Source organism: Camarhynchus parvulus, chromosome Z, assembly GCF_901933205.1.
Source record: "Camarhynchus parvulus chromosome Z, STF_HiC, whole genome shotgun sequence".
In the NCBI taxonomy this organism is placed as follows: Eukaryota; Metazoa; Chordata; class Aves; order Passeriformes; family Thraupidae; genus Camarhynchus; species Camarhynchus parvulus.
Window position 1 is genome coordinate 33,146,620 of NC_044601.1, and position 72,089 is coordinate 33,218,708.

Here is a 72,089-nt window from a genome sequence, read left to right on the forward strand (position 1 = left end):
GGTGCATGACCTGGCTGTGCAGGCCAGGCTGCTTGCAGATGGGTTCTCTGTCAAACTGGCAGGGCTGACTGTGCTGATTTAAGGAGTGAAAATTATGGGTATTTCTCACTGTCTGATTAAAAGCTCCCTTTTTGCACAGTGTTAGAAGCAAGGACAGGCTGGACCAGGGCTTTTAGGATATTTGGGTGTGTCTTTATGGAAAAAGCCACATGCTTCACATACTTCAAAATCATACTCCATGATTTTGTAAATTTGAGCCCTAATCAAGGGTGTAAATACAGAGTTTTCCTCCAGTGAAAAGCCCTCTTAGTATGTTATCACATAGTCCTTCTTTTCCACCAGCCTCCCTAACTACATGCTGCAGTTTTCTATCCCTTAACTCTGTCATGACAATCATCTGTAGGCCTACACCACGAAGTAGCATTTCTGAGACAAGTCAATCTAAAAATAGACAACCAGATCCAGACAGGCAAAGGAGAAAAAGTCCCTTCATGTCAGTTGATGGTGCAGCCCTGCAAGTGGGAAGGTGCAGCAATTAGGCCAGATTTGCTGTGCAGGAAAACATCCACAGAAGAAGTCAGTGACTGACTGACTTACCCAAAGGCAACTAGCTGCTTGAAGAGTTGTCTACCTTTCCGCCTTTCTTGTTTATTATTCAAATTCACATTCACACTCATCTATCCTTAGCTTTCCTGAGAACCTGAGCATGCAAAAAAAGCTAAATTAAAGACTAAGATGTTGCTGTTAGTATTTCAGAATACCTAGAACAGCTGTCTGCATCTGAGGGAGGCCCCATGTCATATACTGCGACTTAAATCTTGCATAGCTGACACCTGTAAGCCAGAAATTCTTGGCTAGCTGATATAGTGCATTGACTCCTGGCATTCTCTAACCTTCCAGATTCAGCACAGAATTGTTGTAAATCACTTTGAAAAGACTTATGTGCAATAACAATGTGCATATTTTGGTAATTTCCTGCTATTCCTGAATTGTTCCGAAAGCAGCCCAGGCTTCAGTGGCCTTATCTGTCCGGGTGGGTACCTTTCACTGTCAGCAGGTAAACCTCAGTCTTCCACAACAATAACGGTAACTCAGTACATATACAAACTGCCCAGCATCAGGATTTTTTACAAAGCATGTAATTATGAAAGGATTCTTGTTAAGACAGCGTATTTTGTAAAAGTATCTTTAATTAAAATGTTAAAACCGAATCTATTTATTTCACGATACTTTATATTCTCATTGTAAACTTTTATTATGTTATAGTGAAGTTAAAAATAATCAAGTAACTCCAGAAAGTGATGTTGACATTCAGTCAGAAGAGAAGAAATAATCCTCCATGTTTGTTGTATCAGACATCAATTTTAAAGAGAGTGAGAGATAGAGATGGATATATCTCTCATTCTGGAAAATTGAGTACTGTCACTCGCTGGTTCATAGAGATTTGTGCAATTTTCTTATAGCTAATATCCCCATAACTGTACTAATTGCACATGTAGAGATAACAAATTCTCTGCAACATAACTAAAGTGACAAAACACCTATGCATAACTATAGCGAACTTCTACAGAAGCTGGTCTTGTAGAAAAACGTTTCTTAAAAACAAAACAAAATTAAATCATCTTCAAGGCAAGTCACGTTTGGTCACACTGAAACACAATCTATTACACTCAGTATCTTCCAGTAGCTTGTGGTGCCTTGCACTGGACAGCCAAGACTAAACTACCAAGAGGCACCTGATATTATTTAACAAATAGACCATAAACTTAGTAAAAAAAAATACCAGTAGCTTCTATATTTGTTTATAGTCCCGTCTTTTATGAAAATGAGTTCACCCTTTCTCATTTTAATTGCTCACACAATTTAATTACTAGAGAAAAAAATACCACTGCATCTCTAAGAATACTCTATTCACACAAAAATTAAACACATATATACTAACCAGCCATATGCAATAAATATATCTAACTCTAAATCTTATTCTTTATATTCTTCTAAAACCTCTATATCTAGCAAACAAAATGTAAGTAGATTCCTGAGATATATGCAAATGACAATAAAATAGCTGCTTGTAATAAGTGATAGTAATGTCTCTATTGATAATATTTAAAAGGAGGTTAAGCAAGCAAAGCATAAGAGGAAAAACAGAATGAGAAATTGATACCATGATTTGTTATTACTCTACTATGCTTCCAATTTAATGGAGATGCACACTACATTACAGAAGAGTTATAAGACAAATGCCTTTTCCTGAGATGCCCACTGAGATTTGTCCCACAGGACAAATACTAAGATTTTGGAGCTGGTAATCTTGTTGTCCATATGCCCATTATAAAGTAATCTTGTTGTCCACATGCCCATTATAAAATATTTGAACTAGATGTGAGAAATTTAAATTTAGAGGGAGTAGGGTGTTGTGAAATTCTCACATGCTTTTTAAAGAAGAAAAAATAGAAACGATTGCTATTCAAAGCACAACACAGGGAGCTATGGTATACCCAAACAGATACATAGAAAAAGTATCTCTGGAGAAGGATGGAAGAGCACAGAGAAATGTGAGCACTACTCCATCACAGGTGTATATTCAGGAATGCAGTGTTGGAGTTTATGTTAAAATACAGAATCATCTTAGGTGCTGGTATGTGTTCTTCCAAGATGAGATCAAGCCTCTGAGTTCCCAGTTTTCACTAGCAAAAAAAAAAAACCCTGAGGAACAGCTGGGCTGAAGAACAAAAGAAGAGAAGAGGAACAAAAGAAAATGGTCACATTTAAAGAATGTGACAATTTTAGAAAGTCAGAACTCCCAATTCCCCTCCGCTTACTTTACTACTAGGAATAATGTGATTTGGTTTAAAGGGGCTTGGTGATAAAATCAAACATACTGTCAGTTGAAGTGTCTGACACACTTGCATAGTGAATTTGCTTCATAGCGAGAAATATTTATGCTATTTCTCCTTGAGGAAAGGGAAGGCTGGAACAACTAAATACATTTAAAGGACAATAATGTTGATGAGAAGAATTTAAATTCAAATCTGCATTCTATTATAGGAGAGGAAGAGGGCTCAAAGTCATTAAATAGGTTTTACAGGACTGCAAAATATAATGCAAATAAAGCTGTAAATAAAATGAAATTGAATTTAGAAAAAGTACAAGCATCTTATCTAACATCCTTGCTGTGCACTTTGAGACTGTTACACTTTCACAACTCTTTTGGGGCTGGATTTTGTGCAGAAGGTAAGAAAAGGCAACCTTGCAGATGCAAGGCTCAGCTCTGAGCTTTGCAGGTTGAAAACAGAAGTACAAAAATCGAGGTTGCTTGGTTTTGAAAAGTGTGCTGCTTCTCAGAGGGTGCTGGCTGGAGACGAGGAAGCTGCTGCTCTCCACGCTGTTAGTGGGAAATGTCATAATAGTAGTTACGTAACCTCATCTCCACTGCAACAAATCCTGGTCGGTCGTCAACGCTGTGGGAAGATGACAAGTGTCACCGTGCAGGAAGGACAGAGCTGTCAAGGTTCATGGGCCTCACAGCCCTCAAGACTCTACCTCAGTGACAGCTCACTTAAAGATGCTCACAGTATATTAAGTATATACAAGAATGACACTACAAAATTAATACCAAGTGACAAGTACTACTACAGAGCATCCTGTCAGTGGATTTACTATCATGCCTGTTTGAGGTTGATGAAGGCACTACAAGAAAGAAATGGTAAATCAGCTCCATTTAATTTTCTACTTCATTTACTTCAGTAATAATCTGGAGAAAAGAATATTTGCTGTGCAATATCTGCCTTATAGTGGGTAGTACCATCACACAGAGTGGTTAGAAGCACTGAGAGGAGCCTACCCACACATCATATGACTGTACCATCTTTCTTTTATATCTGCAATTGTTTTTTTATTTGGAGAACACAATTAAACTGACAACAAGCCCTTACAATTTTACATTACATATTGAGATAGTTACTCTGCCTGACCTGAACCTTCTTTTTAAAATTTATTTTCTTTCTAATAATAAAGATATTTTAGTACAAAAACAAAATCAATATGCTTTATGATATGTTTGCTACTAAAAACAAAACGTGATCCCTTTCACTGTAGACCTGCTATAGCATTCCTTGAGTCAAACCAAAAGGTAGGAATTACTTTTTGGTTGCACGTTCTTTTTAGAGTACTAGGTTTAATAAAGCTAACATGAAGCAAGGTACCTAAAAATGAAGTACCACAGCTCTTTAACATAGAACTTTTGGACAAACCTATTCTCCTGATGATGATCTGGAAGAATAAGTGATATTAGAGTAATTAGGGTGCTTTCTACAGTTAAAAGTAACTTCAGCCGAATAGTTTAAAACAATAAATCATGAAAGAGTTTTAATATATTTTTGCAATATACTAATTTAAAAAATCAGGTAGGCTTTATTTTTTTTCTGTATTTCATAATTCTGATTTCTAAATGGTTGTGAAACAGAAAAAAATGTTTCTGCCATATCAGAAAAGATGGTATGCCTCTCACTGATAAGTCAGTGTGGGATCCAATTTGAATATATTCCATTATTAGAGAAGAGATAAACAGCTCAAAAAATTAAATATTGAGAAACAGAACAAACATTTCGGCAATATGACTTTGAAATTTCAGTAAAGCTAAAGCCTTGGAAATTAAAATTAAATGAACTACAATTCAAAATGAAACAAAAATATTTACTTATTTTCAAACATTCTTTTCAAAATGCATTAGACTGACATCTTTGTGTACTTATTTTGTACTTATTTTTTATAATACCATGTATTTTGTATATAACTGTTCTGGCAAGCTCTGTTCTACAAAATTGGCTTTTTGTAGTACACTCTGTAACTCAGATAATTTTCACCTGAAAGTGCAATTGACTTCTAAGCTTGGAGTATGGTTATAAGCTAAACTCCAGGTGAAAAGATGCGTTTTGAAGTAACCCCTACTCACCCCCTTTCTAGCTATTAATCATGTATATTAAAATGTACTTCCATCAAAAGAGGATCCCATCACACTCACTTGTATGTCCAACACAATTTCATTAGACTGTAGACTTCTGTTGGGCAGACTTCAGGACGTTCCATTCGTTCTCCTCTTTCAATCATCTGTGCAACTTCACCACCTTTCATTCCCTGGAACACGGTGACCAGAACAGTCATCCAAGTTGCAAATGATTACAGCACACATGACAGCATAAATCAAACACAGGACTGGAACCAATTTTGGGCTATCCTTTGACCCACTTCTGGTAGCAAGTCCCTTTAGTTAGGAAAAAATATTGGTTCAAATTTGCTCTGAATTTTTAAAGAAAAAACAAGACCAAATAAAACCACTCACCTTATATGGTTTTTGTCCATAAGAGAAAGCTTCCCACATTAAAACCCCAAAGCTCCAGACATCACTTTTGCTAGAAAATTTGTAGAAATTCATGCATTCTGGAGCATACCATTTGACTGGCCATTTTCCATGACTTTGTGCCTAAAATATGTCATAACAGAAAGGAAAAAAAGCAGACTAGATTAACTGATAAGCAGTAAACAACATCTGAATGCACATAATTAACATTAACTTAGATCTACACACATTTGTACTAAGTACCATAACATTTCTGATGCAGTTAGCATTAGAGAAAATGGGTAACAGCTTCTTCAAAAGTGTTAAAAATTGTTCTAATCTTCCACTTTCAAAATAATGCATTGAAATGAAATCCATGGTAAAAAAAGCGTAGCTAAATGACTTTGAGTCATGCTTTTAGTGGTATTTAATTTAAAGTTGCTCTTCAGAATAATTTTTTTCCATTTGGATCTCACAAAAGCTAAGAGACATGTCCAGATGGTTGAAGAGGTTGCTCTATTTCAATCACAGTGACTTGTGGCAAACTGCAGTTTACCTAAATTATGCCATAATACTGCTTTATGACCATTCAAGTGTCAAGCTATACCAGCACAGTGCTACATCTAGTGACAGGGCCCTACTGCATCCTGTGGAGTTGTAAAGAAAATTGACTTTGCTATTAATTCTCAAGGCCCTGAGACTGGGATTGAGAAGCTAGGCTAGGCTAGTGGCAGTGATCTAAAATGCCTTTTCTGGCAGCAGTGACTACTGCTCCTACACAGGAAGGTCTTCGCAAGGGAGCATGGGCTTGCTTCTCCTCTGCAGTGCTTCAGGGGTTGGATTATTAGTTTCAAAGAGCTGATAAAAGGGAATAAGCAGAAGGAAGAAGTAATTTGAATCGTAAGAGTGTATATCAGGAAAACAAATATACACATGGTAACAGCCTTTGTCTCCCACCTTTTACCTTATTAAATGTTGCAATTATTTTAATTACTTGAGGTGTACTGAGGTCCAAAGAATTTAAAACCAAGATAAACAAATTTTGCTTAGGTTAATTTATTATTTACTAACAGTATTCTTTCAAAAATCTCCCCTAATTCTGTTCTATAAGACAGTGTATTAGTGGTAGAGTACATTTTACTTGGATATAATGGGAACAGTTTTGCAACAAACACATTTCCCCCCATTTATATAAGGTACTATCTAATTTCCACAATAACTTTCAATCTTCGAATGACAAGTTGATCAAAAGGAAATGAAAGTAGACAAGCAAAAGGAAGGACAAGCTTTTTCTTCTCTACATGTCTTAATGTTGATCACAAAATTTGAATTTGGTAATCTAATATCAGGTTTTAAAATAATGAGTGATACATAATATTTCTCATTTTCAACTGCATTTCCACTGAAAATATCCTTATTAAGCTATGATACTACACAGTTTTCATGCTGTGTTCAGACCTTACCTTGTAATAATTTTCATCAGCACTAAGAGCTTTAGAAAGTCCAAAGTCACTAATTTTGGCATAATGTTGGGTGACTAAGAGCACATTTCTTGCAGCCAGATCCCTATGAACAAAATTATTCTCCTCCAGGTATTTCATCCCCATGGAAACCTGATGCACCAGCTCTGTTATATTCTTCTCTGTGACATGTCTGAAAATCACAATTGAATTTTAAAGAGGTCAGTAGTTCATTTTCATGACTTTTCATGGAGTTCAGATAAAAATCTTTACTCTGAACTTGTCCACATTACACTGGGAACCTGATTCACTTACATTTAGCTAAGCTTCAATTTGAAAAGGCAATCTAAGCTCTTGTCCTGGGCAAGATTATGTGTGATCATATTAATAAATGAGAAGTTAGATATATGAAGGAGATATGAAGAAGGAGAAGAAGGATATATGAAAAGTCATTCATTTATTCAAAATACTCTATTTTGGCAGAAAAAATTGACAGTTTGGAGACACGTTCCAGTGAAGAATAACTACAATCATTAATTACTACATTAACAACGTATCAATTTTAATTGTCCTTAAAGAAAAAGAAAAAAATAAAAGAAAGGAACTTTTCCATGCCTATGGAATGGAATCAAAGTTTACATACCTATTTTTTTGCAAAAATTTGTTCAATGGCCCAAGTTCAGCCATTTCCATCACTAACATCCAGGCCTCAGCTTCACATATACCTATCATTCGGACAATATATGGGTTATCCAGTTGCTGCATTACATTTGCTTCTCTCAGTAACTCATCCTTTATGGCTGGGTCATTACTCTCATTCTTCAGAATTTTTACAGCAACAGGCTTGGCACCCCTGCAAAAGAGAATCCAGTTCTGAGACTAGTTGCTGAAAAATCTGTGCACCAATGCACACAATCTTCATCAGGTATTTCCATTCACATGGTACAAATTGTGACAAAAGACAGAATTGACACTCAGAGGAGAAAAAAGCAGCCATAACAGGAACATCTCTCTATCAAATGCTCAGAAGACAGCTAAGCACAAGAGTGAGAATGAAAAGAACCTGAGAAAATTACAGATTGTCATAACAATGCCTAAAGAAGCCTGAAAAAAAACACTGGACAAATTTTTCTTGTCTACTCTGGTAAGATGGCATAAACCTTTTCTGGCAAGAAAAGCTATAGAGAGTTTTCTAAGCACTGGGGTGTTTTGTAAGTGAGACTGGAACATGCATCACTGCTAGGTGCCAAGGCAGGGTTCTGAAACCCTGAGAATCTAAGCCTACTTCTGCAACCTTCCATTCATACAGTAAACTGACAGAGTGACTGATGAGATCAACATAGCTCAAGTGTGAAACATGATTAAAATATACACAAGCTGAGATCAGAGCCCTTCAAATTCCTACATACTATATTAGAAAAATAGAAATCCTTTCTGCTTCTGAAAACCTTGGTTAAAGAAATGCCTCCAACTTCAAGAGATGAGAGTGCATACATAATCAGTCCACGTACATAAACAGCATACTGATAACATTTTACTATGAAAATTCATGAAGAGTCAAGTACAAACAGGGTCTGTTCCTACTGACATGATGTGATGGAAAATGTTACATGTTCTGTCTTCTTGAAAATCAACATTCCAGCTTCAGGAAACTGGTATTTATCACACTTCAGGCAAAACTCTCTTTGCTATAGGTAAACTGTCCATGGCACTCTCCAGGTTTTCTGACAGAGATGTTGTGCAGATGGGAAATACTGTGTATCATTAGTACTTCTGCACACTATGGAGCAAGACAGTGGGATTCCTACTCTACTATCCCCATCAGGAAAGGAAAAGTCATAAACAGTACTTTCCCACTTTACGACAAAAATGAGTGCGTAAGTGCACATACAAAGAGAGAAACTGGTGAATATCAACTGAAATTAGTTACAGTCTGTCACTCCAAATGACATACAAAATACTGTCACTCCAAATGACACGCTACTCCAAAAAGTAAAGGCTAGAACTTTTACATATTGGATTCCATGAAAATAGAAGGCAACACTCACTTTTTCATCTTATAGAACCCTTTCTTTACAGTACCAAAATTGCCAGAGCCAAGTTCACCTTCCTCCAAAGTCAACAATTTCCTGTCGAGAGTGACATTTTTTGGTTTAATTTCATCTGGATCGGCATATGGACTTTCATAGACCTCAGTATCCATGGGTAAGGCCTCTCTCTGATCACCTGCAGTTCAAACAATGAAAAAATTAGACATGATTTCAGACATTTTGCTGCCACAGCTAATATATTAATCTTTTTCATGTTCAAGACCATCAGTGTGCATGACTTGCAATGGCATTATAAAGAAACCACACACTGTCCATCTATATGCATTTTAGAGCAGACCAAAAAAGACAGAGGTGTCCCCCTGGTGACATGCTGTAACATTTGTGCAGGGTGAAACCAGGAGTTTCCTTGACAAAAGGAAGACTAAGGGTTGGCCCTTCTTCTTGGTACTTCCCACGAGTTACCTCAAAAATTTTTCACTCAGAATGCTGCCTTATATGTACTTCATTCTTAGGCACCCAACTTTAACTGCATTATACTTGGCACAATTATTTTTGTGACATGAGAGGATATAGTTTTTAGAGTCCAGGAAATAATACTCCACTTCAAAATGGAAAAAGGGGTTTCTGTTAAATGATTTTTGTTGTAGATGGTGGAAGCTGGCATCTTCAGCTACCTGGCTTCAGTTATGATAGTGGCTATACCAATACATAACAGAATGTGAAATCTATGCAAGAAAAAATAAATAAGGATTGAGAAAGAGCTCTGCCATAAGGAAGAAAATTGCATTAATAATATATATTACTCTGCCTACCTCTTTCTGCTCCTGTAAGACCTCTGTTCCTTTGCAGCACATATGGATTAAAAGGTGCTTCTTCTGGTGGGTGGCCGATAGTTGACTGAAGCTGTAGCACACAAATAAAGTTTTTCTCTTTAACAATGAATAGGTAAGTTAAAAGCACTTTCTTTTCCCTCTAAGAATTTTTGGCATAATGTTTGCAAGAGACACATAGGTAAGAATCAGAAAGAAAGGGATCCAAAAGAGGTTATTTCATTCTGAAGGTTATTGTTAGAGCAGGCCAAAAGCACAGAAAGATATTACAAATATTTCAGAACATTAGATAAGAGAGAATTAATTGTAGTGGGTCATGCACAAATCTTATTCCGCAGATATTAAATTTACGTGCTCTTTTCAAATTTGCCATGTAACACAAGCAGTCAGAAGGATTTCTCTTTCTTCTTCAAGTTATCTCTCCCTCTATCTGGGCCACAGAGAAATTACTAGCACAAATGAAAACAAAAACAATTTCCTGTTTCTCTTGTGTATATTACAGAGGAGCTCTATTTTAAAGAAGGGGAAGCAACTGTAGTAAAAAGTTACTACTTTCATAGGCTTGTGTAACATCAGGGACAAACATCATGGACCAGATACTAGGCCTGTTTGTCTGCTCTGAGGAGGAATGTGATTACTTAATTAAGCATCTGGTTCAAATACAATTCCTCTGCCTTTATTCTTTACAGAGAAATAATATGGTGTACACAAACCATCTCACCCATTGTGTCTTCTGAAGCTCCTTGCCTGGCATAATAAAGTATAGATGAGAGAAACTCTACTTATCTGGTCACTTCTGTTTGTGAACTGTTGGGAACATGCAATTACAGAATCTATTTCTGCGGGTTAGTTTCTTCTCAAGCAAAGAGAAACAAAGCTCTAGTGGAAGCTGTCCCTGACCATGGCAAAAGGATTGTAATGAAATAACCTTTAAGGTCCTTTCCAACACGAACCATTCTATGATTCCGTGAAGTTTCCTATAGTGAACTATTGGATGCAATAGAAGTTTTATCATTGGGAAACTGCATTTAGTAGGGAAAACACCTGACCTGGGAACTACAGACATTGAAATCATAATTAAGTTATCTGCCCAGCTGGATGAAATAGAAAAGGTTTCACTACACAGATTTTACTGCAAACTATGTGTAAGAAGCCAGTTTTCAGCAATATTCCAGCCTAGTAGGATGAGCACATTGGCATCAAGCACAGTAAGGGTAGTATTTCTGACTTCGAACAGTGTTAAAAGGCCATTTGCTGTCAAGGCAAGCCACAAAACCCCAATACAGTTCTGGAATGTCAAGGGACAAACTGATTGATCTACCATTCTGAAGGCAAATGAAGGTATAAGCCAAGATCCTTAGCTCTAGTTTTGTTTTTCTAGACTGATTCACCCTGACAAGACCTGTGTCACTCTATTTCACACAGGCAATTCACTAACCCCAAACCCCCATTAAGACTATAAGTTAACTGGCATACTTTGAACTGGCCAAATGTGATTAACGTACACCAAATTTTGCACACCTCAAGAATCCATTCACCAGTGGAGAACTGCTGGTAAAAACATAGCTCTAGCCAAGACATAGCTGAGTCCTCAAACTAGACACGTGAGATATGACTGCTCTTTGCAATTCAAGAACAACAACAACAACAACAACAAAAATCCAAAAGGATTGTATGCTCTTGCTCTGCATAAAAACAAAACAGTATATCACTTCCATTCTTGCAAATAAAGCTCTGCAGCTGTGAACTGAAAATCACACAGTGACACCAGACATAACAAAGTGGGTTTTCTTTCTCAGAGAGCTGCTCATGTTTAAGAAGAATCATACTGCCTTATCTATCATTCTTAGCTTGGTTAATACATATAGAATTATTTCTAATTGTTGCAGATTGATTAAATAACAGTAATGCCTTTTATGTTAATATTCCTACTTTCCTTTTTATTTAACTATCATTTAAATGCAGAGTCCTTTCTGCCCTACCCTTTTAAAACAGCAAGTATAATTCTGCAGATCTTTTTTGGACAAAAGGATCTTTGTCTTAATACTTGTAAGGTACAGGATAACTGATTACTTCTTGTATTTTTATAAGAAACAGAGAATGGGTAAGATGACCAAGGATTTATTCAACCAATAAAAAGGAGTACAAGAAAACAGTCCTCTAGAGGAGCCTTTTAAAAATGTGACATATGAATGAAATGGCTCCAACTACTCTAAATCTGACTTTTACAGCGACGATTATAGTTTTATAGTAAATAGCATAATACGATTCACATGAAGACAAGTTGTACAGCAAGTGCACAATTCTTTCAGGATAATAACTCTGATTTGAACAAATGCATAAAGTCATCTTATTTTACTAAAATCTAATAGCTAAATACTGCATGACAAACATCTCATTAGCCACGGGAGGAGCTTTGCCTACGCCATCTCAGTTGCCACTAGGTGGCAGGATTTCACTTAAATTGTCCAAATTGGCAACTTTACACGAGCAAAACAGACTGAAAAATTTTCAACTGGATCTGAAAATGTAATACAAACAGTGCATTTGTAAAATTGAAAAAAAAAATTCCCGAAAGTGAATAACTATAACATAACAAATAAAATAAATATATTTTTTCTGGTTTACTGGCTGAAAGCTTTTGACATAGTAGAAGTAATTGTGTAATTAACCAGGTCTAAAGTAAACTGTGCTTATTTGGGTTAATGAATAGTTTAAATCTTTGAACAGTTCAGAGCACAACTTTTGTCTAGAGTCTAAAATATGGCAGTGTGATGTGAGTCTGAGTATTCCAGGTAAAGTACACATAAATGGCAATTGAATCGGGTTTCTGAAATTATTTTCCTGAATGGTTTTACTTGGCCAATATGCTTCAGTCTCTAATCTGTGTATGTTTTTCAAAAGGCAGGAAATAGGTATTTGATAGCAGAAAGTGACCAGAGCAAGACACAGATTTTACCAGGTTAACAGACAGCAGTGTGACCAAAAACATGTCTACAGAGTTCAGACCTGACACCCATTTTTCTGAATCAACCCAAAATGCGTGATAGTTTGGCATTGTATTTCAGATTGTTGAGAGCAGATCGTAAGACTGTGTCTGTACTTGTATATAACAAACACACATTGAAAAAGAGGTATGGGTCCTGTAGGGATACACAGCTGACAACAGCTGTTGGCACTTCAGTATAAAAGTGAACTGAAGCTGTAGGAAAACAATATTTGTTATTTATCAGGATTATCAAATACAGTATGCATAAAACACAGCTTTTCACTATGAGCAGTAGCATACCTCTAGGGCTTTTCATGCCTGCTCATTTCTGTTGAAGAGCAAGTGGAAATAAATCAATGAACATACAGACTCATGGATCGAATAGGGGCATACATATCATTCTCGGCATGCAAACAAACTCATAGCTACATGCTTCAGAACTACATCAATGACTGGACAGCACCATTTTCTGGCCATGCAAAAGCATTTTCACTAGGACAGGGTAGGGCTCCCCTTGGCTCCCTGGCATCTGGCCAATTTTCCCATTCTGCTTGGTCTTATGGCATCTTATGCTTGCCTAAATGTAAGTGAATGCATAAGAGGATCTGTGCACATAGGTTATGTAAGTATGTATGTTGTTGTTTTTATTGTTCCCTAAATGTGTTCAGTAATAACATGACTGTGTAAGCAAGACAATTTTCTGATTAGAAAGGAAAGTAGAAATATAATTTTGTTCTATTATAACTGAGTGGTTTTGAAAAATATTTTATTACATTTCATTTGCAGAAATATTGAGATCTGCATTATTTTGGTATGCCTGGATAAAAATAAAACAGAGTCCCTCTATTTTTAAAACTCTCTCAAACCCATTGCTTCAGTTATAACATCAAGCGCATAATTATGCAGATGATTAGGATAGACAGAGAAAGCTTACAAAATCTTAACAATCTAATTGTTAGTAGTCAAGACAGCAAGTAAAAAGAGGGAGAGAAGAGAGTGAAATTAGTAATTTAAGTATTTTTAACTCAGTCAAAAACCTAAAAAAAGTATATGAGGCACCTTTTTGCTGCCAGCCTTTGGGAAGGTGTACGATTTGAGTCTTGAGATAATTCCACCTCCTGCCCAACTCTAGAAACCACAATGTCAAAGAGGAACAGTAAATGTGTCATGAAAATAGCTAAAGATATTTCACAAAACAAAAACACTCTAAAAGAACAAAACACTCAAACTTTCTGTTGCTTCTGCCTTCAAGTACACACATATGATGCATTAGAAAAATGCAGTACAGGAAATCTTAGTATTAAATTTTATTTCACCTATATTACTGTCAAACCATCCTGAACCTGTAGATATACCTTAAGGGAATTTTTAAATTCAAATGCACTGCCCTTTGTCCAGATCTTTATTTTTGGAGTACACTGTATGTTTCTCCTGCCTCTGTCACTGAACTTTAGTCCCCCTGCCCCAGCCCCCACACGTATTTAGAAATGAGTGGATAACTTTAGTGTCTGGAAATACTTCCTAATTGTAATGTATCTAATGTATCAAGCAAAATTTGAAGAACACCTTGGTCAAACAATGAACACTGTGGTTACTGAAGCAGAAAGCATGCTAGGTAATATTAATTCCAAACAAAAAGGAACAGGCTTTACATTTTACACACACATTTATGTTCTGTATAAAGATACCTTTAAAGATATGCCAATATATTTTAAAAGAACACATTAACTTAATTAAATGTGACAAATTAGCATTTTTAGGGGTCACTGAGAGATCATACATGACTATTAAAAACTGAGATGGAGCACTTACTGTTCAAACATCTAGTCTGATGCTGAAGCTAAAACAAGAGTCTGAGCCACATTCTCAGTCACTTCAAACAGCCTTTGAACTTAGATATTCTGAACATTTTAATAGCCCATATTTTCTGAAAAGGTAACTTTTTTAATTGCTAGGGTTGGTATATTCCCTAGTTTTCTTTTAAAATAAAATTTCTGATTTCACATTAAAAAGGTGTCTTTTGTTTCAAGACACCAAGGACAGCCATGTAGTCCCTGACGCTACTGGAAGAACAGAAACCTTTTTGATGCTTGACATTCTTCATAGCTGTGATACACAAAACTTCAGTATACTGCAGATTGAAAAAGAGTACTGAGTCAGCTATTTTCTTTTACTTCAGGAAATTTTTTTTCCATATTGGGAATAAATGAAACCTGAAGTACTACTTAGTTGCAGTTTGAAAGCAGATAAATTCTCTAAGAAGTCAAGTGTTCTGTTGCACAAGCTGAGCATGGTTCTCATTATACTTTTTCAACGAGAGCATCTCCCAACAGTCGGGAAAGCAACCACCTGTAGTTATAATACTGCTTAACTCACATATTTGTATTAGACCTACAAATGTTGTATGTTGAGATGAATACCTCATCAAGCACAGCAACTAGTTAGTTAGGCTGTTCTCATAAAGTTTAGGTCTATTATTATCACCTAAAAGACTGTGACTAAACAAAATACTGAGAAAAGTTAAGAGGAGAATTTGGGAAATGGCCAGAATTTGGCAGTTTCACTATAATGTCATCAGCTTGAGAACTGAAATAAAGACTCATCTCAAAAGCTCCTCTGCTGGTTTAAATATATATTGGGATGAAATTGATTGCAAGGAGAAAAAAGTAATTTAAAAAATGTAAGGGGTCAAAATCAACTTACATCTAGCCATGAAGCCTCATGTGAAAGGCAAGAAACATCTCAGTCCACGCATGTTCTGGGAGAAGCAAGAACAAGCAACTCCCCATATTCTGCATGGAAAATTACCTTCAATACAGACATTTAGCATGAACTCCTTTCTTTTGCAGAGGAAGCATGTTAGTATGACTAAGAAGGAGATGTCTAAGTTACATTAAATTAACGCATTTTGTTACTCCAAATTTGCCCATGGAACAATAGCAAATATAAGACAAATCTGATGTAGATTTATGTCCCTGGTGTAAATTTTACTCCAAGCCCTTAAAACTAACAGTACACAGATAATAATTGGACAATTTGCATATCATCCAGCAGTTGTTTCTACATTTCATGCACCTTCTTAAATTCAACTTCACATCTGGGCATTCTATTCCACTAAGACTTTGGAATAGCACCACTGTATTTTAGGCTGCAATATATATATATAAATGAAAAAGATATTGAAAAATTGGTCTGCATGGGAGCACCAGTATTAGACTGTTGCTTAGAACTGGCCATTATGTTTTGTTCCTCTACTTTCTCTCCTTTGCTTCTTTATTATAATCAATCCTTTCTCGCAAGTCATGATCATCCCTGTTGTCTTGCTCTGGATTATCTCCTCCTGGAAAACATTCTTCCATGCAGTGCCAAAAGCAGGTGAAAGTCTCTCAGTTGAGACCTTGCCAGAGTCGAACGAGCTGAAAACACATTGATGTTTCCCTTTCCTCTACCAGCATGGTGGTTGCTCATTCTTGTACCCATCCTGATTCATCACAGGCATAACATCCTCTGAAAAGCTGTGTCTGCCTGCTATTCTGTGATTTATATCTGACTATTAAAAGTGCAATATCTTGTACTACTTTCTTCTGAGCCTCACCCTTTTTATTTTTTACAGGACATTTCCCTAATTCATCACAATTATTTTGATACCCAATTCAAAAATTCACTATTCCAATTTACATATTTTGGCAATGCTTCTCATAGATAAAAAACCCCATGCAGTATCCTTGAAATGTCAGAAACTCCTAAATGTTAATTATCATGGTGTAAATAATATGAAGATAGATTGCACATCTTCCACGTAAGATTCTGTTTGTATGTTGGTGATTGTATTCCTTCTCTTCAAGCTGGCGTAATTTTTGGTTTTGTGTAATCTGAATAATTGTATTTCAGGCATATTAAAAGTCTTCATGAGTCACTGCTTTTACACACAAGTATTAATATGTGAGAACCTGGAAATATTAAGTGAAATTTTTGAGCTCCATAAGTAGTATTAGTTATTTAAAATTTTCCATTTTCTATGTTTATAGTACAAGAAAGTAATTTACAAGGCTCATTTTTAAAAAGTCCCAAAGAAAACACAAAACTCAGATTTCAATTTTAAGAAATTCAAAATATCAAATATATTGAAAATTAAAACAATGTTTTAGTGCACTCTTTGCAAAATATGCCCTTTCACTTAGCTTTGGTGACTTTCTTTTTAGCTATCATAACAAGTCTTACACAGTAGCAGTTAAATTTACACTTATATTGTGAATTTTTCTGTGTATATTATGAAACATACACAGTATTACCACACTAAATATGCTTGCCCTATCTCTACAACTGCATGTATACCGGATGATACACATGTAGTCTTGTGCGCTTAAACTTCATGGACATCCTTGTAAATGGCACAGATCCAAACCTCAAGGCAGTATTTTTATATTTAATTTTTTCTAATTAAAAATACTACTGATAATAAAGAAGTAATAAATTTTAAAATATTTCTAATTAAAAAGGGACTGATTTTGGTTGCTTAATTTCCAATTCTTTATAAAGGTACTTGATGTTCAGAAGTGAAGGTATGAGAGTAGTTGTTCAGAGGCCTGCTAGGAGTCAATTGTATTGAAATAGAGGTAATTGCTTATTTGAATAAATTTCTTTCTGCAATATGGGACTACATCAAGATAATGATCTAAATGATTAAGTTATGCAGGGAAATGACTAAAATTAACTCCCTATTTCAGATGAAATCAACTACCTTGAACAAGACAGTATTACGTGATTCTGTGGATGTATGATACCTCAGATGGCTTCTGTAGTCAATGGACTTTGAGAACTTAGGTAATTATAGTAACAGGTGGACTTGCTCACTCTTCATGGAGTGGATGAAAGAATCACCCCTACAGCAGTGCATAAGAAATTAAACCCTTGTGTAAAGTCTGATGTTAACTGCACAGACCAAATATGAAAATAAATTGAACTTCCATTTCTGCTTCAGTCAGCTGATTCTCAAAGTGAACAGCATAAGCAATGTCGCATCTCTCCTCCTAGTGTTGCTGATAAAACTATATAGAATATGACCATCAATGAGGTATCTTGCCTATGTAAAATACTGTTTTATCACATACATGATATGTGTAAAGGAGGTTCACAAAATTAAATTATGATTAGCACATCCAAAACACTGATGAAAGCAATACCATGATAGAATGTTAAGTTTCTTTTCAAATCACTGTTTATAACCCAAGAAAAATAAACTCAGAGATGAAATAATACCCAAGAATTAGGATTCCCAGAACAGTATGTGACTCTAATCCTCCTCAAATGAATGCTATTGCTATACCACCACGTTCACTTACCTTAGGAAGTGTTCCAGAAGAAGAATGAGTATTAAAACCAAGATTATCTGCAAAATAATCAAATGTAAAATGATACTGAGCAAGGTGAAAAATTTGTGTAAGAACATAGAATTTTACAGAGGGGACAAACTGTGAAGTTTTAAGATCCCATTACAGTGTTTCTCTTGGACCATCTTCTTTCCTTTTGTCTCTTATATGCAGCAGACTCTGGTACTTTCGGCCACAGAGACAAAAGTAAGTGCAGAGCCTAAATGACTCAAAGGAGAATTAAAATAATGGAAAAAATGGAAATGGAAAAAAATGGAAAATGAATGGAAAAAAGCATGTAGTGATTCAAATGAATGGAAAATGTAAAAACTTCAGGGTTGGACTTGATGATCTTAGTGTCTTTCTAACCTAAATGGTTCTATGATTATATTTTATTATTCTATATCCTCTCACCATGGCACTGGCATCCAGTTAGAATGACAGAAGGAGGCCTTACAGAGAGAAAACCAGTTCTGGAAAACCACAAGCTGGACATAGATCAGTCAGATCCATCTCTTTTCCCTTTTCAGTCAGGGAAAGAGGTAGGACAACGTCTCTTCAGTGTGAAATGACATTAAAGAAGAAACAGGATAAAAACCAACACTATCACCCAACACTGACACTTTCCCCCACCTCTTCTCCTTCTTTCCCAAAAGTTATCAAGGAATGGCTCTCTGATCCCATTTTCAGTGTTGGGTGCAGCCAGTGCCTTGTTCTGCCCTGCTCCCTCCAACACAGGAACTCACCTGATGGGCGCATGACTCACTGCACCCATGATGAATTCCTGCAGCAGCACTGCTGCTGTGCCTGCTTCAGCTTGGAGTAAGGACCACTGCAGCAGTGCTGGGAAGAGCACTTTGTTCATGTTTGTGGTCCAAGTAATGCACACTACCACTTTGAGCAGCAAAGCACATTTCTGATCTAACAATAATTTAGACCCAGCAGTAATTTCACTTGGTAGCCCTAAGCTACTGGACACTACCTCCATCATGCACAGTCTGGCAGATATTACCTCATTTGAAAATGTGGAAAATCTGCACCCACCTATATGGGAAGTGGAAAAAATTCACACACATTTATCATAATTATCATGTCTTTTAACACATATAAAAATAATAGGAATAACTCACCATTTTCTGAGCCATGTTGTGGACAAGGAATGGTAAGAACCCTTAATAATCCATCTGGTTTGTACGAATAATGCTCAACTAACTAGCAGAATGAGAGGGGAGGGAAAAAAAAGAAATAATGAGAGAAAAAGATAAGAAAATATGAGGCTGGTATCATTAAATATATTGTCTCTCTAGAAATGTGTGCATATGTACAATAGCTGATCTATATTACAACAAATGACCTTGGAATACCACAGATCTTTACTGCACATGTTATTTGCTTTATTTCTATTTAGCAGGGGTGCATGTTTCTGAAGTAACCTTGTGAATAAATGTACAATGTGATGGGCCAGTATTCCCCCCAGTTCTGCTATTAAACAGCTTTGTAACTCTGAGCAAATAACTTATTTTTATGTCTCTCCTTTTTTTCCTTTTTTTTTTTAATTTTTGGGGATAATTACAGTGCAAGAATTGCCCTAATATGCAATGCTTTCTCTGCATCTCAGAATTGCAATGGGATGTGCACAGTTGATAAATGTAGCACCAGCAGTTGTGACCATTTGTGCTCCTGGATTGTCCTCCCCACATCATCTTTTACAGGTTTGTTACTGATATTTTCCATTTGGGTATAAAGGAGAAGGTCTGTGAGTGTAAGAGTTGCAGGCATGTTCACAGTTCACAAAAACTGTAAGATAGCAAAGCTGCTTTTAAATTTCTAGTGATGTCTAGTGACATCAGGAAAGAAATACAAAAGCCCTAAGAATTAATATATGCAAGCAAAGTTTAATATTTTAGATCTGTAACTCACTTAACTCATTTTAATAGATTTTTAAGCACAAGGACATTAGAGATTTCTGCAGGGATTTCAATTCCCTTAGTATTTGCAATTTACACAGTCATTTCACCAGTATTCAGTTTTAGTATCAGCTATGGCATAGTCAGCTATGGACTTCTTCATTGTTTAGTCTTTACCAGGATCCAGACATATTTAGGTAGTAAGCTTCAGCAAGCCATGCGTTAGCAGACTTGAAAGTAGAGAATTTCAAAGCTAAAGACTGCATTATGTGCACAACACCTTAAACCATCCTCTTTTTGCTTGCTAGAATTCTGTTGTTGCTGTCATAAATGACATTAGCAAAAGACTAAACCAAGAATATCCATTATTGAACTCAGCCAGGCTGCAACATCACATTTAAAAATTATTAAACTCTCTACACTCACATAGGCTTCTACATCAACATATATTTTCTTCATATACAGAAACCACACAGTGTTGAAAACATACTTGCTAAAACATGTTGGTTTTAGCCAAAGACTATTGTTAAAGGGCAAAATAAAACAACGTTGGTCAGTTGGTCAGTTATATAGAAATGTGATGACAGATATCCACGTGACATAAATTTAACAGACCTGCCACAAGGTGTCAAATCTTTTTCCATCTGGTATGGAGAGTTTTCCTGTCTTATCTCTGTCAATACGATAGTGCAGTACTTTTCCATCATTCAGTAGGCACAGGGCATAGGAACCATTGCTATCCCTTTCTCGGATACTGTAGAAATAAGAAAGACTTTCAGGATTTACCAGGAATGAACATTCTTTTTTATCTACCCTTTCCTTAAAGCTTTTGAACTAAAACCAAAACAAAATCAGCACTGCAACTTCTGAAAACATTTTGTTAAGCCTTTCATTTATTTCTTAGTGTAATTAACTTTCAGGTTAATTGACTAAAGTTTCTCTTTTTTTTCTTCCAAAAAGGCAACGGATGAAAACAAAAAAATAAATTATGTAAGGCACTGTAAGGCAGCTGCAGAACACTGTACACTGCATAAAGTACTCTTGGGGCAAATATGCATTTTAAAGGTTGTGCAGTACTGGCTTGCCTCTCTTGTATCTTTTATTTTGCAATAAAGAGATGACAGTAAGAACAGAAGATGAAATAAAAAGAACGTAATGTGAAAAGGCAAAATTTTTGTGTTTGAAATAGCTTGCTGTGTGGCTGGGAATTTAAAGAAAATAATATAATTCTGTAACCATTAATTCTTATAATTTCAGGAAAGACATTAATGTTTTGTTGCAGATTTTACATAAAATTCATATGAAACTTAACATGGTATTGAAGTGTACGTATCTCATCTAAACTTCACCATGGAAAGACTGACAAATGTCATATAAAAACTTTGTCTAAAATTCACAGGTAGGATGATCTCCTCCTTCCAGGAGACCTATGAGTGCCCTCTGAGATGCCTATAAAGCATGACAGAGTTGTTATATGTGTACTCTAGCAGACTAGCAGACACTGAGACCAGCATATTCTGATTGCTGGATGCAGAATAGATGGGAGTTTGTTACTACCTCCATCATAGTTGGTGCAACATTTCTGAGTTTAGAAAGAAGGCTTTTTCTTTCAGTCAGGCTCCCATGCTGACTGGCAGCTGACAGTGTGACAGCAATAGAGTTAGAATAAAATTGACTGGCTTTTTTTCTTTTTTTAATGAAAAGCTTAGATTCTGGAGCATTAAAACATTTCTTGTCCTGGTGTGCACAGAAATCTACTTGCTCTCCCTTGAATTTTTGAACAGCCTTGAAAAGAATTATAGCAGTAAATTCTCACTAAGGGGTTAAGAACCTTTTCTGGTGCAACACTGGTACTTGCCGTTATATCTCAGGAGATTGCAGTGGCAAGTATTAAAGTATTCTCCTCAGCTGACTCTCTCAAGGTTGAAGTAAAAGTGTATTTTGCCTGACTTACTTATGTACCTTTTTCTATCAAATAGAATGATTCTTGTTGCCTAAGATGTGAACAGGACACTGACTACAAGAAAAGGGAAGTAGGGTCAGTTGTTTTTTTTTCTGACACCAAAGTAACTTGTGTAAGTCTCTAAAGCAAATTGAAACACATTGTGGTTTCTTCATGGCATACAGGTTTTTTCTCAGCATGCTGATTTCCTGTGCTGACTGACCAGTGAAGAGCAACAGGCTCTGCTACAATGAAGAGTGACTTTTACTCAGTCTTCCTCTGACCTGCTCAAAGCAAATAAACCTTAGAAAAATATTTTCAGAATAGAGGGCATTGTTTCTAAAACACAAAAAAATGGCATTTCATTGTAATCAGGCTTCTGTTCAGAATAGCACAAATAAGATTATAAAAATGCAATGGATTGTTTCTCAGTAACAAATATCCTTCATGCTTCACAGGAAGAAATGGAGGCTCCAATACAATTCAGTTCTACTGAAACCGGTTCTCATTTCCAAGACTTGTTACTCTCAGGAGAGGCACTGGAAACATTTCTTGAGAGCACAGGCACCCATGGGAGGGGAGAGCCCTGATTCCTGAAGACTATGGCACAGACCCAAAAAGCCCTATCACTCTTCAGTGCAGGATTTAGGTGGAGTTCAGGTTTATAGGGTTGTAATTGCATTTCAGAGGTTTTCCTTCCCCTAACCAAACAGCTACACAACTCTGGAGCCATCTGCAGCTCACAGTCATGTTCACTTCTGTCAGACAGCTCTATCACTGCACATCCTGAAAACACCTCCATTCTAACACATGATCAGTCAGGGTCCACGGGACCCTTTCTCCCTTAGGGTTATGGAGCAGGTGGGTTTTAAACTGTAGTCAGTCAATTCTAGCACAACCTAGATCCCTACAAAAGATGAAATCAGGAAGTATGCAACCTGGATCCCCACAAAACATGAAACCAGAAGATACTACAATTTTTCTAAATGTGTCTGAAAGGCAGAAGTATCAAGTGAATTGAATTGACAGCTTAAGTCTTAGTTTTGGCAAACTGAACCCTTACTGCATGACATGGATTGCCCCAAGCCACGTTTCACAATTTCACTTTGGTTTTGCCGACTGTGGTAATAGCTGTCTAGGTTAGGCTAAGCCTCCAGAACTGCAGCTGGGTAACAGTATCCCGTTCTGTGTCAACAGCTGCTGTAAAAAATAGAATAAAAGGCAAATGCTAGTCAAACTTAAAGGTTGTAACCTGAAACCTCTTTGAACGGACAGAAAAGTTTCACATCTTGATGGTTCTGCCTGCATTACCCAGGGCCTTTACATCAGTTCTGGGAGCTCTCCTCATATATGGAACTTTCTTTGCATGGAAAGTAACAAATTCTGGAATGTTAAGAAGAAAAAAAAAAACAAAATTCCAAATGCACTCTCTGCTTTAAAGGGCTCTGATATGAAACACAATATTAACTGTTCTTCAATAAAAACTGCCAAATAAAATGGTCTTCATTGAAAAATTTTGGCAAGGAAGGAAGCCAGCATTGAGGTATCACCTCGTCTTCCCTTTCATGCTATTGCAGAGAATCGCAAATGTCCAGAAGAAAAACATAAAGATAATAAACACCTTGTTGTTATAAATAAACAACACTGTTGTTTCATTCACTGAATTAATCAGAACTATGAACAACTTCATTGAGAACAGATTTGAGTACATAGCTACACAGCTATATCAGGGAAGAGCCAAGGTATCTAGATTTTTAGTGACATACATTTTTAAAACAGCAGAATAAGGAATGTAGAAATTAAAATTGTTACCTGATGCAATGCAGAGAATATTTAGGCATTGATTTTATATTTCATGCAATGTGTCTTTCAGTATTTTGTGTGGTTTTGGGAGTGTAGCCTAGACAGCAACCAATAACAATTTGGAGTATTTTAACATTCAGTGTAAATAGCTCTCCATTTCTTCCTTTGGTATTTTCATTTGGAAGCAAAAAGAACAATGTCCCAATTTTTTCTGTTTCCATCTGATGCCAATGATCAGCCCAAATGATCCCTCTCTTTCTAAAGAAAAATATCCCTGAGGGTCAAAGAAATAAATTGCTATCACAATATGCCTCATCCACTGTGCAGAAAAAACAGAATTCACAGCATTCTGCAGTGGAGAATTATGAAGAAAATAAACAAGCAAAATGCTTGCTTTAGGAATGGTGTGAAATTATTCTTGCTCCTGAATTCAAACACATGCTAAATTTTACTCTTGGCATTGCTTTGCCTTCTCAGCAATTACAGCTTTGTTGATGCCAGAGATATTGACACTCCCCACTGCTGATGGAGCTCCAGCCATTCCCTGTTTGTCTTGCCCTCTCTCTCCATGGCCATCTCTCTGGTAATGCTATTAACAACATGGCTACTCATTATCACTTCAAAGATCTGCTGCACATTGCATATGTTCCAAGTTTGCGCATCATAAGAAATGAACTTGGCGCCATCTGTAAAAGAATTATGTGAAGGGCAAAGTGGATTGACTGCTGTCTTCATTTGCATAATTTCTTCTCCCCTGTTCACTAACACATTCAAAACTGTTTCAGAAATGCCAGAACACTACAGAATTTAGGAGATATCTCAGCTTCACACTATTGCTATCTACAATGGATCCTAAAAATTCATCTCCTGGTGAGTCTGCTCCACAGTTACAAAATAATTTTGTGAGAAGGACTGCATCAAATTAGTCTATTTAGCTGACTTCACCATGGCAGCAAAATAGACCGTGTTCCACTAAACCCCTAACAAACAGCTCTGCAGTAAAACTGCACCTGAAATAGGAGATCTTAGTACAGCTGTCTCAGTTAGGTGGCAGCTTTTCTTCACACCTCAGACCCACTCTGCAGCTGAAGCAACCAGTGCAGAACCTGTCCTGAGAGGCCACAGCTCTGCTGCACTGGTCTGCAAGCGGCACCCAACATGTACCTAACTGAAGATCAGTAAAGAGCTCTCCCCAAGAGTCATGGGCATCATCCAGACTGCTGTGGAGAGGAAGACAGCACCTCCAGAAACACAGTTCAATATCTGCGTATTATCATTTATCTTGAAAAGCTTTTATGGTCTTTTATAGCTCGTCTAAGCCTAGCAACTCCTTGGCACTTTCAAGAGGAATTTCATCATTAATTAATATCCCTGAATTAGGGTCACATTTAATAGGATTGTTTTCATCTTCTATGATGTCAACAATTTCCAGTCCCTTTTATGGATAGAAAGTTAATAGTGATAGAATTATCTTAAGAATTCTCTACATGATCAGAAAAATGACCTAGCTCAGCATGCAGTCTGGTAGCAGCAAACTCCTAGAAGAAGGCAGCAATATTAGTGTAAATATATACTGCTACATATCCCAGAAATAAAAATCTTTGGTCAGACAAAAGCCAATAAAACTCTTACAGACAACTGCACTTCAAAGCTTATTATTTTGAAATGTTGTTACTAGTACTAAGTATTGTGACATATAAGAGACAGTTTAGTTTCTAGTTGTCATGGAATGTCATGATCTGGTGCATTGTTGTAGTTCATTATAATAGTCTAAACCAGATTTGTCCTCTTTAATATTCTCATTACTTACTGAAGACACTCATATGACACCAAAATAGTTTTGTACTTCCCTTTTACACAACTGTTCATATTTTATGTGAATTATATACAGCCATGAACACATGTAAAAAAGTTTATATAGACTAAACTCCTAATTTGCAATGCCTTCACTCACAATTTCCCTAATACTGAATTTTTCAGTTTAACAGTATTTCTGAATATTCTTTATCCTCCTCCAACTCCAGAACTCCTGGTTTTGAATGCATATGCAAGATCACAGGCTTGTATAACTTAAGTGGTCATTACTGATGGGAAGATATGCCAACCCTTACCACATACCTGAGGCGTTTCTTATGTGAAACTACAGAGGAAACGAACTCTTCTGCTGTTCACTTTTAGTGTAGTTATAATTTATTTTTAAACTCTTCCACATATGCATGCATGAACTCACATAGATATCAACAATATTATAAATATTTAATGATGCATTATTAATAAAATACTATTGCAATATTAATAAAAGTATTACCAATATTAACAGTTTGATCTATGATCAATGTTCCCTACCAGACAAAATGTAATAAACTCCAGAAGTTTGGTCAAGAACCATCACCCAGTATAGAATGTAAAAGTGTTAGTGTAGTTAAGTGGGGCTTCAGACATAAAGTTCTCTATTTTCAGTTTCTTTTCAGATAATTTTAGAAATATTTTACTTCTGTTCCACTGCTATTTTTCCCCCCAAAGTTTGTGCCTAGAGTGGCAATCTTACATAAACATTCTTCATAGAAGAGGTAGAAAATACTTCCCATTTCATGTCATAGTTTCTGTGTTTGGTTTTGAAAACAAACTCTCTAGCATCCATATACATACTTCACTGACTTTTAAGCCATGAAAAAACCTTTTAATGGATCTTTGAAAACTCCCTGGTAAAACATCCACATTTAGCTCAGAATTTTTTCTTGGATGCATTGTAGCGTTATTTTTATGGTGCTATTCATGATGTTTTGAACTGCAGTCAGGAATCTTTTCTACTATTTCCATATTTAAACCATTAAAAATAATTCTAGATTTGATAATCTTGCATTGCTGCACAGCAATGCTAAAGAAATCTACATGTTAGTTGTATTATTACACGGACTACTATATTGGATTTTGCTTTAAGGTAGGTACGTCAGATGGATAGCAAATTTCTGGTGTAATGAAGTTTTGGAGAGCCTTGCTAAAAATATTTATTTTTATATAATATATAAAATATTATATTCTTCTAAGATTTATTATTTTCTCCATAATAAACAATTTGATTTTTGTCACATACAAGTATTCACTTGTGGACTTGTTAAATAACCTCAGGTGTACCTAATCTCTGCAAAAATTTAGCTCCTCTTTTTGTTCCCATGTTCCAATTCCTACCTCAACAAGCAAACATCTCTTAGACTTACATGTCTGAAAGTTTTACTTTTCAGTCAGCTACTGGGCTTAATTATCTTGACCAGTGTTAGAAAAACACTAATTCACAGCCACAACTTCAAAGCCTTCAATCCACAGATGTACAGACTATTCTGGCAAGCACTGCTGCTGGGTAAGTAAAACTATGTGATGTCTGTGCCTGAAATATAAAACAGTGCATCACAATGCACCACACTCAACAGTTTTGCTGCTTCTGCTTCAGTTAGCCCAAAATGAGTGGTTTATTTCTCAACACCTGCTGAGCAAGCCCGTGTTAGGCAACCCAAGGCTGAAAGCAATAAACCTCTCTGAATTAGACAGCTCTTTTGCTATTTGTGATGAGCCTCTAAGCGTTTGGGTCTGAGAGCTAGAACAGCTCAGGAATGTAGAATTACTGATTACAACACAAATGAAAACACATTATTTCTCTTGCTGCACTGGCTACTGAACTGTGGGGTAGATTAAGTTCTTTCCCTGGCTACTACATTCTAAAATGGCCAGATAGGAAGTCTGTGTAAGAACAATTAATACATTGAAAAGCATCCTACAGATGCAGAAGTAAACAGTCTTGTCCTTAATAACAGGTACCCGAGATCAACACACTAGCAGTTCATATTATTCAAGCTCCAATGGCATTTCTTGTGGTTTAAAATTAGCATTTTCTCCTCTATGAGCTTCTCCTCCTGATATGAAAGTAGCCACCCAAGCTCCATCAAAACTATGTAAATATGGATCCATTGACATATCCAGTCCCATGAGAGAAGGTCTGAATGCTCCTCCACAACCCATTGATCATGTCACTGCAAAGAGCATCAGAAATGCCTCCCAGGCCATCTTTAAGGAACACAGGAAAATGCTGGGAAAATATTTCCAGCCAAAGCAGTAGGACTGCTTGTAGAAGATTAAAAAGAGACTAGTGTTTATAATAGAGGTTGAAAATGTCAAGTCTCTTAGAAAATTTCACTCCCTTACTTCAAACCTATCCCTGTTGTTAAGAAATGCCAGCTAGTGGATTCTTTTCTTTGAAGAAAAACTAGATTCCTTCCCCCTGTGCGCCTCCGCCCTTTCCCCAAAGAGAAGTACTTTGGCCACAGAGGAACCAATATGTGCCTGAGGCAAACTGGAAAAGCTGCCAGTTTTAATAAATGATCAACATCATGACTCAGCAGATACAAAGTTGGTTTGGTAAGGTGTTCAAACAGAAAGTAAAAAAGCAATACATTTTTAGGTATAAAATTGTCATTAAAAGAAACGATTGCTTTTTGTTTCAATTATGGGACCTTCTGTCTAAAAAGTAGGAGAAGAAACTAGCAAAATCACAGGGCAAGAAAAAGGAGAGGTTGTGTGGTGATGTTGGGCTGGTAATTGGTAACAGCAACTATGTTAATCAAATCCTCTGAACTCCTATGCAGCAGCAAGATATACATCTGGCTCCACAAATTTTTGTAACTTTTGTAACAGTTTTTTTTTTTTTTACTACAAGTATGACAAAATCTGTGACAAGCTTATTACAATGTTTTGTTACACATGGCAGCCAAAGCAACTGGGTAATGCCCCTCTGGATGTGGTCCCCACCAATAGAGAATATGAGGCTGAAAACAGGCAAGCATGGCTACTTGGGTGAGACTGGCTATGAAACAAAAAATTCAGGTACTGAGGAAAGAAAAGAGAGTTCAAGAAATGAGATGTCACTACAGTCAAAGTGTTTGTGGTTAAGACCTCATAGGAATTCACTCTACTGGGAATTGGATTTAAAGGAGTTACTGGTTCCTGTCTACTGAGACTGAAACATGGAAATATGCAAGGGTTGCACCCATATTAGCAATTAGTATGGCACAATTACAGAAAAACAGTAAAGTGAAAGAATTGGTACTGAAGAACCAAATCCTTCCTGCACTCACTTGTGGGGTTTCATTTTGGACTACCTCTAAAAAAAGCCAAAGAGGCTGAGTGCTAAAGAAAACTACATAGGCAGGTGATGAAATTTCCCTCAAAAATTATACAGTTCCAAGTGATCCTTACATGGCCTTGACTTTTAAGCCTAATTTTTCAAATTTTTTATCATTATATAAATACTTTCTGGGTGGGGGTGGGAGTGACAAAAGACAGCTCTGTTAAAACACTAGTATTTTTCAAATGAGGATTCTCCAAACAAACCCCTGGCTCTAGTCCCTGATGACTCTCAGTCACTATCCTAATGCCACATTTGTGCTCAGAAAACAAAAGATCATTAGGCTCGGTAAATGCAGAGGGTAAGCACCAGACAGAAAATAGTGCTGTCAAGGTAGAAGTGATTATTTTATTGCTTAACTACAAAACAAAGCACTACCCTGTCCCTGGCAGACTTGACAGATACAGATCCTAACAGCTGCTAACATAGGGAGTTTGTCTCTGTACCAGTTTAATAAGCCTGTGTATTGGGTGCAGGTGGTCAGGCTTTGACAGTGGGTCTGCAAAGGCCAGGAGTTGCCCTGGGCTGGCCACAACTGGCGCCAGCAGGTCCTAGTGGACACCCCTGCAGATGTTCCAGGCTTTTGTTATAGTTTTCTGTCCTTAGTTAAGTGAGGGACTTGAGGGCAGGAAGCATCGTGTCATGTAAATGATGCTGAACTGGGTGCCCTCACTGTGGATGAACCATGCTTCAGGGCACAGTCTCACTTGAGATTTATTCAAAAGAGCTGTACAGTAACACTGGAGGCAAACAGCAATACCACAGAAAAATAAACTCACAGAAAAATAAACTCACAGAAATTTTCCATTGTTTCTTGACCCAATGAGGATACGGCGTTCTGACTCCTCCCGAGAGATTCTCCCATGGAACCATGGCATCTTCTCATGGGCTGTAGTGGCGATCAGCTTCTCCAGCTGAGGCTTCTGACTAATGATAGCTTGCTCAAGAGCCTGCCCCTAGAGAACAGTAAAAACACGGTGAAACAGTCAAACTATCTTCTGCAATAAAAAGATAGGTCTCCAGTCTTTTGGGACTGCTTTTGGGACATCCAAAATCTGCACATAATTGTTGTGTGTGAAGATTGTTGTGCTATAAAGATTTTAAACCAGAAAAAGAAGGAAAATTAACCAGTAAATAAAACCACTGATATATCAGTATTTAAGCTTAAAGTCATATTGTTATGCTAATGAGACATGGCTAAATGAAGTTAGTGTCAGTCTGAGCTTTCAAACATACCTCCAAATTAAACATCCTTTGGCAGTGTACTAAAATAAACCGAATGTGCTTTGCACTGTTGCAGCATGTCTGTGTCAAAGACATCAATGCAAATTTTCCCAGACAGAACAGTCTCCATTTTAGAGTAAATTATTCAGAGTAATATTAACTTAGACATTTCTAACCTTGTCTACAACCTACCACTTCTAAATTGGGCTCAGAATCTGAGGGCAACCCCCACTAGTTTCACCACCGTTTAACCAGAGCTCATCAACTTCCCTCTAGATTGAGCTCAGACTCATCAGAAAAGACACCGTGAACCTCATCAGTTATAGAAAATGTTGTATAAGTTTCAGATTTTCCCAGCTGGGGATTGCTCCATATATTTTACAGAGCAGAATTCATAGGGTTACTTGCTAGCAGCAAAAGAGATTAGGAACCTTGAGTATCTTCATGAGTTCATAAAGGTAACTCATGACATCTCAAGGTGAAATAATACTCTCTTTGCAGCCTCCTACACTAGTGTTTCCATGTTAAGAATGGCTTCTTCATAGTCATTCCCAGGAAAAAATCCAACATCTTGTCCTCCACATGGAAAATTCCTGCTTGACCCCTGCAGCACTGAAGATGCAGCGCTCTGGAGTGCAGAAACTGTTCTCTTTCAGGAACAATTTCTGTTTTGGACATAAATTAGCCTCACAGAAAGAAGGCCAACTAAGAGAGTAAGATGTAAAACAAGTCATCATGTCACCATGCCTGCCTGCATATCAATCCATAAAAAAATCAGAATGAAAAGCAACGAGACAAACCATTTCTGTATCTTGCTTATTACATGTATTAATTTTTGGTCCAAATCTGATGGCATACATTAGTGCAGAGGTAGATAAGATTATGCTAGACCATCGTAGAAAGTCTAAGGGCTTAAATTTCAGGAAAACTACACTTATCGCCAAGTTACTGCATGTACTGGGGAGAAAAAACCCCCACTGTTAAATCTAAAACAGCTGTGATTTCATTGTGAAAAAATACTACCTAGCAGCAGCAACAGCTGGAAACAAACACTGCAATCTCTTTTTCTCCTAGCTCAAAGATTACTTTATGTCAAGATCAGTCTGTTTTTACCTGCAAATTCCAAGTCTGCTTGACATACTCTCTGATGAGGTTCTCTTTCAAATCTTCAAAGGGTCCTGTTTTGGGTTCAATGCCTGGCGGCCGGTTGAAAGGTTTTCTCAGTAGACAGATAAGGCCATCTGCTTCCCCTGAGTGATAGTTAATGAGTTCAGCAGGACTGGCATGTGACTTGCCTCCTGCAATAGCATAGGAACCACTCAGCTCCCTCTCAATTGTATAGTGGTGGACCTTCCTTCCATGGGCCAAGGATAGGGCGAAGCCCCCCAGGTAATTCCGGCTTTGGCGGAGCAAGTATAGTCCATCACTGGCTCCTCCCTGCATGAGATACTCCTCAGCTTCTTCACGTGTGATATTACCAAAGAAGTATGGCAAATGGTTAGCAGGGTTTGATGTGTTGAAAGCCATGTTTTTTTCTTTTCCAAGTAGCAAACCTAGAATACTGTACCTGAAAACACAAAGACAGAGATATGAATGTCAGCAGAATAAAAGAGGATAAACCAGTAAGACGGCAGTTCACTTAGTATATTTGCAGAATCACAGAATGATTTAAGCTGGCACAGACCTCCAAACTTGAACCAATCACCACCTTGTCAGCAAGACCACGGCACTGAGTGGTCTGTACACTTGTTTTTTGAACACCTCCAGGGACGGTGACTCCATCACACCCTTCAGCAGAGCATTCCGATGTTTAATAACCCCTCCTGTGAAGAAATTCACCCGATGTCCAACCTGAAAATGTCCAGGGGGCATAGCTTGAGGTAATTTTAGTAATTAATTTGTTGGTGATACATATGTTGAAAATTAAAAAAAATATTTTGAAGTGAAGATCCCATTTTTATTTTTATCTTGTTAGAAGTTGTTTGTCTAAATCTCATCAGTCTCTTTTCCTGTTTCTCAGCGCCTTGGCTAGAAGTGGACAAAGTGATCGGAAGTTCAGTTTCTCCTTCTATAGTTGTGAAGCACATAGGAGTTAAAATATGACCCCTTCACAATAAAATGGAGCATCATTTCAGGGAAGCCATGCAGCAATCTGTGGAATCAGCATAAAACAGTTCAGGCTATATGGGAACAGGGCTAATACCACATCTGTCTTGTAGCTGGCCAAAGTGTGCAACTGATTTACATGAAGAAAAGTGCAGAAGACTTTATGGATAACTATGTAAAAAGGGAGGGTCCATAATGCAAAGGTGTAATTGAGGAATGGGAGTCTTAATGTAGGGCCTTTTGGCACACAGCACTTCAGACTGACACCTTCCCTGGCAGACCTGAAGCAGGTAGAGCTGTTTGTGCCTACTGCTTAATTCATATTTGATCCATCGGTGCTGATTTGCTGTCCCTTGAGCTCATATCAAAAAACAGTAGAGAAATACCTGTGCTATGCTGTGAATACGTAAAGGGTTGATGTGGGAAAGGAAAGATGTAGAGGAACACAAAGTCAAAACAACAAGGCTCACACAGTATAGAAAACTAGATAGGGCACAGTCATGTCAAACCACATACTGTGCAGATCTTCCGGTCTTCTCCCACCATCCCAAATAAGGGAGATCTCAAAGTTGCAAAGATATTGCATCTATAAAATAGAGCTTTGTGCAGCATATTATTTATTACTTTTGTGATCTGCAACTAAAAGCTACTGGTGTAAGTTCCCATACCAATCTACTAATATAACTTTCACTTGCTAATTGCAACAAAGAAAAGTTGTAACAGAAGACACAGAAGGCAGTCCTTAGTCAGTCACCACCAAACAATAATAATACAATGCCCATTTGGAGGCCAGTTAATAGTACTGTAACACAGGGTCAGGACTGGGGTCAATGTTATTTCATTGAGGTGGTGGACAGCGGGGAGAGCACAGCCCCAGCGAATTCACAAATGATACAAAACGGCACAGTGGCTAAACATCACAGGGCTGTGATACTATTCAAAGGGACCTGAAAAGGCTACGGAATTCGAATGAAAGTAATTTAATGAAGCATAACAAAGGGAAACATACATTGGAGCAGACTTTGCCCCTTTTGGAGCATCTGCCTTCCTGGCGGTGTCTCACACCCTTGTGATGTCACCATGGAAGGAAGGTCTGTGACCAGGATGTTTTCCAGCAGGGTCTGTCTGTCCACGGTTTGTCCAGGGCCCCTGTAGGTGCACACTCAAGGCATGCAGGCTCCATCAGAACTCTTGGCTTGCTCTGCCAGCTTTGGCATAGGGGACAGCAGCAGGCCTGGGCACTGCACAAGTGCAGCCCCTGCTGGTGCTTCCCTTCCCCCGCCCAGCTGCACAGCCCGGCTAATTTCACCGGAGCTTGTCCTGGGACAGTGCATTGATAGAAGGGAACACTCAGAAAATTCCCCTTTCTTCCCTAACCACCTCCCCCAAGTACACTGTACTAAGCTGGTGGTAACTGAGGAAGGGTATGGGGGCTTAGGGTTGTGAATATATAAGCTCCTCTCCCAAGCCCTCCTGAATCTTGCCAGAGCCTGTCACATGCAACATAAATCTCAGCCTGAGCATTTGGGAGATGTGGAGGAGATCAGGGTTTTCCTCCTACTCTCCATCCCTGCCATCTCTCCCTGCCCTCCAGTGGGGTGCAGAGATAGGGGCACAGTCCAGCCCAACCCCACATCTCACTGCCCTGTCCCAGGGCTCAGCTGCTACTTTCAAGCCTTCAAGGAGAGCCAGCAGGAGGCTCTTTCACTACCTCCTCTCTCCCACAGCCTTCTGATGGCCCCCTGACTTTTCTACTCCTAGCACAAAGGAAGCTCCATCACTTTGTACGTCTGTCTTGGCAGGACATGGCATCAGGCACCGAGGAAGGCAGGGGAGAACAACTCTGCTGCAAGGGACAGCGGCATGGGGCAGACACCCCAGGCAGGGCTGGAGTCCTTCTCTTCCTACATGTGAGATGATGAGAAGAAAAGTAGTACTGAGGAAGCTTAAACTGAATACCAGCAAATATTCCTTCACTGAGGAAGTTATCAAGTACTGGAACAGCTGCCCAGGGAAGTGTTTAAATCATCATCCTTGAAGGGATTTAAAGACCTACAGAATGGTGGTTAGGGACATGGTTTTGTAGTGAGTGGATTGAGTAGTGATAGGTTTACAGTTGGACTTGATAATCTTAAGGACCTTTTCCAACCTAAATATTCCTATGACTCTTTGATTCTATTATTCTGAAAGTCATTACAAATATGGATGTTTTGAATGTTCTAGTTCCTGTTTCCTTCACTCCTGCTTAGTTGCTTCCTTCACACACCCCCATGTCATTTTTTTTTTTTACTCCACTATGCACCACACATACTGGTCGTTCGGAGACAAATATACATCATCCAACTTCTAGCAAAATGGTCCTGGAAGGCAGGTTCAAAGTCTTCAATACCACTTTCAGGAAAAACAGAAGAAAACAGATTTACTACTAGGTTTTTAGTAAGGAAAGAATTTGGATGCATGACTGATCAACACTGGCTCTTCGCCAGCAATGTACAACTTGGAGAAAAGGAAGAAATAATCCCACAATGTGTCTCATGTCAAGAATGGTACTGCACTGCAGTGCCTGCTCAAAACACCTCAGTAATACATACTGAACAAATATCAAACAGAAAAATATCACCATACTCTTAATCTGCAGATATTTATTTTAATGAATGTATTTCATTAAAGTTAATATTTGCCATACTTCTAGCTTCAGACTTAAAAAAGATAAAGAACTTTAGAATGAAAATAATAGCTAATAAAATAAAAGTAAGGTGGAGGACAGGATTAGAGGGGGTAAACACATCACCCTTGACTACAAAAACCTTTATGGCTTCTGAAATTTAAATTCACTTTGACTAGGATGTGTTTCAGATCAGGCTACTCTCCAGAGTATTTTTTGTCTCATATTAATCTCAGTATTTTCTACACAATCTTCAGGATGATTTACCCAGAAAAAAAAGGTCTTAAAAGGCAGAGGGAGCCTGGGGGAAATCCACTGGTTGTAATTTAGATGAAATGTCAGTGATGGCACTGGTGAGGGACTGTCTCTTAAATCTTCAGAATGAGAAGGCCTGCTATATAACAAGTTTCTAAAATATGAAGAATATTCCTCAGTTATAAAAAGAACACAGCAGGATTCTTATGATCTCTAATATTTCACAAATTATTTATCTATATCTGTTTAAGAAAACAATGGCCTGATTTACTTTCACAAAATAGGTTACTGTTGGTAGATTTCAGGCCAGGTTTCTCTACCCCACTTTCTAATATGTGAAGAATATTTAATGTTTAGCAATGGTAGGAAATGTTTGGACTGATGCAGCATCTCCTGGGCATGCACAGAGGCAAATAATCACAAAAAACCCCTTCAGATAATGATTAAAAACTACTTTAAAATTTTGGAAGAACGTCTGAACTTGGGATGGCTGTTCTCTTTGTTTGGAATTTCAGAATCTTGCCTTCCTTTTGGGAGTGTAATACACTTCTAGGATCAGTAATGGAATAGAAGAAAACACTTAAATTCTGAGTTTCCTCCTCCTGTAAGTTTTTCCAGGTGCACAAACAGTGCAGTGTTTTTTGAGCCAGTGTGGTTGCAAACGTGAAGCTGTAAAATGAAGACTGTCAGGCTTTACCCTTATGAGTGCTGAAGGAAGTGGGGCTGGCTACCCAAGAGAGGAGCTTGAGCGTAACAGACATAGCAGGGCTTAAGTGCAACTCTCCCCTTAGTTGTTAAAAGTTACTTTTAAGGAAGCTACAAATGCATGCAAATATCACGCTTATCCTACGTGAAAGAAAAAATATTGCACAAACACATAAGAAAATTAGGCACCCACTTCCCCTCAGGCAGCTTCCTCATCACCTCTGCGGGGTACTCCTGACATAGCACAAAAGTTTAGTACCTCACGCATTTTATGCATACTAGGAAGCAAAACATTCTCTCAGAACAGATGAGCAAAACTAAGGAATAACTCACCTGGAAGGTGTTAGAAAAAATCTGTGCTAACCATACTTCTACACTTAGCTTAATTCTATTTCATGTCATATCTAGACAAGAATAAAAGAATAATTGCTATATTGAAATGTTTGCCTAGCAAAGGGTATAATATTGCCAAGGTACTGATCTCCATTCTAACATTAAAAAAAATACAAATAGGAATATGAATCTTTCTAAAACCACCAAAGAGTAGTGTGGCAGAAGACTTAGGGATTTCTGATCATAAGTTTGCTTCTTAATGGGTAAGATGACTAAAATGTGACAGAAGACCAAAAGCCATGGAGCGGTGAAATAGTGTTACAAAAAAATGTTCCTTATTTGAGCAGTTATTTTTTCACCTTTTTAATTTAACAGTTCGGTTTCAGAAGCATTTTCTTTCTTTTAGATATTTTTGCTTTACTGTGATGCTTTCAGGGTGACAGTGGTGTTTCTGCGAAGATTTTTAAACACTGAGATGTATTCTTCACCAGAAACATAGCTTAATTAAAATCTGTCTGGGAAAAGTAGGGAATATGGTAGCTTTGGCCCAGAAGACTTTTCTGATGGGGAATTCAAAACCTGAATCTTACAATATGATCAGTGAGCTTTGGGATTGTCCAGTCTGTAACAGGTTCATTTATTTCATCATTATTATGAAAGTTAGTGGTCTAGCTAGCCTCTTTCTGAGCTTAAGAAGAAACAGCTTTTGCCCTCATTCATGTAAATCTTCAGCATTCTGGCCGTATCTGAAGAATCAATTGCCTACTAAACAGGTGGCATTGGTATTTCATCTACTAGGTTTAGGGTGAACACCATTTATCTCCCCTCCTGTATCAAGGAGTCATTCATAAAATGAACTGAAAAGGAGTATCACAAACACACCTAAAATCCTTAGCTTCAAAAATATTTTCCTATATATTTACTTTCTGGAGTCATCTTAATACTGAGGACAGACAGATGTTTTTTTCTCCATTGAAACATGCCAGAAATGCCATCATTTACTCTAAATTGCATCTGACATTCTGATATCATCAGACTACTCCAGGCAGTCTAGCTATTGAAGTATTTCCTGAGGAAAAACTACTTGACCTGTCAACACAATTACTACCCTATTACAAGGCAAACAGATGCTCAGAAAAAGTACAACAGCATCCATGTTCTATTCAGGACTTTTCTACAAAAGCTTCTGTCTCAGCTCATGGAGGAGCATGCATCACTAAAAAAGTGTTCTTCACTGATGCTAGGAATCTATTGTCTCTCTTATACAACACCTTTATTTTGGGATTCTCATGTATTTGGTAATCTTTTCACATGCCATAGTTTTCCTCTAATAAGGTTTTTCTGCTTTGATCTTTTAAAAAGGTCAGAATGCTACTGTGAAAGAAAAAAAAAGCCAGGTGTTTATGGATTATTATGGATTACAATAATTCTTTCCCTGGAAGTAAAAAATCCTATGATTTTCACATATATTAAAAATAGAAACAACCAAAAAACCCAAAACCAAAACAATTTTTTTCTCCTTTTAGAGAAAGAAAAAACAAGATCACTTACACAAAAATGTGAACATTTCCTTCTACATCTCAACCACGCTCTATCAGTCATTACCTTACCTCCTTTTCAACAGTGTAAGAGTCACTGTCACAAATGCAAACACTGCCTCTCGCTAAACTCTTGTCAAATCAAAAATTTCAGACTTTAAATGGGTGGCACCATTTGTATGGGGAAACCTGCTCCCTTTTGGACAAAGTAGTCGACTGTGATTAAACCACCCTATAAATAACAGAACCACTGGGATCAGGAACAGCTGCAGGAAAGCATTTCAGATACTGCAGGCAGACCTGTCTAATCTCCCGTTTTCCTGCTGTGACAAGATGTGAACAAACTTCTCTGGGCATAGACAGATCTTCACTGAGACCAGCTGTGCCTCTGTAGTGACTGCAGAATAGTACAGGTATAATTGCATCTTCCAAATACTGGAGGGGAAAAAAGGAAAAAAACAAAGCCTGTGTTGGGGTGCAGTTACAAAAGTCTTACTCAGGGAGCCCCAAATACCTCCCTTCAGAAACCACTGAGACATACATAAATGAATATGCATGTGCACACACACACACATATATATATATGTATGTATGTGTATACATGTATACGTATTGCTCCTTTATGGTTTTGTTTCAAACAGGTATTTACTTCCCAGAACTACAGTAAAAAGTAAAACTCCTTTGCATACCATAGATCCCACTATGACTGCACAGAAGTAGCTGTGAAATGAATTTACAGAAGCAGTGAAAATATGTGAAAAGCAAAACAAAAAAAAACTATCATCTTTCTTGCAAGAAATAAGTAAAAAGAGATTGAACTGCTTAGCCAATGGCCTGCATGTTTTCAGGTTCAAAGTTACAGTGACATTAAATATGACAGTATAGTGGGTTGCCAAGCGGAATGTATTTTCATTTTTACAGAAGAGTTTTTACAGAGACAGCAATAATAAAACTGTTATGGACAAGATAGTGATTGCACAGTAAAATAAAGACACCTCTAACTATCACTAAATTTCCCCCCAGCCCCAAATTACTCCAAAATCTTCTTTCAAGGTTCACTGTGGTCTATTGTTTGTCACAACCCAGAAAGAAGTTGCCAGACAAAGATCTATCAGAGTGTTAGACCAAAAGCATTGATTCAAAACATTCCTCTTTTTCCAGGAAGTCAAAACCTGGAATATCTGTCCAATTTCCAAACACACACAAAAAGTGCCTTGGGCAGTGAGCTGATGATACTTTAAATTTTCAGAGAAAGGCTGGAGTCATCCAGAAAGATCAGGGTCCAAGCGTGGATGGATCCACAAGCCATAACTTTGTTTTTCCTTCCTTGTGACATTTTTAGCAAATTTTCTGTAAAGCAAGACATGTCAGAACTAAAGCATCATGAATTCTAGAAGGAAGTTGCTACAATCAAACAGAAGGTGAATGAAAAGCTTCATCCATTAAAATAAACAACCCAGGAGAAATTCAACATTATTACACCAGTCTCAAAATGCATACTTACAGGACTAAGACAAAATGCCACATTTCATTCAAATGAAATTTGAATGAAATTTGAATGAATTTCATTCATCAAAGTTTCAGATAAAGACCACTATGGTCTTACTAGTCGGCAGACCCACAAGATAGGTTTATTTTACATCCCAGTAAGTGTCTATATTTAACTTTTTTAAAATCAGTAATTGTTGCAGGCTGGCATTTCCAAAGCTACTATGTAGGTATGAACTCTCCTTCTTTGTGCAGGTCTGTCTCTACTTAGTTCCGAGTCTAGAGGCTACAGATATATAAATTATCTCAGTTTCTCAACCAGGAATATTAGCCTTCACTTACTGTTAAGCAAGAACATTTGGACCCCATTATACTTCAGTCCTTATCTGAAATGTATTGCTCTGACTATAGAATTGCTAAAACCTTTGATGAACAGATAGCTCAATGGACTGGCCCCATGAGTCAAAGTGGCAAAATTAGGCAGCTTCCTCTTTCAGACCAAGGTTATTTTGTCATCTGAAACAGTCTGCAGTATCCTGCTTTATATATAAAGCACAGAAATTATTGCAGGAACAAAAACAACTTGCCTTTCATATTCCCAGAACAGGCAAACTTCTATAAAACTGGCCAAGCCTTCTCAGTGCCACTTTCTAGGGTCTATAAAAACCATGTCATGTTACCTTACTTTTTAAAAAACTTCTGCTAGGAGCACAGATCAGGTAAATGTTCTGCATAGACACACTGTAAGCACTATCTCTTAGTGGAAATTACACTCACAAAGAATTGACAGCCACAGAAGTATGGAAAAAAAGGCCAAGCATTTCTGTTTTTTTGAAAGGAAGATGTGACACTAGCTCACAGCCAGGTTGACAGCATTAAGGATATCTTTCCTAAAATCTATTTAATAATTAGATGCACAGCATTGTTCAGGTTAGACGGCACCTTAAAGGCCACGTACTTTCAAACCCCCTGTTATGGGCAGAAACACCTTTCACCAGACGAAGTTGCTCAGAGCCCCATCTAATATGGCCTTGAACACTGCCAGGGATGGGGCATTTAGAAGTTCTCTGGGCAACCAGTTCAAGTGCCTCAACACTCCCCCAGTAAAGCATTTTTAATTTAACAGAATTTTTGTTAGGAAAGGAATGCTTCTCTTAAAAAATACTATCATCCAACAATTGTGCCAGCTCTTCCTGACTACATTTTATGAGGAGGACGCAGACATCATAAAAGGCAGACTGCTTTGCAGAAGAGGCTCTTCGTAACAATTAGTGCAACAGCCATCCTGAAATGATTAAGTTGGTATCTCTCCCTATATCAACCTTTATCATCAGAACAAGCAGCACAGATAAAACTTACTTTTCATCGGTATAAAGACAGAATAGTCTCTTGACAGGCAGGAACTTATTTTAGCCAGCAAACAAACTGAAACCTAACCTCTCCTCTCACATAAAACATAGAGCATTCCAGAAACACTACACAGAGAGAGATATGAGCCCTCTCTTCCCATCCTGCAAAGTAAGCCCATTAACAACCCCTGGACCAACTAAATACTCTTGACAAGGCCAATTTATCACTCTGGGCAGAAAGAGGATGCACCTGGCCTCAGTGGTTCTGGGCCAATAGGCAGTATTTCCCTATCTCTTGCATGACAAACTGCCAGGCTGCATAGTCAGGCCTCTTTTTTCATGGTGTGTTGTCCTCCACACAGCATCAACAGCTACCTCTCTAAAAGGTCCACTGGTAATTGTCACTATGGATAGTTGCTACATCAGGATAACAAAAAGCCACCTCCATTTGATGAAACTTGTCTCTTGAGAGTTGGAGGCAACTGGATTTCACACTTGCAACGTCATGGCCTCAACACACTGCTGCTTCCAAGTGAACACAGCTCTGCATCTTTTTCAGACAGCATGTTCCAGTGGGTTTGAGTTTACTCATCCCATATTGGGGGGCACCCCCTGCACTCTTGTGCACAGAATTACCCGCAGAGCAGATCTTTGAGGCATTTATTGGACCATGACTGTCACACAGTTATTCCCTGCACCTGAGGCAGCGCGAGATTTCTTGCCAACTGCACCTGATAACTGAGGCCGAAAAAGTTACTCAAAGCCTCCCTTAGTGACCACCTCAATTCTGGGGCGTTAGAACTGTTCAGAGCAGGGCTCTCCAACTTGATACTTATCTTAAGGAAGTGATAATTTTCACTTCACAGCACCAAGATGCTCACTGATTCAAAAGATAGCTAATCCAGTTATCCAACTTGGAAAAACGATGTTTAGTTAAATATCCTGCTTGCTTTACTAACACTTGAGCAAAACACTGTGGAATTCACATGAATTCTATGAAATGCAGGAGTGACATTTATAACTTTATGCCTAAGTTGACAATACTAGTGCTGCTTCCTTCGCTCAACATTCCACATATTTCAGATATTGAGCAACTGGGTTTAACAAGAAGTGTCCCTGCCCATGGTAGTACAGTTGGAGACAAATGATCTTTAAGGTCCCTTCCAATCCAAACCTTTCTGTGATTCTATGATATCAAAGATTATCACCTTGACAAAATTTTAGGTTTGTGGGTTTTTGCACAGATTTATCTTCCTGATTGAAGTTATCAAATTTGGTCTCTTTCCCAGAGTAGGAACTTACCAATAAGCAACTGCTTTTTACACACATACCAGCTTCCTTTTCTATGTTCTCTACAAACAAAATAACTAATTTTTTTTTTTAGTTCAAGCTTTTCTTTAATGCACTTTACAAGAATTTTAGGGGAGAAAAGAATCTCTTTATAGCAAATTTCTAACCTCAGGTTTTGAATCTAGATGAAGAAAATCAACTTTTCAGGTAACCCTATCAAAAAAATCAAGAAATAAGTTTTGTAAGACACATTTAGATGTTGTTTTAAACCGAGCCAATTTTGAAATTGATACTAGAACTTTTAAAAGCAGAACTATGCACTCAGTGGTCAGCAGCAACACACATTTTAGCATTTAGATCTAGCATACCACACGTTTTCAGTCACATGGGCTTCAGCTAAGACACATACTGTCTCTATATGTTCTGGATTCTATTTCTTCTATGGTCTTAGAACTTTTATGGTTTCTTCCTCTTTTTTCCCCCCACTCATTTACTTTGTTATTTTATACAAATGGGGGGGGGAGGGGGGGGAAATAAGAGAATGTCTCTCCAAGAGGGTAGGGATGGGCTGTGGCTGATGCATGAAATGGTGATACCTTACTCATTTTACTGAATCTGTTGTTTAAGATAAGGATTTATGTCACTAAAATATTTGAGCTTGTGTCCGATTCCTTGGTACATATCCTCTATGTACCAAGGAACTCTAACACTCTATGTATGTACTCTAACACTTCCTGAATGTATTTTCTGTAGTTGCCTCCTATCACAATTGTGTTTCCTGTCAATTTCAACTCCACTCCTAGCCTAGATACTGTCTCAGGGATTTACATGGGTGGACTTACACACTACCACACCAAAAGTCCTGCTTCTTTATCAAAGCTTTGAGCACCTTATATCTTACTCCTGCTCAGTGTCAGTGCTGAAAAATTCCTTCTGCTGCCTCTTTCCATTTTTAAAGAAGGCAAAGTTGGAATTTTTACTGGACATTTTTTCCACTCAAGCACCTGGAAATCCATATCTGTTTGGAGGAATGCTATCTCAAAGCAAATAGGGGCAAAACTGGAGAAATGACTGAGTAGTTCTAGCTGGTCAACCAACATACTCTAACATCTGTTTACTACACACTGAGTAATAGTGAAACTGGACAAACTAGCTGTAATCATACTCTGTATACTGGTTATTTAGGTTCTAATACATGCAAAGTTCAAATTACTTGCTCTGGTACCTGGTACAAAGGGAAGGCTTGCAGTATTTTGCAAATCATAGAATCACAGGGTAGCTTGGGTTGGAGGGACCTTTAAGATCATCTAGATTCAAGCCCCCTGTCATGGGCAGAAACACCTTTCACTGGACCAGGTTTTCTCAGAGCCCCATCCTGGGGGGCCAGCCCCAGCCTAGCCTTGAACACCTACAGGGATGGTATACCCACAACTTCCCAGGCAAACTGTTCCAGTGCCTCCCCACCCTCACAGTAAAGAATTTCTTCCTAATATGTAATCCATGTAATAATCCATCCACTAATATGTAAACCAACTCAGTTTTAAGCCATTCTACCTTGTCCTGTAACTACAGGGTCTTATGTCTATCTTGTGGGTTTCCTTCAGGTACTGCAAGGCTGCAATTAGGTAATCTGGAATGCTTTCTTTTCCAGGGTGAACAATCTCAAATCTCTCAGCCTTTCCTCACATGAAAGGTGCTCCATCCCTCCAGCCACCTTGGTGGCCTCCTCTGGACTCGCTCACACAGTTCCCTGTGCTGGGACCCCAGAGCTGGATGCAGGGTTCCAGGTGGGCTCTCACCAGAGCAGAGCAGAGGGGCAGAATCCCCTCCCTGGCCCGGCTGCCCACGCTGCTTTGGATGCAGCCCAGGACACGTTTGGCTCTCTGGGCTGGGAGTGCCCATGGCTGGGTCATGTCCAGCCTCTCACCCACCAGCACCCCCAAGTCTTTCTGGGCAGAGCTGCTCTCCATCTGTTCATCCCCCAGCCTGTGCTGGTACTGAGGTTTGCCTCAACCCAGGTGCAGCACCTTGAACCTGGTCTTGTTAAATCTTCTCAGGTTCCCATGGGCTTCGTTTCTTGAGCTTATCCAGGTGCCTCTGAATAGTATCCCATCTTTCAGATGTGTCAACTGCACCTCTCAGCTTGGCGTTATCTAGAAACTCATTGAGCATGCACTTGATCCCTTGTCTGTCATTAATGAAGATATTAAATAACACTGGTCCCAATATAGATATTTTGAAGTCACTTAATAACATTAGGATCCCTGTGAGTGTCCAAAGCATTTTTACCTTTTCTTTCATTTTTAGAAAAGCCACCCTAAGAAGTATCATTAATCATTGTATGCAAAGGCACAGGAAGTTATACCTAATTTCAAATTTGGAATGCATACATAAACTACAAAATTGTATTTCATTTCTTTGAGGCAGGCAATATTTCTGCGTCAAACACAATATTTATTTATTAATTATCATTTGCTACAGCAAATCCTGGAATTTTTTCTTTTGGTTCTCCTTCACACTTCTCGCACTTGCAATGCTGATGTTTTCCAATGACCCCAACATGTAATGAAGAAGTCAATAGGAAATGTTTTCTTCCACTTAACTTCTGCTTAAGTGTATGCCTTCACATTACCTTATGTCATGAAATTAAAAGGTAAACAGTATCAGCTATGTACCCTTGCTGCTGGAACCTTAAAACACAATGCAAATACTAAGCAAAAGCTTTGTGATCAAATGATTTCATCGTGCCTCAAATAAATATTAATAATTGTGTATTGTACTATCCTACACCATACAAAAGATTAGGGAAGGATACTGTAAAGCCCAAGTTTTCTTTTTCTTATGAGAGTGGTTGAAAGGCTTAAATCCAACAGCAGAAATTAATGTTTTTCAGTAAAAGTAGTACAGATATTAAGAACCCTTTTTTGTAAAAGCATTTCTAGAATGCCAGTTGAGACATCTAGTGAGCTGCCCTCTCCGCCTCCACCAAGATTCTCTTTTGTCAACTGCAAGGAAAACTACTGTCAAACTGAACTACAAAATTGTTTCCCTACAATGAGTTGGTGTTTTACTTTTTCTTAAATTAGAAATTAAGAAGATGATACTGTAAATCCTTGCAAGATGAGAAGTTTTCATTCTTATGACTGAACCTTACTACTGAAACTCAGAAACACCTGCAAGTCCATCTTCAGCTTCACAACAGGTACCTTGAATGGTACAAGCACTCTTGCCCCAGTGGAGCAACTTACTAAAGCACATGTTTACATTAAAGCAAAAAAGAGGTAGTTTTTAGAAGCAGCTACAGGTTTATTTAGAGCACAGCATAACAGAGAATACTCATTTGGAATGATTTTTCTGTGACTATTACTCACATTCATAGATAACTCTTGTAGTCCTTGTAATTATGATATAAACCCTGACAAGTTCCCCTTTTCAGCTGTGCTATTCTGGAGCTAAAAACATGTCACTGAAGGCAGATTCTGGCACAGTCTGTGTAATGTGTACACAACAGATCTTGGGGAACTGACCCAAAAGTCTATAAAGCTGGAAAAAGAAAAACACTACCTAGAATTTTCAGTAGATTCAGATGCAAACAGATTTCTTACACTTATAGTATTCAAATCAGCAATGGCATTGGACTCGTCAAATATTGCATCTTGAAAAAGGATTAGGAAGAACAAAAGAAGTGTAATTTGCAAAAAAAGGAGAAAATTATCATTGCGAGACCATGACTTCTGAACATAACATATATTTCAGAAGTGATTTTTCTCACTTCCAATACTTCTGTCCTAACAGATCCAGAAGAAAAGATGAGAGACTAAGGAACTTACTGTAGATTTTTTTGGCCACTGGTATCTTCAAAGGTGCTTAAGACAAGCTTATAATTTCACCATCAGTCTTCTAAACTGTTATTTTGTGCTCAACATAAACCACCAGCTAATTCTAAAAATAAATATGTTTTTTGTCTTCGTGTGGTTTTGGATCTACTTTTGCTCTTCTATCAAATTGCAACAATGTGCAAAAGGGAAAGCTACACGGTTCACCCTTAGTTTGACAGAGTGCTAATATTTTTTAACTGAAAAAACCTCTGAACATGTCAACAGTATTTATCATGGTATTTTGTAGTGATTTTAAGTGATTGTGAAAACCAAAAGAATTATATATTTTAATCTATTTCAGCCATTTTTTAAAAGAATCACATCTGATTTAAAACTTTTTAAATATACATATCTATGACTATAATCTTTCTCCCTCACAAGATAACTGTCACAATATAAAGAACATTCAAACTTCCTTATTTATCGCTCAATGCTCAACAGAGGGATAAAGAAAAAAAAAAAAAAGAAGTCACAGTTCCTCTAACGGGACTGCCTCAATCTACACTGCTACACTGTATGGCCTCCAAGCCTGTAAAAATATAGAGCTTTGCATGCTGAATCTACACGCATCTGTACTCCATGGCTGTGTCCATGGATTACTCCATGGATTCAACCTCAGGGTCAGGAGATCTACGCTTCTGTGGATAAAAAGAACAAGAAAGAAACCTAATGGAAAAGAACATTTAAAAATCCTATAAACTGTTAATGCCCTAAAGAAGAATAATTTCGTTTTAAATTTACCTTGAATAATTGTTCTACAATATATAACTTGGTCAGACTAGGACTCTACTTGCCACTCTTGTAAAGGATTGTTTCATCTAACAAAAGTCTTGTTTTGCTCTGTCCAAGAAAACATCACATCACTTCAAACTAATCTAGACAGCTACAACAAAAAGTGCATGGAAATACAGTGCTAACAAAGATAACTGAATAATGCTGGCAGAACACAAAACTAAGAGAAATTTCTCTGGCACCAGGCTTCTAGAATCGACTACAAGTGATACAATAACCACAGTTGTTTTCTTGGAATCAAAACAGGGAAGTTTGGTAAGAGAACCCGCTTTTTAAAATTTTTTTTTTTCAGTCATAAATCTTTCACAGGCTATGAACCATTCAAACAGCAGCCCTACTTTTGTGCACACTTGGCCCTGTTTAAAACCTGCCACTACAGTAACGTCTCGTAGCAAAGCAAAACCAATTTTCTTTTGCACCTAAGTTTTAGATTTAAATTCCTGAGACGCGGGGCTAGTGGTATTTATTTTTCGAAGCACCGCAATACAGCAAGGTTTCAGGCTGGTGGCGCGTTTCCAGCCGCCCGCTCCCACCCTGACACGAGTGCTCCTCTCCCTTGCCGCTCCTTAGGACTCTCCTGTGTCCCAGGTGCTTCAGCCTCCCTCCCACCCGCTGCTCAGGGCTCCGGCTCTCCTTTCTGCCGGTGTCCGCGACACCCCAACCCAGCACCGGGAGCGGCAGCGCCGGTGGCTCCGGCCGCGTCCCCGGCCCCAGCCCCAGCCCCGGCCCCGGCCCCGTTCCCATTCTCGGCCCCGGCCCCGGCCTCGTTCCCATTCCCGGCTGCGGCCCGGGCGGGGAAGGTGCGGTGGCGCCGGGCCGGTCGCCCTCCGGCTCCCCGTGCTAGCGGCCGGGGCCGCTGCTCACCGCTGCCTCGGGGTCTCTCGGCTCCGCGCCGCCGCTTCGTTCCGGCAGGCAGCCCTCGGGCGGGCGGCACTGGCGGGCCGAACCGTGCCAGGCTGCGGCCGGACCGGGTCCGGACCCTCTCCTAGGGCCGCCGGATCCGCCGCTTCCTCGTTTTCGCTCGCAGCCGCGGCCACTTCCTCAGCGCGGTGTGGGCGAGCGCTCCCTCTTCTCCAGCGGGCGCGGCCGCCGTGCCCCCGGACCCCTCTTTCGGGCGGCCGCCCCGGAGGGAGGGCCGGGCACCGCTGCAGCCCCCGGTGCCGCCGGCGTCGCTTCTCCCGCGGGCCAGGGAGCGTCTGTCTCTGCGGACCCCGCGGCGCGGGCTGCCCGGGACCCGTGACGTGCGTCCCTTGGTGCCGCCTGACGGGGCTGTCCCCGGGACCCCGCCGTGCCGGCTCGCCTTGGCACCCCGGCTTGGGCTCCTTGTAGCGCCGGTGTCGCCTCACGGGCATCTGGCTTTGGAAGATGGACGTGTCGTCGCTCAGCACCACGCTGGGGACAGAGTGTGCCAATTGCGGCTTCTGGAAAGGGAAAAAACTAGTGTGTGCATATTGGTGCACATGTCAATTGCGAATTGGTGAATTCTGGAATACTGAAGTTCTTTGGTGCTTTGTGTGTACTTTGCCGAGATAAGGACTCCCAGAGGGTTTCCTTTTGGAGCAGCAAAGGGGCCTACCACAGCACAGTATTACCCTTCCTGCTGTACGTCACACAAACATTTCTCCCATATTTTGATCAAACATTTGTAGCAACTCCAGGTGTGAAGGAGACAGGCACTTAGCATGAAGTAAAGTCCCAAGGCGTCCTTAGCACCCTGTGTGACGGAATTAATTCCTGTGGAAGCTTACACCACACAGCCAAAAAGTGCCGCTATCGTGACTGCCCAGGCACAAACCACTCCTGCTGCCGGTCATACAGGACTGGGTGGCATGAGGGGCCTTGCGTGAGGCCGGAGTGGGCAGGTCTCCTCCAGCGGTGACTGTGCTGCATGACACTGTGCGGTGTCCCGTGATAGGCAGTTCTTACAGCAGGAAAAATCCACTTCCTTCTTCCCCATAATAAATTGGTGTTTGGACTATTGTGGGATACAGACATTATTTTCAGCCAAAACACTGTCTCCCTTATTGCAAAATGGACTGTACACCTTCTAATCAGTAGAGCTGCCAAAGTACAAATGTCGCATATTTCATGCCATTTAAAAAGGTCTCTGCTTTTGGTTTGTTTCAGTGAGACCTTTGGCAATTACTGTAATAGCAATGCATTTCTTATTGGCACTGTCTGAATGTTAGAAAAACGAGAATAACTTAGAAAACCTAATTCTTAGACCTGTTTTTATGGTATTGTTCTTTTCTTATCAACATCCAAGTGTGAGCAGATCTGCAGGAAAAGCTTTTGGAAAGTCATAATTGGACTATGAACTGTTTTTTAAGGGGAAGTCTAACCTTAAATAGGTGAAAAAAATCACTACTACTGCATAAGCAATTGTACTGGACCTTGCTGGCAAGGAATAGCTTTCATTACAGCAGCCAGTATGGTGGTGTATCTTTGATTCTGGCTAAAAGAGTATTGATACTACACTAATAATTTGTCTATTCCTGTACACTACTTGCACAATGTCAAGGCTATCTCCACTTTTCACTTTACCCCCATCCCCAGCGTGTAAGCCAGAGGTGCACAAGTTGGGAAGGGACAGAGCTGGGACAGTTGCCTGCAAGTGAACAAAGGGATAGCTCTTATCATGATTAGCACTCAAAACTGGGTATAGATGAAGGAGGGTGGAAGGATGTGGGCTTCTTCCAAGGCAGCCACTAATCTGATATTTGCTGCTTGTCACTGTGCTCATGGGAGGCGGTGGGTGACCACCTCTGCATCATTTGGTGTGGTTGTGATCTTGTTGCTTTCCCCTTCACCTATTAAATTATGTTTATCTTGACATATGGCTTTTTTTGATCTCCCTTCTCTGCCATCAGTCCCGCTGGGGGGAGCTGAGCATGTGGCTGTGTGGGTGCTTGGCTGCTGGCCCAGGTCAGCTTATGGCAACAGTGGAGGGGAAACGCAGTAAGTGAAGCAAAGAGTTTTTAGGCTGTCCACAGTTTACTTTTTCTTTCATTTCATACAAGCTATTTTAAAAATAGCTGAGTTCTGTGATACTGTAAGCTGCTCACAACAGTGCGGTGTCTTATTTCATGTGTTACATGTAATGTTGTATATTAGCATATCCATATTATCATTCTGAAGCTTTCCTGTGATGTGTGGCCAGCTCTATTTAAGGCCAGCAACCAATAAAGTAAAATATTTCATCTTTTTTTTTCTCGAAACGTTTAATAAGTATAAATCTGGATTTTCTGGAAAGATTCAGTAAATGTGTGGATTTTCCTACCCAACATGAATATATACAGTAGAAATTCATAATTTTTAAATGGTGTCCAAATAGTTGTGCAGTATAATAACTGCAACATTTAACTTTGTAATAGTCTGTACTTTTTAGGAGTTTCTGAGAGGGTTTCGATGCTTTCACTATGGCAATATATTTTGAAAGATCTCTGCTTTCAGCAGTCATGATTGTTTGCTTAAATGATTTATTCAAATATTCTCAACCCTCATTTCTTTACAATATTGACTCTAGGATCAGTAGAAATTATAAGATTAAATTTATAAAATTTATGAGATTAAAATGGACTCCAAAATTTGCAAATTTGAGTAAAGTGTCTATTCTGTTGCCTCCCTACTGTCTTCATTGTTACAGGGACTGGATGGTTTGGAGAAAATACAGGTAGGTATGATGAAATAAGACTTTCTTCAGCAAAGCTGCTGTTTCTGTCGTACAAGTGTAGGCAACTCTTGCAGATGCTGTTTGCCCTGCTAGAATTCTGGTCGAGCACAAGCGGTAGTACTGTGGCTTACCCTTTAGGTAATTACAGGCTGAAGGTGGGCATTTTCTGCAGTGCCATCTCTATTTCTATAGTAGGGAACACTGAAGTTAAACTGATGCTTTGTTGTCTGATTAAATATGAAATTGCCTAAAATGCATAGCAACAAGACATACAATGCCACTGACAAGACAATTTTATTTGAGGTTCTATTTCTCAACATATGACCATACCTACAGCTAAAAGTAAAGGGTCTCTGTGATAGAAGAAGTTGGTGTCAGTAAGATGGGACTGTACATCTCCACAAAAAGAATGCAGAAGTGACACATTTTGCTTAAGGCATATAAAATTTCTGCACAGATCATTGAATTCAGTCATGGTTTGAGCAAAAATATGTTCTATTTGGGAGGTATTTATTATCTGCTTCATTTTAATTTTGATGGAAGCAGTGATTCCATGTTAGCACAATAGCAGTGAACAACATTTAGAGAAAATCGAGTCAATAGCCTGAAAGCAATGTTGTGACACAAAAGCAAATGTCATAGAATCATAGAATCACAGAATGATTTGGATTGGAAATAACCTTAAAGATCATTTCAACCCTCTGCCACAGGCAGAGCCACCTTTTACTCCAGATGTCCTGTATTAGAGTCAGAAAAACTGAACTTGATCAGAAGCTTCAAAAAGTAAGGACTGTAATCTCAAATATTTTGGCCTCCTTCTGTTATCCAAGGAGTTGCAAAGATCCCTATTTTATGTAAGAAGTAGGCCTGAAATATTTCATAGATTTTAAATACAAGGTATACATGTTCCATAAAGTTTTCCCTCACTTATAGATCAATTTAAGTGGAAAACACTAGTGGCAATCCCTAGGGGAAACTCAGTACACTTAAACAGAAGTAAACTGGGGAGATGTCCAACAAATTAATTTAATTGCTTGCTCATTGTAAGAATCTATAAATTCTGACTGTTTTGACCAGAAATGTCAGTAGCAATACTCTTTGCTATATGAAATCAAGAGTAATAAGAAAATTCATGGCTGTGAAGGTATTTTCTTTGTCAGTTCATAGTAATTGCAATTATATCTGTGCTATTTTATATCTATATGAATATAACTATTTTAAAACTATATTTTTTGCTTGCAATAGCCACATTTATTGCCTTTCCCCTCTATTTTTACCTCAAAACAAGAAATGTGTCACACTTCAAAGTGTTGATAGTTTTGCTTACCTGTGATTAAGAGTAGTTGTAGGATGTACTTTTACACATTAAAGAGTGAGGAGGTATGATGTCTAAATTTAAATTTTATGTGGGGCAATGCCAGCTAAGATTAGTTGAGAAAAGATGTGTTTTGAACCTAGGTGGCTTTACAAAAGACATACTTACATGGAAATGAAGATTTAGGCCAGTCTGGTCTTTATTACTTCCTCCGCTGCTTTCCCATCACTAGTTACTTGTTCTAGCTTTTGTTTTTATAGAAATGATGTGTCTGTTTAAATGAATATTAAAGAATGGTGCAATGCATGAAAACACTGGCTGAAAGAAGGAAAAGCATATACAATAACAAGTTATGATTGGACAAAAACCCAGGGTTTTTTAAAAAGTAAATCTTTCTGTAAAATAATTGCCTAATTGTAGCACAGAAAATAACTATGGGCAACAAGGAGATGATAAACTGATTTTTAAGAAGATTTGAGCAAAATTCTTAAGAAGATTTTATTAGCATTAGCAATCTCTGCTTTGAATGAAAACCACCATGAAGGTGAAAAAAAAAGAAAAGGGGGAAGATACATTATCACCTTTTAACTGTCAGAGGACTGAGTAACTATGGGGGGATTCTGTTTCAGCACCATTTCCAGGGCTCTTCAGTTTGTGAAGTGCTGGATATGTCCATAGCCTCTGACAACCATCTTGCACTGTCACACAACAAGAACAGTGTTGGCAGCCCTTCCATCAGAGCTGATGATTGCATTGACATGTAGTTACACCATCAACAGAAGCCTTTTGTTTTCCGTCATTGGTTGTGTACACAGAGCATGGAGAGCACATTTTCTTCATCCTGATCCATTTGTGACGCCCCCTGGTTGCAGCATCAGTTAATGATATAATAATGAATAAAGGAAATAATGAATAAAGGAAAGGGTAATCCACCTTTCCTCCTCTTGTGTACTGTGATGATTAACACCTAGGTGGGCATTCCTCTGCTGCCATCTTAGAAATGCAAAAGCAGAGCAATACTGGATGGAAACATGCTGTGAGGGGGGACTGCACTGGGTGAGACACGTGGTATTATTAGCTGTCACACCTCCTGGTCATATGGATTGGCATTTAAGCATCTCCAGTTTCATTCTAAGGCTATTATACATTCATATGGATAATAAAAGCAGCCACATTGATACTGAATCTAGGACATAAGTAAGTAGAGACAAATAGGTGAAATTTCCATGTCCTTAAGAGATGCAGAAATGAAAACAGTAAAAAATATTCCCATTGTAAGCCTACAAGAAGCCAATTCAGTATAAACCCACTTATGGGACTTTTCTGTACTATTTCTCCTACATTTTCCTGTTATGCCTTTGTCAATGATCCCCTCTCTAATCTCAAGGAACAGTGACAAGACATGAGGCAGAGAGACGCTGCAAGAATCAGCGTAGATGCAGCTGTAGTTTTATTCACTGTGTTACACTTGTCAGCTGTTTCCTACAGAGCCAGTCACTCAATCTTTGCGCTATGGTCAAGGTTCTTGTGTTTGCTTAAATGCAGAGCTGGCACAGGCTGCATCTGTGCATTTATACTTTAGTCTATTAAACACTTCTAGAAAATGAATTAGCTGTCACCCATAGTGCTCAGAACTAGTAATCTGAGATGGACCCGCACTGTTTTCTGAAGAAGCAGAAAGAGAATACCAAATAGCAAGAAATAGTCCTATTGTGGAGACACACAATATGTCTTTTTGTGAAGCCAGTTTATAATTGTCTCAGTATCTGATTGATGCACAAAAGGCAGATGCACTATTTCTGGATTGTGCCAACTCTGGAAGAGCTATGAAGCATTTCCACATCACTGCACCTGAACTAATGAGTCCTGCCAGATCTGAGCTGACCTTGCATCCCAGTCATAAATATCTTCCAGCTGAACAGCGTGGGCACCTCCAATCCAGGATTCACTGTCAAATGAATCAGGCTATATAATACGATAAAATTATAACCCAAAATGTTAACTATCTGTTAACATGACCTAAATTCCTGCCTTTACAGTAATAAATATTCAGTCAATATCAGATCATCATGAATAATTTAGTTTTAACTTGTTGGCTGCTGCAAGGTATGTTGGGTCTTCATGCTGAAGCAATATATCCAAGATGATGTAGTCTAAGGAACACCTTGAAGTTGCACAAATGGCACTTTTCAGTCTTTCATGATATTTTATTTTCTGAGACTTGATTTAGCAGTGATGTAACTCTTCCACAGCCTGTGTCTGAATAAAAACTACAATAAAGTGAGTTTAAAAAAATCTGACCTCTTCCAAAAGCTTTGAACACCACTATCTTATCCATGATCAAATTGATTTGGGAATCCTTGGATTGCAAGAATGTTGACATTGTTTTCAATGTACAGGAGGAGCAGAAGTTTTGCTATTTACATGAATATGCCATTTATACTGGTACTTGTTACCTAATTTTGTGCATGCAAAAGAATTGTTACCAGAAAGAAACTACTTCTAACAGCTATAATAATGTTACATAATAATGCGTAATAAGCATGTCATCAAGAACACAGATTTTCTACCAAAAAGCAGAAGGGTTTTACAATCAGGGATTGATAATCCTGAAATTTTAGGCTGGTTTTCTAGTTTTTCTTTAGTCTAGATGATAAGAAAGAAATACCACTTCTCTGATAACATGTTTTTCCCTATAGGCGTACAAATACACACACACGCGTGCACACACACACACATTTTAAAATGTCTTCAAACAGTCTTTATTGTTCTCTCTTGAACTAAATCAGTTTGAACTTAAACATTACTTTAAAAACACACTTGCTTATAGAATTATGCAGAGCCATCAGAAGGAATTAAATAAATGTAATAACTTTTTTCTTTTTTCTTTTTCATTGTTACCCCACAGAAAGGGTGTAGGTGCTCTATACACGAATGGAAGCATCACATGGCCATACAAAAGCTTTTGAGCTCTAGGGGACAAGACAGGAGCAATATCTATTTTATTTAAAACTGAGGCTTAAAAATGCTTAGAATGAATCATGAATATGGGAAGCTGAAAGATCTCTTTTATCTTCCCCAAATAAGAACATGGGAAAAATAATCTCAACCAAATTTCCGTCAAAGTTCACCTAAGTGCACACACAAAAGTGTTTCTAGCTCCTTGTGAACTGAAACCATTTGAGATCTCATAGTTTTGAAACAGAAAGCAGAAGTTACCATGATTTTAATCTTATTTACATTGATGTTATACAACAGTGACTTCTCTATATCTGGTAGACTTCTTAATTAATGCTGACAAAATTTCCTTTATGCCTATATTATATGTTATTTCCAGATATTTTCATAGTTAAACAAAACTCTTAAGAAGCTGCACAGAGAAATGGAATGAACAAACCTTATATGAAAAAGGAACATTTTCTTAATTATTTTTCTAATGTAGACATGTGCAAGAGAAAAAAACTATAGTTAAAAAACCAGTACTTGGGGTGTTTAGTCAGATACTGTACTGCAGGTGTCCCTCACTGAGGTGGAAGTACAGGCACTAAAATATGTCTTTCAACATAAATCACATACGAAAAATGTCTTTCTAAAAGAGTCACAACCACATCACAGCACCTTTAACAGCAAGTGAGGGGTAAAGATATAAGGCATGCTATATGTGAAGCATCAAAAGCTTTTTTAAAATTTTTTTTTGTAATGTATTTCTAAATGCGTGATGTGGCAGGCATAAATAATTCAAACAAAACATTTTGAAATTTGGAGTTATTTAAAACAATAAGTTTCCTTTCCTCTCTGCATCTGTGGAGCAAGACAGGGTGGTTTTGTTGGGGGTTTTCTGTTGAGCAAAAAAATCTCTTTTCTGTATACAACATTTTTCAAGTGCAAATCATGAAGGTCCACTTGTGAATGCTGTACATATTTCCATGATATAATGGGGAAAATCAGACTTTCTGTACTGAAAACAGGTACACTATGGGAAAAGTTTGGAGGCAGATGTGTTCAAAAGACTCCAGATGGCTCCAGACACCCAAATAACACTCAAATCTGGTCTGGAGTGTTGGAGTCTCACTGAAATACTTGGAAAGCTGATGCTTGTTTCCTAGTCCCTACCTAGCCTGATTCATCTCTTGCAAGTCATACAACAGTGTAGAACCCGGAGTGCTAAAGCAGACTGTATCTGACCCTACATGGTGCATGTGCAAGGATGGAAAACGTGCACTATGGCAAACAGAAATAATTGAATTTCACCAAGATTTTAGATAGACACTTCAAATGGATACCATTGCCCTAGATTGAATTCAGTTATTCTTCCTTCTTGCAGTCTTTCAAATAATTTAAAAGCAGCTCCACAGTGGTTGCACTTTTTATCAATCTCACTAGTGATACAAGAAAAAGTTTATAAAAAGATGCTGATGGGTGAAGGAGATTATGATTGATTGCAAGACTAGAGAAATATTTATATTGTAACAACTTTTCTTGGACTCTAGCTTGAAGAGGCATTTCCATTGCTTTTGTGAGATGTACTGTATTCTTGCTGGGCATTGTACACTTTTTCAGACCTCAATTTTAGGCCTTCCAAAATCTATCTAGAAGAACATTCTGGTTACTTTCCCCCCCTCACTTATTCTTATAAAATACCACTTCATCTTCATTAATTATTTTCTTCTCTTTGTGGGCTGCAGTAGTTACAGCCAAAGTGTAATTACTTTCCCAACTTATTCATACACTTTTTATAGCTCGAAAAAATGCATCAATAGAAACTGAGACATGTGGCCCTAGTTGGCTTTTGGATCATGGCTTGTGGCTGTCTGGAGCCACATAGGTTGTCAATTCCATTAGGTGGGTATGTCAGGGAATTCAGGGCATCCTGAAGGTAACTCCTGGTTTCTTCATCAAATGTGTTAAGAGAAACAGTGAACTATTGAGGTGATTTTGATTACATGGAATAAGCATTTTTTATGAGAGATTTTATTCAACTTTGAGGCCAACCCCGTGATCATATTATTTAAAGCTGCTATTGCCTTAGTTTACAACATTTATATTGTTACAATTTTCATTTTCTGTAATATTTTCTATAATAATATTTTCTAAATATTTTCTATAATATTTTCTTTAATGTATCTTGTCTTATTTGTGTTTCAATGCTTAGAAATCTGTGATGAGCATTGTTTTGAACTTACTAGGATCTCAGCTTAGTGTATATATATTGCTATAAGGCAGTGGTAGATCCATGACCATAGGGGGAGAACATTTACTCTCTGTGATTCCCTACATCCATTCATGCACATGTTGAGGTTTGGAGTGCCCAGCTTGCTTCTCTCTCTCTTTCTCTCTCCCTGTCTCTCCACAACATATATTCTTTTGTCACATTTGTGCTCTTGTAAGATGAACAATATTTTTCAGTAAAGTAAATGTCAGTGAAAGGGCAGCAAGCTTTGAGCAATTTGGCCATATATAAATACAGGCTGCAAGCATTACTACCTTTGAATTTATAATTCTTTAGTAGCACTGTGTGCTGCATTACACCAACTAAGGCAATATAATTTTGTATTAAATACAACAAATTACAAGAAAATATTATGTCTAAGCATTTATTTTTAATTGTACCAAGTCAGTAAATATCTGTGAGAGTCAACACAGGCAGGCAGCACAAAACCATGGCTGAAATGCAAAGAGTAAGTTTATTTCATTACCTCACTAGTGGGAGGATCCTGCAGCAGCACCAGGAGGTGTTGAGAGACACTCAAGAAGGAACGGAGGCACCGTCAGGCTCTGCCAACCCTAATGACCTGGTTTGTGCCCATTTATAAAGGACTCATGCACCTGTAGTTTAGCACCCTGCTGTGAACTCACTTGTACTTTTTTATGATCTCTGAGCTTTGATCTTCTCTTTCCCAAGACAGGCAGCTCAAGCATGTCAATAAGGGTGCCTCCAAATCTCTCCAAACACCAGTGTTACCTCTACACAGAAATTCTACTTCTCAAAACAGACAAAATACAAACAGTAGTAGGCATAAAATATGGCATGTCCCACACTATTATTTTCCAGGCTTTGGCATTCCCATCTGCAAGGTTGCTTAAGATAATTTACCATCCTCCTCACCATTCTTTTGCTTCCAACACCTTTTTTTTCCAACAACACCTAATTCAGAAGTTCAACAATACTTCATGGTAGGACTCCACAAAGTAAGTTTCTGATTTCTTTTTTCCATTTATTATTATTGATATGACATCATGAAAGTACACAACAATTCAGGGATTTATAAGGCAAATCTCCAGCCCTGTGGATGTGAAAACAAACATGACAAATATAAATATGTGTGTAGATGGGAACAATACAAAAATAAAAAATAAAAAGAAAAAAGGCAAGATATTTTGCCTGAGGAACAATGTGCATTGACATGCATATAGAAATAATACCATAAAAGGTCATTGAGGTCACAAAATTAAATTATTTCAAGGTAAGAAATGTAGAATTGAAGATCCTATGCAGTGTTTTAAGTCATTCTGCTTGACTGCGTCTGTCTTCTGAAATTGCATGGCCCATAAGCTGTCTTTTCCAGGAACCCTGACTCATAGCATAGATAGGGTAGACGCTCTGGTGGTGAATCATGTTGTATAGACATGAATTTTGCTGATGAAATTCATGTGGTTTTCTTAGCTGGACTGGACATTATTTGATGAATGAGGATTTTGCCTGTGAAAGAAATGCTAAACATTACATACACATAGGCTTTTAAAGGACAGTAATTCTGCACTGAGCCTTCTCTGTGGTTACTCTTCACTACAGCTGAAAGCATCTTTCTATGAGTTAGTTTGCTGATCTTTCAGAGAGGAAGGCCCTTCCTCCCATCTGCCTCTCCTTCTCCCTTCCTGTGCTGGGGGGCTGTCAACGACTGCCTGCGCAAGGAGAGGACAGCTGATGTCCTGTCAGCCTGGATTATAGCCTACTGCAGTGCACATTTTGATGATAGATGAACATTAAAAAAAAACTCGAAATATTGGCTTATGGAAGAGCGGCAAATGCCCTCATCAAGTGAATGAAGCAGAGGTCTTGCAAAAAAATTGTGTTTATACAACTAGGGGTCATGTACTATTCAGCATGCACCCAGTGGATTTATAGTGGATTACATGTCACTTTAGTCTCGAATGTTATCTTATGGGATCCTATCTTTGTAACTGGAATGCATAACTTAGCCAGACTAATATGATAAAACCATTAAATTTCTCACAAAATATCCCATAACGTTTATTGGATCCTTATTTCACTATACAAAATACTACAATTCATCACTGAATAGCTGAATAGCAAAAAAAAACCCCTTTATTCTAGCATTCTGAGGGGGGGAAAAAAGCTGCTTCTGATAGAGTTTAAATGAAATTATGAAAGATACTATTTTATGCAGACAATGAAGCATGCAAAAAATCATCGTTAAAGGTCATGGTCTGATGAAGTTATAAACAACTGACATCAGGGCTTTCTGGAAAGGTTATGAACCTCAGTGCCATACAGTGCTGCAACTCCATCTACAGTGTTCGCCTTTTTTTATGTTTTGTTTATATTCTTTTTCCCCAGTGGGTAAAAATATTCAGAGATTTTTTCAGGACTTGAATGTGAGAAGGAGGACAAACTAAATAAGTTGTCAGATTGAAAGCCTAACTCTTTAGTATGACTTTCTTTTCTTCATATGTTTATGTTTCACAAATGTTCTTGAAAGCTCTCCTTGTAAATTTAAGGGCCTACAAGAAAATTTGCGAACCGTGTGATCAGCTGAACTGTGTCTTCCCAGGAGTTCAAATTGAAGAGAAGCAATTCATACACCAGGTAAATATGAGTAACATGAAATGAATGGCTGATGACTGATGGTTTATATAGAAGTCCTTGTCAACTTGAAAAAAGTACAGTGTCTGCAGAAATCATTAGCTTGACAAAACTATTGAACTGACACCCCATTTGTTAGTTTTGAAGAAAATAAAGAATAATGGATAGAGGGATCTGCATATACTGGACAGCAATTGAGCTGAGTTTTACCAGAGGCACATTTTTTGAATATGCTGAATATTCAAACATAATATGCTGAATATTAGCTGAATATAAGCTGAAATTATGCCTGTTCTGTGAATCACTTAAGCATCTTTATCCCATATTGTCAGTCTAGTACTAGTAGTTACTGCTATGTCTGTCCACAGTTTCTCTCCTTTTGATTTGTTTTCTTAATGCGTGGCAGTGCTTGATCACTTAATAGGTATTTGGATGTTGCATGCCAAAAAATTGGATGAAATAGACCTAGGGGTCTAAAACTACTTTTGGGATGCACACTTCCGTCAATATGAGATGGCTGCATATAATATTTAGTTATGCAAATATTTGTTAATTTAGAAAAAGCAAATATCAATGAAGAAAAGTCAGCTAGTGTGGTGAGGACGACTCCTCTAATGTCATCTTGACCTCACCATAAGCCTTACTCAGTCACAGAAAGAGACAACAGTCTGCCTTCTCACTGTGCATGCATTCCTTAACTAAACTCCTGTGTGACAAAAGGATCACCTTGAAAATGCAAGTGAGGCACACTAGAGCTGTATGACACAGCAGTGCAATACATCACAATAAATCTCTGTCTGCTGCTGTTTTATCTTCAAAACATGGCAGCTGAGATAAAGAAGTAGTTGGGACAAAAAAGAACACAAGAAGCCATAGGGTGGTTCGGGCTTCCCTAACAGCAGTGACAACTTCTACAGTCCTGATCTCATATACTTAGAGAGGTGTGGTTGAGTACATAGTTACACAGAGCTTCAGGCTTTTGCTCACATGACAATAGAGCTCTTGGCATTGTCATTTTTCTGCACGGAGTACTTATCCAGTTATGCTTGAATATGAAGTGTGTTTATGAAAAAAATGTGAGTGAAGTGAAACTGGAAGGCTGGAAAGAATGGAAAACAGTATTGCATTTCAAAACAGATAACAGATTGGAGGAGTTTTTAGGAAAACTAACTCAAATTTTGACAAAAAGAAATACCAGAAACTACATGTAGGGATGAGTATCAATGGCACGAATGGGGAAGATTCAGCTGAAGACAAGTGTTCCTCTGAAAGTGATCAAGATGTTACATTTTATAACAGCCTCAGCATGAGTTAAAAATATCATGATACTACTAAACACATTGTACTGGAATTTAGGAGAGCAATCAAGCATCTGGAATGCTTCTACTCTAAACAGCATTACTACAACTGTGGCTGGAGAGCAATTTTAATTTGTGAGCACATGTATTTCCAGAAATATGCAAAGACACTGTCTAGAGCAGTGATTTAGGGGTAGTCCAGTCCAGTCCAGTCCACAGAATTTGCGAGAGATCCAGGAGCAATGACCTGTGGGGCCATTAGCATGAGCAAAAGACTGAACTAAAGACAATGGCCTTTATGTAACAGAAGGGACATGGAAAAGGAAAAGAAATAATCTATTAAGTCTGTCTGAAAAATAGCTAGGATGAAAAATAATATGCTTAAGCTACAGCCAAAAATGTGCAGGATAGAAATAAGGAAAAACATTCTAATAAGGAGGTCAGTGAGTAACTGAAGGTCAGTTTATGGAATTACTGTCTCTTTAAGTTTACAGAGCAATTCTCTGGCATATACCTCATCCAATCCTCCTCTGGAACAAAAGCCTGACATGGAAGACCTCTCGCTCTTCCCTCCAGGTTTCATTTCCTAGTATTAAGTTTTACTTCTACAGTGAATTTGAGATTAATAGAGATCCATGATAGATTTCTTTTTGTTTCCAGCAGGCAGCTTATAGCACTCCTACCTCCAGCCAGAGTAAAATGTTCACAATCCGTAGTTGTTTCCTGATTGCACATGAAGTTTTTGGTCTTTTTTGCTGAAGAGACGTAACCTAAAAAATACTCTCAAGGTGATATTTTGATATCTAGAAGTTACAAATTGTATAAAATAAACTGGAAAGTATTCCAGCGAACCCTGTACACGTACACTGATAACATCACTTTTTGCAGATTTCTTCTATTACCGTCGTATCTTTCAGCAATAGTACTGGAATAATGCACTGCTTCATCTTTTGGAATCTCATGCCTGGGTGAAAATATGAACCTGTTGGGACAAAATTCAGAGAGACAGAATGAGTGTGTTGTGCTTGGAGGTAGCCTGCTTGAGCAGAATAATTTGTCACGTGTTGTGATGCAAATTCACGCAGTTCATATTCTGCATGAAGACACTGTGTTAATCCACAGCACACAGAAAGGGTGAGAGTCATCCCATCTCATTCCAGACTTCTTTCATTATCTAAATGGTATGTATATCTAGGAAAGACAAGTCATCCAGAATCCAACGAAGAAGAAATGCTGTGCTGAAAGACGACCAATTACTTAACGGGAAAATCTCATCTTCTGTGTACTTTATTTTCTCTCTTTAAAAACTGGAAATCATTTAGGCTCAATGTCTAACTTCTAAACAGCTGAAATTATGTGAACTGTCTAACTTCTAAAAGGCTGAAATTATGTAAGCAGTGATTTCTTCTTCATTGCAACTGGATGAATGAAAGTCTAACTACAGGTTTACCTGTGGAGTAATCTCAGATACAGCATTTAGAAAGGTAGATCACACTGTTGGAAGAATACCCTACTAAAATTATTGGACGTACATTTTGACACATAGGTTTCTCTTATGCTTAGACTTCTAAAATCATGTCCTAACTTACTTACATATTTTATATAAACAGTTGATGAAAGAGACCAAAAAAGAGGAATAAATTAATTAATTGTATTTACATAGGGACTTGATTAAGATGACAAAACTGTAACTTTCTTGAGTTAATGAGTTAATCTCTATCAGTGAAGTGTGGACCATTCCCAATAATTAAATGAGTTTCCATGTTCTGTCAGCTGCATACATTCCTGTAAGTGACTACAAACATTTAAATATTTATTTAAATTTAAGACATCAATTTATCTATAAAGTAAGTATTGATATTAAATATTGTATGACAAATTTTTCCTAATATCGGCAGTTGTGAAGACAAGAGTGCAACCACCACTTTAAACAAAGGAACATAATAGTTTCTTCAGTGCTTGAGCTGATTTGTATTGTCTAAAAATGAAGTACCTAGTATTCTGTAGCCCAAAAATTGGGCTACAATTTTTGAAATCTGAAAGAAGGTCACTGTAGTTATATGAAAAGTCAGATGGGTTTACAGCGTTTGTTTTGACACTGCATCTGCTTTCTTGGATATCTTAGCTGGGAGCTGTGTCAACAAAAAATAGAGACTCAGAAGACTCTGCAAGAATTAACTTGACAAGCTCTTATTCTCTCTCTACCTTTTTTTCTCTTGATGTTTATTTTTTAACGTGAATAGGAAGATCACTCAGCCAGGACAGCTGGTATCAATTGAACAAATGGATATCCCACACCATGTATTGCCATGCTCAGCAGTCTAGGGAGGAGGTTGTCATGAGGGCTGCTGCTCAGGGGCTGGCCAGCCTTTGGTTGGTTGGTACTGAATAATTATTTTCAGCTGTATCACTTATCTTGTTTGGCTTTTATCACTCTCTCTTTGTTATTTCCCTTTTCACTAAAATATTATTCATATTAGCTTTAGTATTTGTATTATTTCTATTATTGTTTTATGTTCATTATTAAACTGTTTTTATCATAACTCACTGGTTTTCTCACTTTTACCCTTTTGATTCTCTTCCCCCATCTCTTTTGGGGGGCGTGACTGAGCATATAAGCATGGGCTAATTTGCCAGGTGGGGTTAAACTACCACACTGAGTATTGCTGTTTCTGGTTTACAGGGAAAGATTCTTCAGAATATTGTCATACACAACATGATAGCCTAAGTAATTTGAAGTTCCAGGTAAGGTGTAAGGTCTAAGGCAGTATTATGGAGTGTAATATCTTAGTGAATTAATAAGAAATACTTGTATATATTATCCATAGAATGGAATTGGGTAAAGAATAAAAATATCCTCATTTCTCATTTCCCAAGTGTAACCTCAGTTGCAGTTTCACCTCCTGGTTTACAACTCCTCTTATAATACTCACTTCTGCTAGTTTATTTTTGTTCAGTTCATCCCTCTATTGTTACATGCCACAGCACCTACCAAGGTAATTTCCTTTAACTTGGGAGCTACTGCTTCTGATGCAATATCTTAACCCGCATTTCACGCTCTGTAGAAATTAATACAATATCCACCTGGCACCTAGCAGGCAGCTTTTTCACACATAACATTGTTGCTATTTAACTCTTGTATTAGTCCATTGCTTCATATTGTGCTCCATAAATTGTTTATCTCCTCTGTGAGCAAAAAGCATATTCTGCTGTATCCATTAGCCTTTTATCAACATTCCTTCAGGGACGTATGCTGATATTCAGAGGCTGCTATTCAGAAAAAGCTTGAAATGAGGACTAAAAATTCTCAATTCTAAAGGTTATTTCTTTTTTCGTCTGGGTTAAAAAGTACTTTTATAATCAGATGTCTGTAACTGTTGCATGCCTACATGCATTTTATAATACTGTCATCAATGAAGCGCCACTTAATGGGCATCATGAAGTCTTCATCTTTCCTCACTCTCAGTGGGGAAGCATTTGCCTGAAATAATTTTTTGGTCTCTTTCTATCATTCCTTGTGGGAGGTGAGCATAAGCTACTATTCAAACAGTGGACATCATTCTGAGATTTCTGTGGAAAAACTTCAATGTATTACTTGCAGCATTTTTATTCACTTACAGCATTTTGTAATGGCTGTATTTAGTCAGAATGTATCAATATTGCTATAAAGCATGACCACTGAAAATACAGTCCATTTACTTAATCCATGCCTTACCATTGTGGGCTGGTCAAAAGGTAAATTAATTTCTAAACAAAAGCTCTGTTCAGAGCATAGTAATTTAGGTTCTAATGTCCAGAAAAGCAGAAGTAAACCTGTTAAAATAAAAAGTGTTTCTTAGCAAATTATATCTCAATGCTGAGCAAAACTCAGCACGATGAACCCTTAGTAAGCTTTAGCAGGAATTGGATATCAATAAGGAACTTCCCATTCACCTTAAAAGGCACAGGAGTCCATTGCAAGACCTCCTGTCCTTTCCCTGCTCCATGTGTCTGCACTTTTCTTAGCAGCATCACAGAGGCAAATTGTTTTCACTGTTTCCAATGTCCATTCGATATAATTTAGGTCATGTGAAATCCTTTGATTGTCAGAGTGGCTGTAGGATCTGTTACTGCATTTGATGTCTTGCAGGAGCAGCATTTTTCTCTGGTGCTGCAGGGGGATTGTCAGAGGTCTCAGCAATGTGCTGTTTGAATGCATTGCTGTGGCATGAGTGTTAGGTAGCAGATTATATAGTGCCTTACCTCCATTCATGGTGCCTGGTAGTGCACTGGGAGATATCTCACAAGGCTATTGCAACATGTTCTGTTTAGTGATGTTGGAGCTCAGTTCCTCACTCAGAGTTAGATAAATACAACACTAAATGAGAAGTAAGTAGCTTGCAATCTCACTGTATGCAAGCCTCACCAGAGGAAACTTCCAGTGCTCCAGGCCTCGCTGCCTCCAGATTGTTCCTGGGGCTGTAGGACTTAATAGCTGTTTGAAAGTTCATATTTCTCCCTTTTTTTCTCAACTACAAGACTTCTGACATACTCTTGATTTTGACTCCAGTGCTGATGATGTACAAACTGGAAAAGCTCAGCTTGACCTGATTAAGTGCAAGTGTGCCCAGGGATCATCTCATTTGCTCCTGAAGTCCTGCTTCCTGGTGCACTGTTGTCACATTCCGCTGTGGGGAATGGCAAGTTGTTTTAAAATTTCTAGAATGAAATTAGGTCAAACAAGACAAACATTGTATCTAAGAACTATTTACTGGTAATGAAAAACAAAAAGGACTTGCCCAAAACAAAGTGGGCTAAAAAAAAAAAAACCAAACCAAAAAAGAAGGAAGGAAATGGGAGAGGGATGGAGGTGTAGACAAGAGCCAGAGAGAGCAGGAGAGCTAAAAGCCAGGTTGGGGCCAAGGCCAAAAGACAAGTCTCCAAAAGCCCTAAAAGACAACTCTCAGAACGCCCCAATCACCAAGCCTCAAAAGCAAGAAGCACAAAGCCAAAAAGCAAGTCTCAAAATGCCCCAGAGCTTGTGGTGCAGTTCCTTTTATATCCCCTTGCCCCTCGCAAGGTCTGCCTGCTGATGGGAGACCATTGGCTCAATCCAAGTCTCTACCAATGGACTGCAGTGGAAATTTGGAAATTTGCCGTCTGATTGCAGAACCTTTCCGGAGGGTGCTTGGTGTTCTTGGTGTGCTTGGTGGTCTCCTGCTGTCTGCCTGTGCCATGTGAGATATGAAACAGCTGCCAGGCAAAGCCTCTCCACAGACCAGGCTTCTTCTAGGTGCTTCCTGCACATGGCTCAAGTGCACCTCTTCTCCACACGCCTCTGACAATGTGGGTTGAGACAAATCAAAACTAAATTAGCCCCTCACAACTGTACAGTGAGGTTATCTTGGGTTCCATAAATTGTCCCAGAGCACCACTATTCTGCTAACAAGTCTAGCCATCTTCTTGTATACACAGGACCAGAAATCATGTTTGGTAAACCAGGCTGATAAACAATCTGTAAAAATTTAATTGCTCACATTAGCCTGCAGTTCATGTATCAGCAGAGTCCTTTAGGATTCTGTTCCTGCTTGGTTTTTTTGCTTCTCTTCTTCAGCTACACATCTAAAAATGCAAAATCTCTCTGCACCATTATTTAGATCGATGATATAGAATATAGTCTGACCTGAATGCTAATATGGAGTAGAAAATTAGGTTTTCCAAAAACCTGAATGATAGTCCCTGTAAATAGTACACTACAGTGGAGAACTGCAGTTTCATACTGAACATTGATGTATACATTGAATAATCAAAATGAATTTTAAATGGAATAATTTTTTTCAATTTTACAAACTGACACATTTTTTTTTCTTTGAAAAATGAAAGAAGACTTTTCTCCACTCTTACACACTCATTTTAGAAAAGCTTTTATTTCATGATTTCTATATATTGTGTTATAAAATTTATGTTCCATATTGGATCTATAATATAATTTTGTAAGGTCAGTAGAGGAAGCTCTGTCTTATATTTTTGTTTCAGACTAATTCTCATTTTTGCTTGGCTTTTATGTAAAATTATTAGACTCGTGGTTCTGCATATATTTATATCATCAAAATTATGTAAGGTAAATTTGCACATAGATGTTTATGTATGATCTACTTTTTAATAACATTTCCTGATTTTCATTTGCAAGATGAAAATTTTTTTTTTAAATTTTGGTTAGTTCATACCAGAAAGGAAATTCATGTTCTACATCAAGAGGGATTTTTTTTGAGAAGATTACTTACCAACCAGAGACTCACTGACAAAAAACAGTTATTTTGTACAAGTAATCTAGAATGTCTGTGCACTTCCACAATGTGTGTATGTATGTTTGGGTGAGTGTGTATGTGTGCATATTTGTGTGGGTGTGATTACATCCTAAATCAGCTGTCAAGGTGTGATGGAATCATGCAAAAATTAGAAGAAAAATCCTATTTGTTATATTCCACAGCAGAAGTTCAGGTGGCTCTCTGGCTAGCAAATCAAAAGATAAAGTAGAAAGAAACATGAAAAGTAGATTCTGAGGCAAATTTGTCATGATATTTTCTCTCTCATGGTTAGGTAGGTCAGGTAGATGGGCAAGCACAGACCTTATGATTTTGTTTATGCATTTCTGTATCACTTAAGGGGAAAAAAATCTTTGTCTATGAATAATCTTGTGTGATTGTAGAAAAACCTTTTATATTTCCACTTAACTGTTTTATGCTGGGTCCTTATTTTCTATTGATTACGTACTTTAAATGCAGCTATTTACACAATGAGAGCTACTACAGAGAGGGCTTATATCTTGAAAGTGGAAAATAAGATAGAGGGAAAATCGCTAAGCCTCTTCAACCTAGCAAATAGTCTGACAGGGAAGATTTCATGGAGACTATAAAAGATCGAGTTGCATAGAGTGAGTAAGGGCATCAGTTGAAGTTGAGAGGACATGCTCAAAACAAAGGCATTGTTCTTCAAAAAGTGTTCTTCACAAACTTTGGAGGTCCAGAAGGCTCTGATACATATTGCTGTAGACTTCAAAAAGTTGGTGAGAGAGCTGGCAAATGAGCTTGCAAAGCCGCTCTCCATCATTTACCAACAGTCCTGGTTCACTGGTGAGGTTCCGGATGGTTGGAAGCTGGCCAATGTTATACCCATTCACAAAAAGGGTGCAAAGGAAGATCCTGGTAATTATAGACCAGTCAGCCTGACCTCAGTACCTGGCAAAATAATGGAACAGTTTATATTAAGTGCCATCACAAAGAATTTACAGGATGGCCAGGGTATCAGACCCAGTCAGCATGGGTTTAGGAGGGGTAGGTCATGTTTAACCGACCTGGTCACCATTTATGACCAGGTAACCCACCTAGTGGATGCAGGGAAGGCTGTAGATGTTTTTTATTTGGATTTCAGCAAGGCCTTTGACACTGTCTCCTGGGAAAGCTGGCAGCCCGTGGCTTGGACAGGAGCACTCTTTGCTGGGTTAGGAACTGGCTGCATGGCCGGGCCCAGAGAGTGCTGGTGAATGGTGCTGCATCCAGCTGGTGGCTGCTCACCAGGGGTGTCCCTCAGGGTTCTGTGCTGGGGCCAGTTCTGTTTAATATTTTTATTGATGACATGGATGAGGGTTTAGAGTCTTTCATTAGAAAATTTGCAGATGACACTAAGCTGGGAGCATGTGTCGATCTATTAGGGGGACAGAGGGCTTTGCAGAGGGACTTGGAACGGTTGGATGGATGGGCAGAATCTAATGGGATGAAGTTCAATAAGTCCAAGTGCCAAGTCCTGCACTTTGGCCACAATAACCCCCTGCAGTGTTATAGGTTGGGGACGGTGTGGCTGGACAGTGGGGTGCTGGTTGACAGTCGGCTGAACAGGAGCCAGCAGTGTGCCCTGGTGGCCAAGAAGGCCAATGGCATCCTGGCCTGTGTCAGGAATAGTGTGACCAGCAGGAGCAGGGAGGTCATCCTTCCCCTGTACTCAGCACTAGTGAGGACACACCTTGAGTGCTGTGTCCAGTTCTGGGCCCCTCAGTTTAGGAGGGACGTTGAGATGCTTGAGCAGGTCCAAAGAAGATCAGCGAGGCTGGTGAGGGGCTTGGAACACAAGCCGTATGAAGAACGACTGAGGGAGCTGGGGTTGTTCAGCCTGGAGAAAAGGAGACTCAGAGGTGACCTTATCACTCTCTTCAACTTCCTGAAGGGTGGCTCTGGCGAGCTGGGCGTCGGTCTCTTTCTCCGGGCAACAACAGATAGAACAAGAGGACATAGTCTCAAACTGCGCCAAGGGAGATACAGGCTAGAATTAAGGAGGAAGTTTTTCACAGAAAGAGTGATCAAATACTGGAATCATCTACCCAGGGAGATGGTGGAGTCACCATCCCTCGATGTGTTTAAAAAAAGACTGGTTCTGGCACTTGGTGCCGTGATCTTGTTGAGGTGTTAGAACATGCGTTGGACTCGATGATCTTAAAGGTCTCTTCCAACCTAGAAATTCTGTGATTCTGTGATTCTGTGATTAAGAGGAAAATGGCGATGCTACAAAAGAGAATTCTCTGAAGCATTTTTAATACAAAAAGCTTTCTATTTGAAGATATGATGTCTGAATCAGGACATCCCTAAGACTCAAGTAGTTGACAGTAAAGAAACTTTCATCAGGTTTGCCCTCTTCATAAGGCTCTTTTCTTTTTTTGTCATTTCTGTTTAGACATTGTTGTAATCAAGATTTTAAACTAGTGCATGTGTAGTCTTGTATATTCTTCTTTTTAAAAAAATATAAAATGCAATCTAAAATATTTTTAGCAACAGAGGGAAACCTGAAAGTCTCTGAATCATTTGCTTCTAGGAGCAGAACTTGAGAATGATAAGAGAGCTTGTAAGTGAAGATATACAGCCTGAGATTCTTGAAAAACAGAACAGGAATATGGCTTTTACATAAAACCCAGACCTATCTGCAGCACTCCAAGTGGGGTCTCATCAGAGCAGAGGGGCAGAATCCCCTCCCTCCCCTGCTGCCCACGCTGCTTTGGATGCAGCCCAGGACACGTTTGACTTTCTGGGCTGGAGTGCCCATGGCTGGGTCCTCCCAAGTCCTTCTCACAGGGCTGCTCTCCATCTGCTCATCCCCCAGCCTGTGCTGATAGCAGGGGTTGCCTTGACCCAGGTGCAGCACCTTGAACTTGGCCTTGTTAAATCTCCTAAGATTCCCATGGCTAAATGAGCCTCATCCCTCTGGATGGAATTCGGACCTTCAGGCGTGTCAACGGCACCGCTCAGGTTGGTGTCATCCAAAAGTTTTCTGAGGGTGTACTTGATCCCTTTGTCTAGGTAATTGATGAATTTATTAAATAACACTGGTCCGAATGAGTTCCTGAGAAACACCATTTGTCATTGATGCCCATTGGTGCTCTGTTGACCACTACCCTCTGGATGCCACTTTCAACCTAATTTTCTAATCCATCTAACAGTCCATTCATCAAATCCATCTGCCTCCAATTTAGAGATAGAGATAGAGGATTGTGTCAAAGTCTCTATAAAAGTGCAGATAAATGGCATCTGTAGCCATTCCCTTCATCACTGATGGAGTCATGCCATCATAGAAGGCCACTGGGTTTGTCAGACAGACTTGCCCTTGGTGAAGCCATGCTGGCTGTCCTGAATCACCTCCCTGTCCTCCATGTGCCTTGATGCAGCTTCTAGAAGGATCTATCCATGGAAATCCCAGGCATTGCAATGAGGCTGATATTTTGATAGTGTCCAAGATTATCCTTTCTATCCTTTAAAAAAAATTGTTGTCCCTTTTCCAGTTACCTGGAACTTTTCCTGACTGCCAAGACTTTTCAAATACCATGGTGAGTGGCTTGGCAACTACATCAGGAAATTTTCTCAGAACTCTGGGGTGTATTTCATTTGGTCCCATAGTCTCATGCACATTCAGGTTCCTCAAGTGGTCATGTGCCAGATCTTTACTTAGAGTGGAGGAGACTTTGCTCCCTTGTTCCCCATCCTGCTGTCCATCTACTTGAGAGCTGTGGGAGGAGAGGCTGACGTTGAGGACTGAGTCAAAAAAGTTGTTGAATACCTCAACCTAGTCCTTATCCCTGGTTACCAGATTTCCAACACAGTTTGTCAGATGTGTTCAGCTCCTTTGACCTTCCTTTTGGTTAGTGTACCTGTAGAAGTTACAGGGTCTTTGTGTCCCATGCTGGGCTCAGTCCCAGCTTCACCTTGGTCTTCCTTACCCTATCCCTACACAGCTGAAGTTCATCTCTATACTTGTCACAAGCCACTAGTCCTACCTTCAATTGTCTCTGCCCTTGATTCATTCCCAGTAGTTTGACCAGCAGCTCCCTAATCAGCCATGCTGGTCTCTTGCCATCCTTGCACAGTTTCTTCCATCTGGGAATTGCCAGCTCTTGTGCTCTGTGGAAGGTGTCCTTAAATATCTACTAGCTCTGCTCTGTACCCTTGATCCTGTGGGCAGTTTCTCAGGGGATCCCACCAACTTGAACAGCTGAAAGTCTGCTTTCCTAAAGTTCAGGAGCCTAACTTTGCTGCTTACCTGACCCATCTCCCTCAGGACTGCAAACCCCACCAGTGCATGGTCACTGCAGCCTGGGCTGCCTCCGGTCTGGATGCCCCTGATTCACTCCCTTCCCTTGGTGACCATCAGCTCCAGTATCACATCCTCTCTAGCAGGGCTATCACCTGGCTCAAGAAGTTTTCCTCCATGCATTCCAGGAGTCTCCTGGATTGCCTGCAGCTTGCTGTGCCACTTTCCCAGCAGTTGTCAGGGTGGTTGAAGTGCCCCAGCAGGACAGGAGCCAGCAAGTGTAATGCCTCCTGTAGCCTGAGCAAGAAGGCTTTGTCCAGAGGCTCCCCTAGATCAGAGACATGAGTTTGCCTCTGCAATATCTTGCACACAGTCTGTCATGGAATGGTAATAATAACAGGAAAAGCTGTGCTTTTTTCTTTATTTTAAGGCTATTTTAATATTCTTTTTCATTCACTGTAATTTCATTGTGAGCCTGTGTATCATGTTAACTATGCATAAAGGAGAACATAGGAACAGGAAGAAAATTTGCAAAGAAAGTACATCAGTAAGACTCAAGCAAGATTCTGTGGGTCCTTTTCCTCCTTTTTTTTTTTTTGAACACTCCTTTTCAGGGGAAACTCATGCAAGATAAAGTAATAATAAGGAGAGAAGGAAACTCGTCATGTAAAGTTTTGAAACTAAAATTTTTGATGCAGTGAAAAGGGGTTTGAAAACAAAATGATGGACAGATTTTATGTGATAGAGTATATTCAAACACACTGTGAAAAATCAAATTCCTAATTCTTCAAAGTTCATAAATTAAAAGGTACCTGCTTGCTTTTTCCTCGGATATTTTTGTTTCAGTTTTGGTTTTTGATTTTGTTCTGGGTTTTTTGTGAGCTTTTCTCCTTGAAAATACACCATGATGGATTTTTAGCCCAGAAATTTCAAAGTCTGAAT

General features: G+C 38.6%; 1 protein-coding gene across 1 annotated transcript; it reads right to left on the reverse strand.

The window, feature by feature from the left end:
- Positions 1-3,075: 3,075 nt before the first annotated feature.
- On the reverse strand, positions 3,076-47,627 carry SYK (spleen associated tyrosine kinase). Its single transcript, XM_030968834.1, has 14 exons — positions 47,353-47,627; positions 31,203-31,656; positions 29,661-29,821; positions 20,560-20,698; positions 19,168-19,249; positions 18,011-18,057; positions 13,728-13,796; positions 9,662-9,752; positions 8,847-9,024; positions 7,442-7,651; positions 6,802-6,991; positions 5,342-5,482; positions 5,024-5,136; positions 3,076-3,461 (listed from the first exon to the last, which is right to left on the reverse strand). Exons 2-14 carry the CDS (start codon positions 31,614-31,616, stop codon positions 3,389-3,391), a joined length of 1,908 nt encoding a protein of 635 aa, XP_030824694.1. The 5' UTR covers positions 31,617-31,656; positions 47,353-47,627; the 3' UTR covers positions 3,076-3,388.
- Positions 47,628-72,089: the final 24,462 nt, after the last annotated feature.

What these genes read in the sequence shown, in the direction of transcription:
- SYK (XM_030968834.1), bottom strand. Translation starts at nt 31,616, where the DNA reads ATGGCTTTCAACACATCAAACCCTGCTAACCATTTGCCATACTTCTTT. An exon ending in GATTTGACACCTTGTGGCAG is followed by an intron (nt 19,250 to 20,559) that starts GTCTGTTAAATT and finishes TCATTCTGCTAG; the next exon opens with TTAGTTGAGCATTATTCGTA. An exon ending in CTTCTGGAACACTTCCTAAG is followed by an intron (nt 13,797 to 18,010) that starts GTAAGTGAACGT and finishes TGTGGTTTCTAG; the next exon opens with AGTTGGGCAGGAGGTGGAAT.